Source organism: Adiantum capillus-veneris, chromosome 25, assembly GCF_014529385.1.
Source record: "Adiantum capillus-veneris isolate H3 chromosome 25, ASM1452938v2, whole genome shotgun sequence".
NCBI lineage: Eukaryota > Viridiplantae > Streptophyta > Polypodiopsida > Polypodiales > Pteridaceae > Adiantum > Adiantum capillus-veneris.
The window spans coordinates 120115147-120187235 of record NC_140955.1 but is presented as its reverse complement, the minus strand read 5'-3'; the positions used below and the strand labels follow the sequence as shown (position 1 = coordinate 120187235).

The window sequence follows — 72089 nt, the reverse complement described above, 5'->3', positions numbered from 1 at the left end:
TACTGTGATGGAGACAATGTCAAGCACAACTCGGGATACATCTTACATGTGAAGAAATTCCATTTTTGCCGGAATTGTATGCATTCAGTCTCAACAATAGAAAGGTGCTTACTAAATCAATAAATTTTGATTGTCTTTAATATATTAAGACAGAATCTAACTTTTTCTGCTTTTCAGATTCCAAGGCGCAAGGAGAAAACAACATTGTGCAAGGAGTCGCTAACAAATGCACTTCACTTAATTGCTTCCACCGGAAGCTAGGTCACATACCTTGTGCACGCAAAGAGCTTTGATGCCATGCAAACCATGATGTACTCTTCAAAATGACTAATGCAGATACATTTTTTGGCGGTCAAACAATGTTTCAAAATGTACATTTTCAATATTTCAAAACTTTACATATTGTGTTGTTTCTGTCAAGATTTATACAAGTAAATTGCTCCCTTTCCTTGCTACTGTCCTCTCCCCCGGTTTGTGCCACTCGTCTCCTGTCCTCTCCCTCGGTTTGTGCCACTCATCCCTTGCCCTCTGCTCCCGTTGCTCCCCTGCCCTCTGCTCCAGTTGTTGCTACCTCTACCTCTGGGGACGTTGGTCTCGGGCATCCTTTCGCGTCGCTCAAAATCATGGGCCTCTTCCATGGCTTCCCATGCTTCTTGCACCTATGCAGCTTCCCGTTGTTCTTGCTCTTGACGTCGACGTGTAGCCCATTCCTCTACTTCTGCGGCATCCGCATAATATTGATTTACTGCTTGCATATTTCGAACTTCTTCTTGAGTCTGATTGTGGCGTTGCGTCATTTCGTTAATGAGAGCCTCTTCGAACTCCTCAGCTCTTGCCGCTTCCTCTCTTGTGCGTCTATTTACCGAGATTATAAAATGATGGATGGCCATTACAGAAAAATGTCGCACATCGTTGGGGGCGTAGTTATGTAATCAAAGTTCCTGTAGAAGCGTGATACATATATTTGTTGCTTCATACATACGTTGCAGCAAACAATAAAACAACAGATTACTTACATTCGGTACATCCATAATTTGATTGATGAGCAATAGGGCATTCAAACAGGTTCGCCAGCCACAGCTATAGTCATCAGTTTGCGTGGGCACGGTTACCCGTTCATGCCGAACTATATTTCCTAGATCATGTTCTAACAAAAGATGCTCTACACAGCATACAAGTGTTTTCGCGGCACTACATACATAACCACTTGAGTCAGCAACACATTACAAAAAGACACTGCTTTCCAAATGTACCCAAATGGGCCTTATGTTTTTACACGACCGTGAAACGCTCCGCTTTGCCCGGAGTTTGCGTAGTAAACAATCTTAGCTTCCATGTCAAATAACATCAGACTCCAATGATCACTACAAAGACACCATCAAAGATGAGAAGAGATTCTAAATGCAACATGTTTTTTACAAGGCAAGAAAATACTCACGATTGATTGTACGCAGTGACCAGAAAGCGCGCTAGATCAAAGTTGACTCTGCTAAACCAGTTCATCAAACTCAAAAAGGAAACTGAGTTGTTCTGCAGATAAGGTGATATCAGCGGATCTATTACGTATACTTTGTCTTGAACCTCAGGGGGCAGAAGCGAGACAGTGTGGCTAACATGAACAAATGGCAGAGATTAGACTTGAGGTATTTCAGCGGGTTGTCACTGCCACAACCCGTGAGTCAATACCGATCGAGATGGGGCAGCTATCGAATTCCATCCGCCACTGACTCGCTTGGTATTGACCCATGTCTTAACAGTAGTGAGCCATTATAAAGAAAAACTTGACGAGTGCCGCAAAGACATACGTCAATACCGAACGAGTCATTGGCGGATTCCAATTCCATAAGCCACTGACTCGCTTGGTATTGACCCATGTCTTTAAGGTAGTGAACCATTATAAAGAAAAACTTGACGACTGCCGCAAAGACATGGGTCAATACCGAGCGAGTACTACCACTATCCAATTCCATAAGCCACTGTCTCGCTTGGTATTGACCCATGTCTCGGTAGAGACCCATTTAATGAACCAAACGTGACTTTTAAAGAGCATGAGAATTACCACAAAGCAACATTGACGACCTCATTTGTTGCGTTGGAGTTGGTGAAACTGCGCATGCACCGGAAGTCTAGATGATCGAGGTTGAAAATGCAGGCCTCCTCTGACCTTGCAGGCAACTGTATCTGCGCATGCAGAGGCGCTGAGATCAACAGAACTCTCAACTCCTCTTTATTCTCTTCGTTGATTTGCTCTAAAATAATTGACTCATCCGATACATTGGATGGCCCTTGTGATGCAGAGCCTTGCCCTTCCCTTTCTTGAGTTGGCTCCCTGGCTACCTCAAGCTCCTCCCTAACAGCCTCAGGCTCCTCAGGCTTCGAATCATTTTCCTTCAATATTGGTTGCTCCATAGATGCCTCACGCTCCACCCTGGCCTGCTCTTGCCCCTCATCATCCCTTACTGGCTACGGATCCTCCATGACTTGCTCATTTTGGTGTTTAGCTAGCTCCTCGATAATTGTCTCTGTTTCTTCCATGACTGCCTCGGGGTCCACTCTGGCTTGCTCATGCCCCTCTGCGGCTATCTCAGCCTCCCCATCTATGTCGTTTCTCTCGACCCGTGATCGGGTCCTTCTGCTGTTTGTTTCAGCCCTAGACGGCTCTGTCTGTCATGCACGAGGATGGAGAGGGGGGATATTGAGAATATCCATGGTTCTACTATCCCGGATAGGCACTGGCTGAAGCAGCCCATCGTAGTGGAAACGTAGCTTACGAAGAGTATCAAAATCCCGCGGCATGATAGTGACGCAGTGTGCATGGCAGCCAGGATATATCCATCGTTGAAGAATTCCACGAGGTAGTCTTTTGTAATTTCTTGAAGGCAAAGTAGTGCACTGCTGGCCCATCGCATGCCGACTCTCCACTGCTCGTAAATCTCCCGCACTACTCGCTGGAAAGGGTGACGTGGAATAGCAGGTTGAACGTGTCGTTCTATCCTGCGCAGCTCTTGCAGTACACCTCTGTGCGCCTCATATCGGCATCTTCTTGCTTGAGCATTCAAAGATTCACTTGTTGCCCTCCTAGCCGTGGCCTTTACACGAGGCATCTCTACAAATAGCATAACACCAAAAGACAATTCATTTGTCAACACAAGGGACTTTAGATTTTAGAAAAGGTCAGTACCAAGCGAATAGGTGCATAGGAAAGAGTTTGCCTTCCCATATTCGCTCGGTAGTGACCTCAGAAAATAGTAATAGCAGACATGACTTATATTTTCTGAGGCCAATACCAAGCGAATAGGTGCATAGAAAACAGTTTGCCTTCCCTTATTCGCTCTGTAGTGACCTCAGAAAATAGTAATAGCAGAGATGACTTATATTGCATGAGGTCAGTACCAAGCGAATAGGTGCATAGGAAAGAGTTTGCCTTGCCTTATTCGCTCGGTACCTCAGAAAATAGTAATAGCAGACATGACTTATATTTTCTGAGGTCACTGCCAAGCGAATAGGTGCATAGGAAAGAGTTTGCCTTGCCTTATTCACTCGGTAGTGACCTCAGAAAATAGTAATAGCAGACATGACTTATATTTTCTGAGGTCAGTACCAAGCGAACAGGTTTGCATCCCCTGCAACAAAATACCTTATTCGCTTGGTAGTGTCCTCAGAAAAGTGTACAAGCAAGCAAACAGGTTTGCATTTCCTCCAACAAAATACCAATGTGAAGGAGACGTTTAAATCCATGCGGTCCTAACTGTCATGTCGTTCCCTCCCATCACCTCCCCTAATCTCGGGGGGATGGTACTCTCTCCCACGTCCACCTCTCATGAAACCGCATGGCGGTACCACCCCTCACAGACCACTCACTCATAATCCAGAACCCAGGCTCTGCTTTTTAGGCATGTCCATCTAGTCTATTTAACCAGCAGTTGTTTCAGAACCTCCCTCAGGGTTTCGCAGAACAACTACAAGAAGCTTAGGATAGTGGTGATGCCTTTCCAAGGTATACTCCCGCAACGCCAGCAGCACCGCATCCGGGCCCTCCTCATGAGGTCCCCCCCTAGCCCTCCCCCGATGTTAACCTTAATGTTCTCGACCGACACAGCCCGGGAGTGGCTGCTGTCAACACGGGAGTCAATTCTCGAGGTAAGCTGCTGGTAATTCTTTTCTTTCTGCTACCAATTTCCAAGCTCCTAGTTTGAAGAGTTTATTTGCTAAATGCTCTGTGCAGGATGCTAGCCTGAAGCTGTAGCAAATGCTGATCGTCAGGCACAGGGTTTCAATCCTTAAAGACTCTCTGGAAGCAAGAAGGCCTGAAGACATGCAGCGATTGCTTGCCGAGAATGTCTCTATAGAGGCTATCTTTAATTGGCTATGGGAGATGAAGGATGAAGTGCTTGAGCTAGCCAGTAAATATGAGGAAGCCATTAACTTTGCCAACAGGCTTCAGGAAGAGATAGTCTGGCTGTGAAGGAAAAGGACTACATGCTTATTGCAAACCCTAAATCCCTGGAAATTAGTAGGCCACTCTTTGTAAAGTCTGAAGTGTTTTCTAACTCAAAACCCTGTGTTTAGTTGTAATTTTGTTTCTTTCTTATAAACTCAAAACGCGTATTTGGCAAAAAAAAAACCCTAAATCCGCAACAAACAGGGTTTACCTTCCCCTTATTTGCTTAGTATTGACCTCTGTACTATCAGACATCACTTAACTTTTCTTTTGGTCAGTACCAAGCGAATAGGGCCCTTCGGACTAAGTGACCTTCCCTTATTCGCTTCGTACTGACCAAGGACGATGGTCAGTACCAAGCGAACAGGTGCAGCAAACAGGGTTTACCTTCCCTTATTCGCCTAGTACTGACTACACAAATACAAGTGCACAAAAGGGTAGTAAGTAGCATACCTCTTCACTGTGTGTAGAGTTCCGCATCACTGAAGCACTGCAGAACAACAGTAAGAGAAGGAGGATGCACGAGAGTAAGAGGTGATGGAGTGTAGCGTCGATGGGGGTAGAGTTAATTAGAATGATGCGCAGTAGAGGACGTGAAAAGAGGCAGAATAGTTGAAACTTGAGATGTTTGGCGGGGGTACTGCCTCAACTTAGAATGCTTACCTCGGGGAGGGTGACAACTTCACTTAAGCGCGAGATTGTGGTTGGTAAATCGTACTGCATGGGAATCTGAGACCATTTATTACTGGTTGTCCTTGTGAGCGCAGCCCACATGCCTTTTTGAGTGACCGTTGAGGGTCAGAAAGACGCCAATCGCCCTTGCAGTCGCCATCTCCATCTCCAAGTGGAACAAATAGATCGCCGCTGCCTTTGCCTTTTCACCGCTCTTCCCCTTGGCCAGCTCTCGTGATCCTGCGTTTAGAGTCAGACGCCGATCGCACTTGCATTCGCCATCTCCATCTCCAAGTAGAACAAACAGATCGCCATTGCCTTTGCATTTTCTGCGCTCTTCCCCTTGGCCACTTCTCGTGACTCTGCGTTGAGAGTCAGACATTGATCACCCTTGCAGTCGCTGTCGGGGGATATGTGTTCGCTATGTGAGCCGGGCATGCGCCGGGCCTCTGGCTGTGGGAGGTGTGAAAGAGAGAGAACAAGAACAACAGATGCAACTGAATCTGGAAATCACCGTAATCATCAATTAATTGATTAACGCTTGAGTACAACTTAATCCTTAGCCAAGGCGGGCTGTTAACAACACCGTCACTTGGATCATCTGCTAACTAAGAGCTTAAGCTCCCGTTTACAAGATTAACCGGGCCATTAACGACATCGGACTTAACAAAATGCTTAATCAACTTCGGACTAATATTGGTGATGGAATTTTCTTATGTCGCTTTATCTGCCTCGTGCTTTCCTCTTGCTTCTTACCTTGCTTTGTTTACCGTGCATGCCTTCTCTTGCTTTGGTTCAAGACCAAGCTCGCCTTCTCAAGCTTACTCGCTTCGATCTCGACAAGTTTACTTGCTCGGACCTTGATTCAACCAAACCTCGACTTTTGCTTGTAATCCTCTTCTCGCCTTGGCTTGCTCAAGCCTCGACAAGCTCCTCGATGCCTTGCTTCCTCCCTTCCTTCTGTTGAACTAAGTCGAGTTCGAGGAGAGAGTGCGAGAGAGAGAAAACCTTCACTTCCTTTGATAGCCGAGGACAAGAGAAGAAGGAGAGCTTTGCCTCCCTTCCGAGCTCCATGACCTCGGCTCCTTCTTCCCGTCGTGTATATCCCCCTCCTCTCTTCTTTCGTTCCCTACATTACCTCCTTCATTACCCTCATCTTCTCCAGCTCTCATTTTCCTTTTCTTCTATTATTAGCCCTCCCTAAGCAACGACGGCACCGTCGTTGCTAGGGGCATAAAAAGCATCTCTAGGTGATGTGGCAGCCCACCGACCATCGACCATCACGAAACCCGACGAGACTAGTGTCAAAATTCTGCGCGCGGAGATGCTAAGCAACTTCCACTGCAGTCGCGCGCTCGTCCCACATCCCCTGCGGCCGCTGCAAGCTTTTCTTTCCCTGCGCAGTCCATTGTACATTGCCGCCACCCGTGGCTCCTCTTTTCTTTTGCTTTTGTTTCCCCCCAATTAAATTTAGGGTGACCTTTTAATTCAAGTTGGCGGCCGGTCTTAGTGGGGGGCCATCTTGCTTTTGGACGGCCTTATGGCTTTGTAAGGGCACCACATTCAATATACTATGGTAAACATGCTGTCCATGCAATGTTTTGCAACATTTTTCTCCAACAAGCCTTGACTAACAATATCTTCGAGAATTTTACTGTGTATACCAGCATCTCAAATAATGCCACATGGTTCTAAGATGCACGTATAGGTGATTGCACTTGCCGGAAGGCATTCTCTTCGCACTCGGTTATTTATAGCTTGCATCACCTTCCCAAATAAGGCCAAAATTATCCAGCTCAGCAAAGAGCCGGCAGCTGACATCGGCCTCAATCCATATTATCTCATGAACCCGGACTCGGTCTGACGAGCCGTAAACCCCTGCAGACCTCTCAAACTGCATAAAATGCATACAAACCCTATTGAGAGTGCACAATTCCCAGATGGCCCCTACTCGCTTGGTTCTGACTCAACTAACGTCACCTCTTATGACATTAGCGCACGGGACAGAACCAAGCGAATAGGGCCCTTCAGAGATTCTTGGAGGCCCTACTCGCTTGGTTTTGACTCAACTAACATCACCTCTTATGACATTAGCGCACGGGACAGAACCAAGAAAAAAGAGACATTGAGGGGTACTTGAGGCTCAATATACACTTGGTTATGAAACCAAATAGTTTTGGCTTGCTTTTTCTTTCAGTCATGGGGATCATAGTCCTGGAGACAAACATGAGTGAGGATACATGTGAAGAAAAACTATTCACATTCTTATATAACGCCCGTGCTCATCATCGTGCACCAGAACTATCAGGAATTTTCAATGCAGAGTTTTCTATACAGAGGATTATAGATTGCTCATTCGAGTACCTACAAACCCATTTGCAACAGTATGAGGCAGTCACTTGTGACAATGCCATGATAGTTGATGGCATGAGATATGTGCAACCAGCCGACCTTGACCCTGACAAGAGTGCTTCAAGGAGACTGAATCGCTGTCTAGAAAAGTGTCCCTCCAATGCATTTCTTGTACGAGACAGGTGTATGAAGCACTTCAAGAAGTGTCGCTTAGTGGAATTCTACCATGGGTTTGTCTGTTACTTATACTTGCAAACGGATGGTGAGTCAGAGACTTCCTAGTCAACAACTTTCGGTAGTTGTCCATTGGCGCCGGAGGAAGAGGTAGAGGATGTGGAGGTGCACTTCGACCCAGAAGAAGAGCAGGTAGAGGTACTAAAGGAAACATTTGATGCGGGCTTAACTCTTGTTTCTCTTGCGGATGCAGCAATAGGGTGCAAGAAAGTCCAAGTAAGGAAGTGACTTTGCCTCTGAATTGTGCTCCCAGCTTTGCTATGGCGGGCGACACCCACTATGTTCTTCTCACAGATATCATGCATGAGCTCAATATACGGGAGGACTACTGCCACAACTCGGCTTGGAAAACATGGGTAGGCACGTGGCACCCAAAGATCAGGTAATGAATAGGCAGTCTATTCACTTGTGGGGGAGGTCGATGCTGGAAATGGACGAGAATCAGGTGGTAACTTTTGTCGTGCATTCAGATGGTATTAGAGATGGCCCAGTGATAAAATATCATGATCAATTTTTTTACTGCCAGGTGCTAGTATATGATGATAGTTTCCTTAGAAGAGCGGGAGGCTCATGGCAAGGGCTTCTCACTGGAGTCCAAGGCAAGGATGCGGCGTTGTCTCACTACATCGGGCGTTTCAACCACAAAAAGGTTTGTAGAAACAATTCAAGTACTTGGAAATTGTACTCATCTCACTTACGGCCCATAAATTCATTACAATTTTTATGTAGATCATAATATGCCACAAGGAATACTCCGATGACAATGCAACGTTCCCACTGTTTGCAATGAAAGTTATTACAAGATTGTGTGGTGGGCACCCCCTCCCACTAAATGCAGAAAGACTAATTTTTTATTGAGAAACAGTTTGCTCTACGCGTATTTGGCATTGGGTATGGGTGCCAAGCACTCAGAGCCCCCTATTTCATGTCCTACACAGCTCAGGCTGTGGTTGCAGGGGTTGAAGACCCGGAAAGCTTAGATCCATACAACAAGCGGTTGTTTCTGAGGGAAAGAAGAAGGCTGATGCCCGTGGGGATGCTGCCATCAACAGAGGAACGAGCTCGTCTACAGAGCTTGCACATCGAAGAGGTACAAAGTGAGGAAGAAGGAGGTGCATCGAAGAGGATAAAAACGACGGGCTCAGGTCCATCTTCTCCCGCTATTGACTCGTGACCGTCGCCACCTCGCATGGCGCTCCGTTGCATTTGAAGCTTCCCAAGCCCTCTGTTTCTTCTCTTTGCGGATGTGTTGTAAAGACCAAGTAATTTATGAACTCTTAAGAAGTTTCTTATGCCTTGCTCTATGAATTAGTCGTCTATAAGTCCATTGGTGTAACTCTAATATGTTGTTGGCCTTTTCTTTTCCTCCCCCATGTCTAGTGTGCTTAAAATAACCTGTTCTTGCCATGTAGTGGGTTTTTTCCATGCCTTGTGTGGACCATATTGATAGTGAGCCGTATGTCTTGGCAAAATATGGACCATGGTTGAACAGTATGTGCTGCATTGAAATAAAACAAAATGGTCAGTAGAGTACAATTTAAAATTTTGTTTTGTATACGTAGAATGCCAACCCACCATGTAATGTGTGATATGTTGTCCACCCCACCCTGTAAAGAAATCCTTTTTTCAATCCAGCAAGGCTGCTTGAAATGATGTGAGCTTACTTTGGTCCCAAGAATGCTGCTCAACGTAATGGAAAATTTTATCTAGTGATTTCCACACATTTGCCTTGTGATTCTGGATTGCCCCACCACCAGCATTGTCTTTAACCACTTTATGTAACTGTTTCCATTTGTTGAACAGGTTTCTCCTTTCTTCTCTATCTGAATCTTTGAGGCTAAACCCAGGAAACCTTCTTGCCTTCACTCTGCCTATCGATGCTTTCCTCGGTACCTTGTACCGACTTTGAGACATCTTAGGGTCCTCTTCGATTTTGACATTGCCTCCATACAAACCAATGTCTGAGAGCACTCTCTCTAATGCTTTGATCACTCTTTTCGACTCACTCTCTGGCTTTAATGTCCATGCAAAACATATGTACAAATGAACCACCTTTTCAATTATTCGACAGAGTGCATGAAGTGTACAGACGTGAACTCTACTCAGAGGAATATCAAGCATTGGTTTAAAAGTTATATCTTGAAGATGTCTGTTGGGAGCTCTATTCCATTGCACACTCTTGAGGCTAACCTCTTGGGGAGGGAGATCACCAAGGAAGAGTTCTCACTCGCGTTACAAGCCTTAGGCAAAGAAAAATCCCCTGGATGGGATGGTTTGATTGTTGATTTCTTCAAGAAATACTGGAACAATTTGAAGTCCCCTATATAACAATGGCTAATAGAGCCTTGGCTGATGGAGTTTTACACCTTAGCATTAAAAGGGGATTCATCAAATCTATTTTGAAGCAAGTGTGTTGCTCCCAATTGAAACATGGATTCATGAAATCTATTTTGAAACAAGTGTGTTGCTCCCAATTGGCAGCCCATAACCATGATGTCGAAAGCCTACAAAATTATTTCTAAAGTAGTTTCCCTAAGGCTATCTCCCCTTCTGGACAAAGTGATAACTCCTCATCAGCATGGATTTATCAAAGGAAGGTCAATAAATGATAATATCCTTGCAACAATGGTCCACATCTAGTATGCCACCTTCACTAAGCAGGAATGTATCTTGCTCCAGTTAGACTTAGATAAAGCCTATGACAGGTCACATGGTCTTTTGTGGAGCATGTTATGAATTCTTTGGGCTTTGGGCCTCGGATGTGTCGACTGGTGAGCACTCTAGGTGAAGGTATCCACTCAGAGCTCCTATTTAATGAGAAAGTAGTGGGAGAGTTTGAGGTCAAGAGATCTATCAAACGGGGATGCCCTCTTGCCCCTCTTATGTTCGCCATCAAATCCCACCCTCTAGTAACGTTGTTGGAGGACAGTGCCGCAAGAGTGGAGATTCAAGGGTTGTCTCTACCTAACAACAATCAACTGCTTGCTAAACTTTATGCAGATGACTCGTTGCTCTTCCTTAAAGCTTGCCCCCAGGTTGTTAGTGTTGGGGTATAAAGCCCAATGTGGTCGCCCAGGTAAGTGGGCGGGCCGCCAGGTATGTACACATGTTCTTTTGTAAAAACCTAATAAGAACTTATTATGCTCTACACATTACAGTAGAGCGAGTTCACCATATCGTCGTGCTCTTCTTCTCGCACTCTCTCTCGCGTCGCACTTCCGCTCGTACTCCTTCAACTGGTATCAGAGCTCAGATCGAGGCTCGCGGCAGCACTGTAGGAGGCTAGAGTCACCAGCTCAGATTGGAGTGAAATTCGACAAGCAAAGACACGGCCCCAAATCTTGTGGGATAGTCCGTAGCGCTTGGTGTGCTCAGAATTTCATTCTGAGGTCATCTCGGTCACCGTTCGGCTTCGACAAAGTTTTGCGCAGGTCATTTTCGACTACGTGGTCTCAGCGGGTGCAGATCCGACTCTGCAAACTTGGGGTTTTCGGCCTACGACTGCAGGTGCTCAGGATATCGACACTCCCAGAGTGTTGATTTGTGGATGTCTACACATCGAAGGACGGCTCACAGTTCTTGGAGGCGTGTCACATACGACACAGGCGCATCTACACACAGACTGTAGGCGACATCCACTAGTTCATCACGTAGCTTGTGTTTGCTGCTTGATATTCCAGATTTCATCCTGACATTGCAGGTACTTCCACATGGGATGTATTGTCAGAGATGATGTATGTCTGTTGAGGGTTTGTTGGCTGTGAGTCACGCAGCAAACAACCGCCGTAGCGGTTACAGCATACAGTGGGAAATTTATGGATGTATGACTTTGTGGGAAGTCTATGTACTGTCAGATTTACTGCAGCCTTTGTTGAGGGTCAAGTGAGGTTTTAATTGAGCTGGGGGATTCTCGAATGTTGAGATCCTTTCGGTGATACAGGTCTTGGAGCGATCCCTCGAGCACCCTTAGATAGGCAGCAAGGATGTATTGACTGTGAGTTAGACAATTGGGATTGCATCTTTGCTTTACTTCCGTTGAGGCATTGTCGCAGTCTATGCTTACAGGACAGTGACAGGATAGTCAGAGACAGTACATGTGCAGGACAAGTTTACCCACAGCTTACAGTGTCAGAGAGACAGTGTTTTTTGCGCTGTTTTTTGGTCTGTTTTTAGTACACCAGAGCCATTTTACAAAGGAGACTCTACCAAAATTTCTGCAGAATCTGAAGCTTTCTTGGTTCATTTGACAGGTTGATATTGGTTCAGAGGTCAGTTTACAGGGGAAACTCTGCCGAATTTTTCCCAGGAAAGTAAACTACTGTGAAGCGTAGCTATGGCTGGATCACAGGACACTGCTCTTTACAATATCAAGAAGCTGGATGGAACCAATTTCCCATTGTGGAAGAAGCAGATTTGGCACGTGTTGGTACAAAAGAAGCAGATAAAACCTATAAAGCTCAAGGGGATAAAACCAGAAGATATGGACGAAGATGAATGGAACGAAATGGATGAATTGGCACTTTCTACCATTATGCTGACTTTGGCAGAAAGCGTTTACTTCAATGTAGCAGACGAGATGTCGGCTTATCAAGCATGGTTAAAGCTGAGTGATCTTTATGAGAAGCAGAGTGCAGTTTCACAGGTATACTGGCTTAAGAAGCTTGTTGACTTGAAGATGAAAGAAGGGACACCTATGTCCAATCATCTAAATGAATTCAACACAATCTACAGTCAGTTGTCAGCTCAAGGTGTCAAGTTTGATGAACCTGTTAGAGCTATGTTCCTGTTGATCACATTGCCGGAAAGTTGGGACACTTTTCGCACAGCTTTGAGTAATTCTGCACCTCCAGATGGTTTGAACATAGCAGGTGTAGAAGGAAGTCTGCTTAGTGAAGAAACCAATAGAAAGACAATGGACAAAGGCAAAGGAACAGCCTTAGTTGTCAGGGGAAGGACCAAAGAAAAGTACAAAGGTGGAAAGAGGATTCAGTCTCGTAGCAAGTCCCACAGTGCTAAAGGCAAGAGTGACATAGAATGCTACCATTGTGGCAAGAAGGGTCACATGAAAAGAGACTGCAGAGAATGGAAAGCAGAAAAAGGCAAAGAGAAAACTGAAGACCATGGTGAGAAGAACAAGTCCTCAGTGAAGATTCAAGAAATAAATGTGACAAACATTGTTGCAGAGGATGAGAGTCTAGTGTCAGGAGACATCTACTTCTTGAAGAATACAATGGACTCAGCTCTTCTTACAGCATCTGATGCAAATGCATTGAGTGACTGGATTATAGACTCAGGGGCATCACTTCATGTGTCTCCAAACAAGGAGTGGTTTACCTCTTATGTGACCACTAAAGATCATGTTCGGCTAGGCAATGGGCAGACATGTGAGATCTTAGGTGTTGGAGATGTTCAATTGAAGTTTCAGAATGGCTCTTCTTTCACGCTGAAGAATGTGAGACATGTTCCCGCAATTACAAAGAGCTTGATCAGCACAGGTTTACTTGATGATGCTGGCTACGTCACCACTTTTGGACAGAACATGTGGAAGATATCCAAGGGTTCTATGACAGTAGCACATGGAGTAAATTCTGGAGGACTTTACATGACTTATGTATCAAATGTCTCTAAAAATGTAATCAATGTAACCGAGCAGCCGAACGTTTCTTTGTGGCATAGCCGGTTAGGACATATGTCCAAGAAGGGAATGGAAATCTTGTCTCGTTCTGGTTATTTTCCTGGCTTTTCATTTAATGATTTTGAATTCTGTGAACATTGTCTGTATGGTAAGCAAACACAGCAGCCACATAAGCATAGAAGCAGTAGAAGAGATACACAGTTGGCACTTGTTCATAGTGATTTGTGTGGACCTATGCCTAACCTATCTCTAGGGGGAGCTTCTTACTTTATGACATTTATAGATGATTACTCGAGGAAAGTATGGGTTTACTTTCTCAAGCACAAGGATGAAGCGTTTAGTGTTTTCAAAACGTTTGTGACACTTGTGGAGAATCAGAGTGGCAAGAAGCTTAAATGCTTACGCACTGACAATGGTGGAGAGTATGTTTCAAAGGCCTTTCAGGACTTTTGTGAGTCAAAAGGTATAAAACGTGAACTTACTGCTCCTTACAATCCTCCTCAAAATGGTGTTGCTGAGAGGATGAATAGGACCATACAAGAGAAGGTCAGAAGTATGTTGTCTAATGCACAGCTGCCAAATGGGTTTTGGGCTGAAGCTGTATCAACAGCTGTTCATCTTGTAAATAGATCTCCTAGCAAGGTTTTGCAGAAGGATTCAGTGCCAGAGATGGTATGGTCAGGCAAAATGCCCTCATACAAGCATCTCAGAGTCTTTGGCTGTGAGGCATATACTCACGTTCCAAAGGAATTTAGGAACAAACTTGAGCCAAAGAGTAGAAAGTGCATCTTTCTAGGCTATGGTAATTCTGGTGAGATGGGGTACAGACTTTGGGATCCCGAATCCAGAAAGGTTGTCCGCAGCAATGATGTTCACTTTAATGAATCCAAATATCATTCTAAACCAGAGAGGGTTGAGGAGATTAGAAGAGTTGTCTTCCAAGAAGATGGACCTGCACGTGCAAGACAAAATGTCAGGGCTCAAGAGGAGCAAGGGCAGGATAGAGTGGAACCACAGGTTGTGGCTGAGCCTGAGCCACCTATTGTGCGTAGATCTCGACGTGTCATGCGACCTCCTGATATGTTTGTTCCATCTATGAACTATGTCATGTTGACTGATTGCAATGAGCCTTCATGTTACAAGGAAGCAGTGCAAATGAAGGACTCCGGGAATTGGCAATTGGCCATGCAGTCAGAGATGACAGCTCTGCATAAAAACAAGACATGGAAGCTAGTTAAATTACCATAGGGCAAAAAGGCTCTACCTTGTAAATGGGTTTACAGGTATAAGATCACCGCTCATGATAGTCAGCCAAAGTACAAAGCAAGGCTTGTTGCCAAGGGCTTTAAGCAAGAACAAGGCATTGACTTTGATGAAGTCTTCTCTCCGGTGGTCAAGATGACTACATTGAGATGCTTTCTTGCATTGGTTGCCATATTAGATTTGGTGTTGCACCAAATGGATGTCAAGACAGCGTTCTTGCATGGTGATTTAGATGTGGAAATTTACATGCAGCAGCCAGAAGGGTTTGTTGAGAAAGGCAAGGAAGATTGGGTATGCCATTTGTTAAAGAGTCTTTATGGCTTAAAACAATCACCGAGGGCATGGTACCATAAATTCCACAAGTTTATGATTTCTCAAGGCTACAAACGTAGTGAGTTCGATCATTGTCTATATACAAAAAAGGCTAAGGATGGCAGCTGGCTGATCCTTATTTTGTATGTGGATGACATGCTGATTGCTGGCAAGCACTTGGAAGAAATTTCAGCTTTGAAGTCAAAGATAGCAAAATCGTTTGACATGAAAGACATGGGTGAGGCAAGTCATATACTTGGTATGCGCATTGAGAGAGACAGATCAAAGAAGTTGATTTGGTTATCTCAAACAGAGTATATTGACAAGGTTTTGCAACGTTTCAATATGGAGAAGGGAAAGGCACTGAGTGTTCCATTGCCACCATATGTGAAACTTAGCAAACAAGATTGTCCTGTGTCTGAGGAAGAACAGGATGAAATGGATAAGATTCCATATGCGTCTGCAGTGGGTAGTTTGATGTATGCAATGATTGCTACTCGCCCAGACATTGCATTTGCAGTGGGAGTAGTAAGTCGATACATGTCAAACCCAGGCAAGAAACATTGGGAGGCAGTGAAAGGAATATTGAGATACCTGAAAGCTACAAAGAGTATGCGTATATGCTATGGGAGTAAGGAGCTAAGTGTAAAGGGTTTTACAGACTCAGATTATGCAGGTGACTTAGACAACCGAAGGTCTACGTCAGGGTATGTCTTTACATTGGCTGGTGGAGCAGTATCATGGCGTTCTAGATTACAAGATTGTGTTACTCATTCTACTACAGAGGCTGAATATGTTGCAGCATCAGAGGCATGCAAAGAATCAATTTGGCTTAATCGACTAGTAACAGACTTGGGAATCAAAGAAGAGATGCCTGTGTTATATTGTGATAGTCAAAGTGCTATACCATTGGCTCGCAATCCAGTTTATCACTCAAAGACAAAGCATGTGGATGTGAAGTATCATTTCATCAGGGAAATGCTCGAGGATAAGCAACTTCAACTTGTCAAAGTTCACACCACAGAAAATCCTGCTGATCTACTTACAAAAGGACTTCCCTCAGAGAGCTTTGCGCATTTTCGCAAGCAGTTAGGTGTAGGGTAGTACATCACTTCTCTACATCTCTTGTATATTAGCTTGTATAGTAGCTTCTCTCACACTTAAAGTACCACATTGGACTTTAAGTGGGAGGTTGTTGGGGTATAAAGCCCAATGTGGTCGCCCAGGTAAGTGGGCGGGCCGCCAGGTATGTACACATGTTCTTTTGTAAAAACCTAATAAGAACTCACTATGCTCTACACATTACAGTAGAGTGAGTTCACCATATCGTCGTGCTCTTCTTCTCGCACTCTCTCTCGCGTCGCACTTCCGCTCGTACTCCTTCAATTAGAAAAATGTGCAAACATTTGCCATTGCCTCAGGTTCAAAGTGCAATATCAAAAAATCAAGATTGGTCTCTCTCAGAGAACGACTCTTGGATCCCACATTGTGGTCGGGGGAAATTGTGTCCAAAGGAACGATATTTCAGCACCTTGGAGCCTCGCTAGGGGTCGACGTAACCCACAAGCAAAAATTGACTTGGGTCATGGAGAAGATTAGAAGCAAGATCAACAGATGGGAGTATGTGCTTCTTCCCTTCGCAAGCAGAGTGAAAATAATTATGCTCCGGTTCATAGCTTTCAATGGCCCATTGCTCAAGCTGGGCAAATGCAATTGGAAGGATTTTCTCAAACCTGTTAAAAAGTTCTTATGGAAGAACAACACCAAAGACTCAACATCATGGCAATCGGCTAGCTAGGAAACATTTGTGAGACCCATGGAGCAAGGTGGTCTTGGGATTATATGTCCTAGCACACATGCGGAGGCCCAGCGTGCTAAGATCGTGGCTTGACTTGCGAAGCAAAACCAGTCTTGGGCGATTAAGACCAATGCCTTGATGAAAAATTCCAAGATCTTCTCAACAAGTAGTCAGTGGAAAGGGCTCGAAGTACATGACAAACTACTTGCCCCCTTGTGGAATAGGCTAAAGCTAGGGGGCTCTACGGGCGAGCTGGTTTGGAAATGTAACAGAGCAACAGAGACGTTGGAGTGGGGAGAACTTGCTAGGTACTATCACAACTCTATTACTCATTGGTCCAGATGGCTGTCTAAGGTGGAAAGCATCCTCTTAAACCCATTATGGAGGGAAGTTGCTAGAAAGATCAACAACAAAGGTGTTAAACGTGTGGGCCACCTTTGGGACTATAGCAATAACCAGTGGAAAGGAATAGACCAAATGGTTTTTCGATACAATCTGAGTGGGAATGAGGAACTGTTGATTAGTAGAGTCCTTGAAAGACTCGATAGTTGGGACCTCCCTAGCTGCGAGTTTGAGTTTGAGTGGAAATTCTGGCATTGGCCTAAGGACAGACACTTCTTTAAACCTCAAACTAAAGAAGTCTATATCACACTTATAGCGTCAACAGATTGGTTCCTTTCCATGAACAAACAGTGGGGAATGAGCTGGCTAGAAAGAAGATGGGCGACAATTACCAAGAACATCTAGGGCCCACATTTGCCTCAGGATATGAAGGTCTTCCTTTAGAAGGTATTGTGGGGAGCCTTGTCGATCGGGGTGAAGGTTCTTCCTAGGGGGATTGGTCCAGACACGTGCTCTCAATGCAAAACAGCTAGTGAAGACCTCTCCCATCTCTTCAAGAAATGCCCGGCAATCTGCGGTTTGGAAGGAAGGATCTACAAGTGGGTCCAAAGGCATTGGAAGATATATTTCTATGAAAATGATCTCTTTCTGGGAGGAAAGGCTTTTAAGAAACGTGAGATGCTAATTGCAACGCAAATTGTCAGATACTGCTACCTCAAACAGATCTAGAAGACTAGGAACAATCGAATGTTCAATAACACCGTGGAAATAGCCAAGTTTATGAAAATAGTTCAAGAAAGCAGGATGATGATTATAGCCCTAGGGAAATGGAAGAACTCGAACGAGTGGATCAAGTTGAAGAACATCGTGGCAACCGGCTTGCAAGGTTAAAGAAGTGGTCCTTCCGGGGTGCTTTCAGAAGGAGAGCTTGACTCTCTGCTTCCTGTGCATTCTCAAGATTTTGTAAGCCTTGCTTGAAAGCTGTATTTTCCCCAATAAGAAAGCTCTTGCACATACATGAGGATGGTGTGTCAAGGGTGGACATTGTGTCACATGTTTACAATGCTTGTTGTTGTAGTGTAACCAATCGCTTCAAAGAGAACAGATAGTCATGTGTGGACCACCTCTTGTAGGCCCAATTTTAGAGCGTGTGTGAGCCCGTGTGGGTAGAACCACCGTAGGCGGTAAGCTTGACGTTGATGGGGAAGGTTGCCGATTTGAAATAGAAGTCAAATCAGCATGCAAAAAAGGGATAGTGGAGAACCCTGCGCCGAGGCGTGAATCTGCAAAGGTCAAATATGTAGACAGAGGGACAGTGGAGAACTCTGTGTTAATGATGTTTGAGCTTGTTGTAAGCCTTAACGCCCCCCACAGGGCTGCCCTCACCCCCAAACACACACACACACACACACACAGCATCTACAAAGATTCTTCCTCCATTTCTACTTTTGAATGTGGAGAGGACATACTCCACATTAAAAATTAAAAGGTATTCCTAATGGCTTCAAAAAAAATTAAAAGGTGCTTCTACACACACACACAGCATCTACAAAGATTCTTCCTCCATTTCTATTTTTCATGTGGAGGGGACATACTCCACATTAAAAAATCAAAAAATTAAAGGTATTCCTAATGGCTTCAAAAAAAATTAAAAGGTGTTTCTAATTTAAAGATTCCCTCAACAACAACAAAAACGATGCGCTAGTCTATAGCAGGTAGCAACGAGTAATTGATGAACATGTAGATTTGCAACAGTATCAGCTTGGAAGGGTACATACAAAATCATGGAGAGAGAGAGAGAGAGAGAGAGAGAGAGAGGACACTTTAAAGAGAAGAAAATGCTAGGCGGTATAGTTGCACCAAGTAGCATTCATTTGTTTGCTAAAATTGCTCAAGTAAAGACGAACATGGGGCTTCCAAAAGTGGACGCACATGTAGAGTGGATCCATTGCCAGTGAGCTTCAATTCTACGTGTGCTAAAGCTCCACATGGCAGTAGCTTCAAAAACCTATGCCACACATGAGCATGAGTATTTCAGATGAAGGCTCAGTTTTATCGTTTTGATTGCAATCATGCGGTAACTTGATCACATGATCACACTCTAGGCATCTTCAGTCTTAAGAAAAGGCTTTCGAATTTTAATTTTTTCCTTGCAAGGCACACTTTAAAAAACTTTCCTGTTAGTCAAGCCCAATTTTGAAAGAATTTCAAATTTTTACATGTTCTTAGTTTTCTTCAAGGCAAATTTGAAATCTAGCCAAGTGACTCTGAAAATTACACTAAAGATCGGTTTTTCGGTTTTTCGCAAACACTACTTAAGGGGCTTGAGTCTTGGGCCTGAGCCCTCGGGCCTGTATTTGTAAGCAAAAAGCGAGTCTCAACTTCCAATTGTGCTGCTCATGAATTCTACAATGTGTGTGTTTAAAGCTAGAAGAAAAGGAATTTTCTTGCTTACATTTTGAGAAAAAAAAGTCAAACTATTGCAGGATACCTTAATTTATTGAAAGTTTTCTTCGAAATATTATTAAAAGGTGTTCAAAATACCTTAATTTATTGAAAGTTTTCTTTGAAATATTATTAAAAGGTGTTCCTAACGGCTTCAAAAAAATTAAAAGGCCACAAAAAAAAATTAAAGATTCCTTTAAACTCTATGGTACACAAAAACAAAAACGTAGCCAAAAACGTTGACGACATCAGATAGGTTTGCCACAGCTGCTTGCCACTTCCCTGAAACTTTTTCCTGATAAAATCAAGGATAAATAAAATTTACGTGCTTTCAAAGTCTCCATTGCTTGCTGTGCATAGTTTTGTAGGTATGCATGGCCTACCTTGCTCTTATCCTCCTTGCAACAAGAATGCAGCTCTGTTCACATGCACACCTGCAAGTCATTGCCGTAAGTCCTTACACACCGTAAGCTCATTGCCGTAAGCAACACAACGATCTACTCTCTAGAAAAACAAGCTCGTTGCCTCATTCTCTCCAACAATCTCCACATTATCACTGCCCTTGGAGATGTTATCATCAGGTTGACATCCAGCAGCGTTTATATGCTTCCCTTCACGGAGAACATTTGCGAGGAGTGCCATGTGTCCAACCGTCACAGGTGTAGTGATGATGGCGTGCCATGTATATAGGCTGGGCTGCGAAACACTGCAAAATATCAGGCAGGCATCGAGAAGATAATCGCAAGTGGCTCCATATCCTTCATGACCTTCCAAATTCACGGCCTTCATTAATTTTCAGAATCTTGATGCTTTTGCAACATTTTTCTCCTTTTTATGAGATTGGGGAGACCTAATTGCATTGCAGAATACCTTAATTTATTGAAAGTTTTCTTTGAAAAGATTGTACAAAGGAATGGTGCATGGTTAGAAAAAGGATTTCTCTCGATATAGGCTACTATGGCTGAGGTTTGAAGCTCCTATCAGCAAAGGCAATGGGAGAATTATTGCATCACCCTAAATCCATCGGTTGTAGGAGCTTCACCGTGTATCACTCCTTTGCTTGGTACATTTGTGGGGTCCAATAGGATAGAATAGAGTTTATAAAATCGGGCTCAGCATCACTCATTCCATGTTTTATTCTATCATTGTAGAGATTCCTTCGGTTTCAGCCTTACTTCTCAAGCATTCCTCTCTTGCCCTTACAAAAGGTGTTTGCAAGAGTCGAACCCACCCGCACCGATTACACACCATTTTAAGGATGACTATCGTGACCAACCGAGCACCCATTTGAAATTGCCTTAAAGTTGGTCCTGTGCAAATTAAAAAACAACTTATATTTGTCTCTATGCCCTCGCAATGACCTATTACGTGCGTGGCTCCTATCCTTTGCACGTTCGTCCGCCCCCATCTCACCCAACAGCAGCTGCTCATGCTCTCTTTGTCTGCTCGTCGCCTCGCCGTCTCCTTCTACTCTCCCCTGTAAACAAAGCACACTCGCTGGATTCCTTCATTTTTATGATTTTTCGCCCACTCCTACTTTGTATCATTGTAAATGCGATTGCGCCATTTTCAGTTATTACCTCAAAAGTGATAATAGAGCTAAAGTGGATTTGCATTGGGGAACATTTGTCATGATTGCAAGACAAGTACCTATACAAAAAAAATTTAAGGTATTCCAAATGGCTTCAAAAAAATTAAAAGGTATTCCTAATTCAAAGATTCTCTCAACAACAACAAAAACAATGCACTAGTCTATAGCATGCAGCAACTGGCAATGACGAAGCATGTAGACTTGCAACAGTATTTGTAGGGAGGGACGAATACAACATTGAGAGAGAGAGAGAGAGAGAGAGAGAGAGGGGACACTTTGAAGAGAAGAAAACACTAAAGGAAAAATAAAAGAGAAGAAAACACTAAAGAAAAAATAAAAGAGAAGAAAACCTCTTTATATGGACAGACAAAGTCTTTTGACCTTCTACCTTCATATGTCTTTTGATTTTCCACCTTCATATGTCTCTTGACTTTCCATTGTCGTGTGTTTTTCATTTCCTAAACTCGCCCTTCACTTATGCACTTAATATGTTTTGAATGAATTTTTATTTTTTTGAGATTGGGGAGACCTAATGGAATCTACATGAATCATGTGAGAGTCCGCTTAACCACATGTAACTAGCTAAGAATCTATAGAAGGTTGCTAGGCACCCCCTTACACTAATTCTAGATCAATGTGACCGATGAACACCTTCTGTAGATGATAATCCTACATGTAGCTATTACCTAGGTTGAAGACCCGACTTTTTTTTTTTTTTTTTTTGCAAAACTCACAATTGTGAGTGGATTATATTGATCAACCCAAAAAATTATAAATTCTTGTCATGCTCGCGTCGAGCCATGACATGACAAGGAGACCGTAGATTCATCGACTGACACGGGAGCCACGAGAGGTTGAAGCCTCCCTCACCGAATTCGTCATGATGTCAAAAACAAAGCAACACATGGCATCACAAAGAACATCCACACCAAGCTACAGGCGGCCCTTGAGGAACATCAACCATGAGAATCCCTCGGTCTTAAAGTTAGGATGGGGGGACCTCCATCATCATGTTTTATTGTCAAAGACACTTTTGAAGAAGCAAACATCAAGCTCAATGACATACTTCAAACAGTCATCATCGAGCCCAACACAGTCTCTTGGATCAACGACACAAATAGGTGCTTGCCACCCGAACAATGCAAGAGGAGTGTTTCAAGTTGTTGCGCCAATCTCATCTCCTGAAGGGCACGAAGCTTTAAATTGTTGAGGAACTAAGGACGAATCAACTCAAAATCAAGGCAAGCAAGTTCAAAAAGATCCACGACGCCCGCAAGCAAGACAAATGGGCGATCTACTGATATGGACGAGCCTTTATCCAAGATTTTCGAACTCTTAAAAAGACTTTGGTGAAATCAATTGAAGATACCATTTAGGTTTCTCTTTTACTTTAGCCCTGATTACTCTCGCTTTATGTTAGTTGGATGGTGAACCCCTAAAAATGATTTCCCTAAAAGCTAGAATTTACCATTTTCAGTGTGTACCCCAACCAATTGAGTTGTATCAGTCGTATAATACAGCCACTTTGTAATGTTTTTATTCGGTACCATAGGTCAAATATTTGACTTCCAAGGACTATAAACTCTCTCTCTCTCTCTCTCTCTCAAATTTTTCTATTGATGCCAATATGGATTTAGCACGGGGTGTAGACAAAAAGAAAAAGACAAAAAGGAGAGGGATGGCGAGTTCTTCTATTATCCTGTTTCCTCTTCATTGGTGTGTGTGTGTGTGTGTGTGTGTGTGTGTGTGAGAGAGTGAGAGAGAGAGAGAGAGTGTCTCTCTCTTTTGGAAATGGCCGCATTGCCACCCTCCCTCTTGCTCTTCTCACACTTTCGTCCTACCTTTCCATGCTCACTTTAACTTGCACTGTCTGCCCTCCTCCACTCCTTTCCACAAAACTTGCCTCATCCTCGCCTAAAACTTCTTTTCTAACCAGATACACTCCCGGTTTTTAAGGTCAAAATTTGAAGGATTTTGTCGGTTTTTACTCTATAACTTTTGAAATTTTACCAGTTTTCTTGAAAGCACGCTCTCAATCTGGCCAAGATATTGCAATTTTCGCTGGTCAAAAATACACTACACCCTGGTTTGCAGTAATTCATTGCACACGTGATAGGCTAGGCATAGCTGTGCACGCATGCATTGACACGCATCCCTATTGTCTACATAAAATTTCTTATTAATAAAGAAAGGAAAATTTATCAAAAAACCTTGAAATTTTAGAAACACCCCTCAAATTTCAAGATTTTCCTAAGTACCCCTAATATTTTGCAAAAGATTCTCAAAGTGCCCCTACTTTTTTTCCCAAATTCCCAAAAGACCCCTTGCTAATCTCACATAGATATTCTTCTTTGCCACTCTTCACAGGAAGATTGTTTTCTCTCTCAATAGAATTATGATGATATGAGAACTATGATTTTAAATGGTATTGTGCACTCTCGAGATGAAATGTTTCATTATTTTTTAGACCCTAATGCCTCTATTTGGGAGCTCAGTGACAAAAACTTTTGTATGAGACATCTGCAGATAGACAAAAAGAATATGCCAAAAATGGAGCAAATCCATTCGTAAGAATATGCAAATGTTGGAGCAAGTCCATCCGTATTTGGTACATGGGTAACTTGGAAATTTATGAAATTTGAGGGATATTTTGGAAATTCCCATGAATTTCAAGAGTATTTTGGTAATTTTCTCTTAAAAGACTTCTCAATCCATTCCATATGTCCTTCTTGGATGACATGCATTCATCTATGTACTTGCCATTAAAAATATACTAAAGGAAACATTTCAAAACAACAATACAAAATATCTTATCTATCTGTTGGCAAAACATAATATTTGAAAATATGTTTACCAACTTAAATGTGTGCACGGGCATGTATGCATATGTGCATCCACCGTCACAGTCCAGGCTCGGGGGGTGGAAGATCGTCGCCTCTCATCTACTGTTTTGTACTGACGGGAATTCTGCCCAGAGCCGTCAGATTTTGGCCACATCAGCAACCGTAATTTTCATGGCAATCATTGCCAATGATTGTAGGACACATGAGCATACGGAATCTCCAATCGTTTTGATGACGACACATCAGCACTGGTAATTACGAGGCTGCTTGACAATCAGCACAGGAAAAGTTCCCCCTCCCATAGACTGTGACGGCGGGGAATGGTCTGTCAGTGACCATTCTCAAGGAATGAGGATCCCAACATGGCTCCCGCCTCCCCACCGGTCGCCATGTGGTCGCCTACATTCGTGGGAATGGTCACTGACAGACCATTCCTAGTCCGTAAGAGTAATTAGGATCGAGTTATTCAACACTAATCATATTGAAGTTATGACATCACTTGTTGGTTAAGGTGGATAGACTAATGCAAAGCATTTATGATAAAGATGAAAATTATTGATTGTACCCATCAAAACAAGTGCAAGATCCTTTAGACCGCCCTTGTAAGTTTAGTTAAATAGAACTCAATAAATTGCTTTAGTTCATCATCCATATAAATGTGCCTTTGGGAGCCAAAAATTTTATTTATTTGCAATAATACTTTACAATTTATTGACCATGAAATCACACTGATCGAAAAAAAAAAAAAAACCATATTCTTTGCCTTCCAATGAGACAAATGCGCTTTATGCCCAAATCAAAGGTATTTACCTGGATTTAAGACCAAAATGGCCAATATTTTACCTTGAAATTTAAGGTCCAATGAAATTATGACCGGGATTATTCATTGACAACTGGGAAATTCACATTACAAATTGGGATATGTGTTCATGGCATGAAAAACACTCTTTAGGGATGATGGCATTCCATGAGCATCAAAGCTTTCTTTAGAAAATTTAATATGGGAGTGGTTACTTATTGAAAATACAATTTCAAAAGTGTTTTATACAAAATAAACATGGAAAGACCTATTACAGACACACTTCATATTGTCTTGTTTCCTTACCAAAATGTGAAGGATTTGCTGGCTTTCACAAAAAAACTGTGTAGTTTTCTTAAGACAAGCTTGAAATCCGGCCAGGATGTTGGAATTTTCAAAGATTCAAGGTTGGTTTTTTCACAGAATATCTACTAGTAAGTAGATATTAATCAACTATATCAAAGCAGGAGAACAAGGGGTAATGCAGAGGATATAGGGAGAAAAAGAAGAGCTCAAGCTGCAAGGATGTGTGCAAAGTCGAAGTTCGCCACACATACCGCAATACTGGTCATCAAAATGGCATATCTATAAAGGAACTTAAGGAAGCAACCAAGCTGCCTACCAGGAAGCCTAACAAAGATGAGGAGAAAAACGGCTCGGTGTTCCGAATCTACATCGGGGTGGACAGCTGGGACAACATCTATTTCACAGAGAGATGACTTGGAAATCCACTTTATCTTAGCCTTTGCAATTGATGCTGATCAGGTAAGTGAATATGTGCGCGGGCGGACTAAAATTACTACCATACAATATCACAAAGAACTGAAAAATTGTTGTAATTTCAGGACAAGGGTCCTATCCCAAGGGGAGCTAGCAGTTCAAGGGCTATATATAGGATGAGCCTATATCAGAAATAATGTTCAAAGTACTCGTAGCTCCCTCAAAGGCAAAAGATATGCACACAATCCTTATTGCATTAGAAGTTTGTACATTTTTTCTCATAGAGATTGCAATCACATCTATTGTGTCTGTGTGTGTGTGTGTGTGTACACACACACATGCTTCTCCGGTGCAGTGCTCACACAAGTCTCATCACAACATTCTTAACTCCAGCGTGGCAAATGGCAAGTTCCAGCCATTTTGGGCAGACAACCTGACCCGGAGATGGTGAGGAAGCTGAAGCAAGAGCACAAAATTGTGAAGGTCATGATGAGCTTGGGAGGGGACACCGTCAGCAACAACAAATTTGTGTTCTTCACACCAACGATGAGTCGTCTTTGGTGAAGAATGCAGTCACCTCCCTCTCCGAACTCAAGAAAAATACAATTTAGACGGCATTGACATCGATTATGAGGACTTTCCTAAGGGCCAGGATGAGTCAGTCTTTGCAAATTGTGTAGGGAAGCTTATCTGCCAGCTCAAAAAGAAGGGGAAGTTGACAGTGGCGTCCATTGCACCTTTTGATGAGGTGCAAGACTCTACAAGGCTCTTTGGGATGCCCACAACGACATCATCGACTACGTAAATTTCCAATTCTACACATATGATGCCAATACCAGCACCAAAGAGCTCATCAAACTGTACCACAAAGCAAGCATTCTTTACGAAGGGGGCTGTGTGCTGACAAGTTTTACGACAGATCAGCCAGAAGGTCGAAAGAAGTTTGCCCCACATCACATCTTTCATGCCTCCTCTCAGCTTCTCAAGCAAGGTTCCCTTCCTGGCATGTTCTCTTGGGTTGCTGATATGTCTGCCTCTACCAAGTTTAAACACGAACAGCAAGGTGAAGACCTCTTACTATCCTGATTAGCACCTTCAAGACATGAAGAGCTCCTTTTCTTTTTGTTCACATCCTACTGAGACATTGTCATCCACATAAATGGCCTTTTCCTCACAATAATCCAGCAAAAAAGATTTCAATCTGCTCATTTATAATGTTCAGTCATCCGACTGATGATTTAAAGCAATTATCTACTTCTTCACGCAAATATTTGGCAAAAATGCATTGGTCCAAAATAGACAACAAGATCTATTATCCAACCCAGACAACAAGATCTACTGACGATTTAAAGCAATTATCTACTTCTTCACACGAATATTCCAGTGACATTTGGCAAAAATGCAATGGTCCAAAATAGACAACAAGATCTCCACTGGCTTCAAAGCTGTTTTCTCCAGTTCCTTGCATGCCATAACTAGTCCGAAAGGCAAAAAAAAACTCCACTTGATTCAGAGCTATTTTCTTCCAAACCCACGTAAATCCGTAGCACTTCACTAAATAGACCATCAAGAATGGGAGTCATTTCGGGTGAAAGCATAAGTGGGTGGACAAACAAGTTGTGTCCTGGACACAACTATTTTTGGAAATGTTTGACAAAAAAATTTTGACCAAAATAAAAAAATGTAGGGCATGTTATATATCACTCGATAGCTCTTCAAAAGGAGGATCTAAATCTATAATGGCCACAAAATTTAGAATTCATTTGCAAAAAATTTACCAATCTCCACTTTTTGAAAAAGTAGCTATTGAATAATAGCTTCCAACCCTTAAAAGTGTATTGCCCATTCATGCTTTCACCCTTTTACACGACTCTCCTATTATATGAGAGAGGAGGCAACTTCAAGATTGGCACAAGGATATGCAACCCTTGCAAGCTAGGGGCAGATGTGCTTAATGGCACAATTTCAATAGCTCCACCCTAAAATATGTCTATTTAGGTACAAATTATTGCATAGGATACAAACTTGGTGACGTAGTCTAGGTTATCCCAATCGGTCTGCCTGAACATGCAATGGACAGAGAAGTATGAAGACATTGCTAATCGCTATGACCTCTAGAATGATCCGATGCAAGGCCACAACGATACAAGGTCATTAAAGCAAAATTGCAAGCTATATGGTTGTGTTTTGAGGCACTTGCTAGATTAAAAATATAGAACGCTTGTGGGAAATTCTAAATCATTGGCCCTGAGCCATCTCGACAACTAGCCATGGAGAGACTGTAGATGTTAGCATGCATTCATATGCTCAAAGATCAAGAGGATCTCACACAAAATGATATAGAGAGGACAACGACACGTCCTCGAGGGTTGGGGGGTCCAAACACCATGGCAATTATTTTTGGCTGCAGTTGATGACTTCTGAGTAATAGAGGCGGCTATACCCGGTTTTATCTCAAAGGCCAGTTTCTTCCGCATCGACAAGCATTTACAAAATCTTTCTCATTCATCAGGGTTGCTTTCTAGCTATATATCTGCTTTTGTTTTTGTCATGGCAATCGGTAAACATTTGAGGGCAAAAATACCTCACAAAAAGGCCTGCAATTTCCCCTAGGCCAAAAGCAAAATATTTTTTGTCGGAGTACGCACATGACACAGCTCTTTATTTTCTCTTCACTGAGAGAATGATGGATGATTTAAGTTCCATTTTGACCAGTTTTTTTCACCAAAATGAGTGCACACATGTTTCAACGCAGATATCAGATTTCTGCACGTACAGTGTGAGTTAAATGTAAACGAACAATTTTCTTGAATCTAAGACAAACAACTATACAGCATGTCAATGGCTCAGTTTCGATAGAGCTTACATTCACCTCTCGGAACATATGGAGTCTAATCATTTGAGTAAGATACTGTAAGATGCAAATATTTGAGATATCAAACAGTCTGTGTTTGAATCGTACAAAAGATTGGGTTGCAATATTGCTAGCTATGTGAAAGTTTTACATATGCAACAAAGAGAATGATGGTGACAAGAGCACCAATCAGGCCCCCCATGATCCATTTATTTCGACTCATTCTCCTGGTCATGGATAAAAGGATCTTTTTGCTCTTTCCAATGTTGTCATCCACTTCAACAAGCTTCACAGTCAAAACAATGCCAAAAGCATGAGGATAAGTTCCATTGAACAAACAAGGGCAAACAATAATAAAGAGCCTCCTAATCTATGTTGCCTAACACAAGAATCAATCTCTCTCTCTCTCTCTCTCTCTCTCTCTCTCTCTCTCTCTCTCTCTTCCAATGGACCCTCAGTCCTTAACTGATATGTACCCCTCTGAAAACCCCGTTTTGTAATGATCCCTTTTTTTTCAGGTCCCATGGGTCATATGTGACCTCCGAGGACAATAATGAATCTGTCTCTCTCTCTCTCTCTCTCTCTCTCTCTCAGATTATTCGACCCGAGCTAGCTGCTCCCCCACTCGTAGTTGAGGCCCTTACTAAATCAGTTCCCTTCATGCATAATTTATGGGACCTTCCCAGAGACAGATATGCTCGGCTAGCCATTGAGTCATCCCGACAGCTAGCACTACAAAGAGATACAGCATGCTGTTATGGGCAGATGACATCATGGTTTCAGTCACATGGTTTCAGCATGGATAGACTGCCTCCGTTCCAGTACTCCTTGGATGCACTCTCCCTATCTCTCACACAGACAAAGATCACTAGACTGATACGTCGGGATCTGATTCAGCTAGATATCAGGAGCACATGGATACAACCGACACAAGAGTTGGGCACGAAGATGGCTTTCTATAGAGAGCATCTTCTCCCATTAACAGAGGATGGATATGTGAACAGACCTGCCTGTATGGACACTCATTTATCCCATGGGATACTATGTGCTATTGGTCACATGCGCACATCATCGTATCAGTTAGAGATTGAGACTAGCAGATTTAGGAGAGTACCAACAGCCGCCAGGATTTGCCAGTTGTGTCATATAGAGCCAGAGCCAGAGCCAGAGTAGCATCACATATGTCATAGTCCGGTACACTATGAGATACGAGGCCGCTTTCATTGTCTATTCAGAGAGGGCTTTGGACCGCTGGCTAGAGTCATGAGATATCAGGATCAGAGATGCCTCGGGTTGTTTTTGCTAGAGCTACGCAAACATAGGGAGAGTCTCTTGAGGAGATCAGGCAGGGGGAGACATTCACAAAGGGAGATCGCTGACTTCTAGAGCAAGGACTCCGCAGTTAGATGAGCAAGCTTCACAACAAACTTCAGAGTTCACCTATGTTGAGCTCCGGAGAGCTAGGGGCCCACGTCTACAAGGGCGACCACGACATCGACATAGGCTCCATCAAGGGATCAAGACTATCCTAGCATGACATGGGAGACATCAACAAGTACAACTATTTACAGAGGCGGACATTGACAATGCTCTTCAACGACCGATGCAACACTTTCTTGGACAACACCTTCCCCGGACATTGATGAAAATGATGATGATGATTTTAGTTTTTCACTTTACTTCATTTTTATTTTATACCCAGACATTGTATTAGATCCACCAAGATTGTCTGGGTAGGTCTAATAGGTCATTTTGGCCTTTTGCAGATGTTTAAGATAACGTTTCGTTTCATTTTGTTTCATTTCTCTCTCTCTCTCTCTCTCTCTCTCTCTCTCTCTCTCTCTCTCTCTCTCTCTCTCTCTCTCTCTCTCTCTCTCTCTCTCTCTCTCTCTCTCTCTGCGGGCTGCTGGACACGCAAGGCTGGGGTTGCTGAGCGCACAGGGGCTACTGAACGCGCAAGGCTGTGGAAACGAAGGGGGAGCAGGTCACGCAGGTACTCCCGCTCTCTCTCTCTCTCTCTCTCTCTCTCTCTCTCTCTCTCTCTCTCTCTCTCTCTCTCTCTCTCTCTCTCTCTCTCTCTCTCTCTCTCTGCAAACACGCTGTAATAACAGGCTACACAGCAGCAGTCATAGCAGCGCAACGGTGCAGACACAACAGTACGCGCAAGCTAGCAGCTTACAGCAGTGCAGTGTGGGGGTTTGGGCACTGTCGAAGGCGGCACACAACAGCAGACTTGCTGGTTCGCACAGCCTTGCTGGTCTACGCACGGGGGCCGTTACGATGGAGGTCATGAGCGCTTCACCAGTTTGCAAGTCTCGTACGAAGGCGACCTTCATGCTTACAAACAAGCGGATAGCACAAGTGGAAAAGGAGATGAAGGAATGGAAAGCAGAGATGGAAGGATGGTGGAAGGAGAAGGCCAACCTTCTTCAAATGTTCCTCAACCAAGGAACGCAATGAAAGAAGGAGAAAGAGGACCTGCACGTAGTGATAGAAGCACTCAGGGCGGATTCACAAGCACTCAAAAAAGAGGTCTCGGCCCTCAAGCGAGAGCTTGCTGATAGAGCAAGCAATGGACTAGAGAAAGCTGAATTCCAGCCCTCGGTGATAGAGGAAATCAAGGTCATCAAGAACAGGTACGGATGATCAAAGAGGAAGAGAAACAGAATGGGGCGAAGACGTCTTCGTGGGTGGATGTAATCACGAAGACACAGAAGAAGGCGGATGAGGCCGAGAAATGGATAGAAGTGGCTAAGAAAGGGAAAGGGAAAGAAACCATGTCTATCCCCACTCCTACAATCATCAACATGACTTTAGAAGAAGAGCAGCAAAGGAAGACTAGAGCTTTGCACATACGAATAACCGGTCAAAAAAGACCGAGATGATGTGGAAGGGGAAGTCAAAGAACTTCTCCGCATGATGGATAGTGAAGCTACTCATACAAAGGCATGGAGGGTAGGGAAGAAGACACAAGGAAATGGGGAGACTTCAATAGAAAGAGCTCTAATCATGCGCTTCCCATCCATGGAGGAAAAGGACTTCTTGAAGAAGCGTCCTACACTAAAGAAAACAGGCATATTCCTTGGAGATGACCTTACACTCACACAGCTTGCTCATATGAAAGAAGTTATGCCCGAGATAATGACAGCTCGAGAGAAGGGGAAAGTGGCCTTCTACATGGATGAACGAGTGGTTATGTCACGTGACACATCCCAACCCTATGTGTCCGTGGACAAGCTACACCATAGCAGGGTTCCCGTCAGTTCAATCAGTTTAGATTAGCAGTGATCTGGCACTTTTGTGAGTCTATTCGTAGACCGTGCATGCCCAGTCACTTAGCATCGATGCATATCCTCCGGTTGCACACGGCATGATCATCGGAATTCCCATCAGAATCCATTAGCATCAGTTAGGGAAATTTTCCAGTGCATTTAGCCTATTTTCCTATTTATTGGTATTTTCACTTATTATTTTTAAGTGACTTTCCAACAAAAGTAGGTAGGGCAATTTTGCTAAGTTAATATATAAGCAAACCCAAGTTAGCACTTTCTGGCAGAAGAGGCAGCAGGACCTTCCCGCTCAACAGGCAACTTCTCAGCAGTACCCCCCCTCATGCACCCCTAGCGTTTTCAAGTATTAGCATCGCCATCAGCCACTTGTCCTTGGCGTTTTCTCCCTACAGCCAGCCCTCGCCATAAGCCTCTTGTTTCTGGCGATAGTTCCCCCTGCAAATCAGCCCCAAGGCCTAGCGTTTTGGGATCTCAGCCCTCAGCAGGTTCAGCGTTTTCAGCCCATTCACTAATGCTAGCAGGACAAACTCATCAACGTTTTTGCTCAGCATGAAGACTCCTTCCAAACCAGTGTTTTCAGCTTTAAAGGATCTGCCTTCCTAGCGTTTGTCAACAACAGCAAACCTGCTGATCCAGCGTTTTCTCAGCCATGGAAGCAACCTAAAAACGCAGCCCAAATCAGCAGTTACATCAGCGTTTTTCTTCATCAAGTCAGACTGAAACCGGCCTGTTCAATCCAAAAAGGGCGGTAGACTTTACTTCAAACCTTGATTTAGCTTTCACCCATTATTAGTCGTCTATTCTACCTGTACTTTCAAGACACAACACGGGGGAAAGGGATACAGGCTGCTAGATTGCACCTGTATCAGTAGACCGACACCAGATTGGCCCCTAACTTAGGCGCCCCTTTCAGTATTTCTTTATTGTTTAAAAGAGGGAATAAACGCTGTGGTTCCCTACAAGCTGCCCCGCACAAGCTCGGCTGAATTTCAACTATTCCAGCCCATTTCGGCAGCATAACTATACTAGGACCCTTCACAGTCAATATTCCCACGCATTGACTGACTTTCCCGACACATATGGGCACTTTGCAAAACCTGGCGAGAATCTGCAGCACGCTGAATTCTCTATTTTCTGCCCCGAAAATGCGCCAGATCACCTGCACAGCGGTCCCCTCGCATCCCCGAACCTCCTAGGGGTATTAGGGACCGTTTAGGGCCAAAACTCTAAACCTGCAAAAATACACAGCAGGCTGTAATTCACTGTTTCGGGCTCCGTTTCGCGTGCCGGTCGCATCCGTAGCAAGTCCTCGAGCTCCCGCACCTGTAGGGCTACTTGCCCTTTGAATCGGACAAGATTTCTAGCGTGAAACCTCTCCGAATTCACCTGTACCTGCGGGGGATTAGCCGCGAGCTACTCCAGTACCTGTGCAAGAGGCTCTTGCCTCGGCAATCGCACATGAACCCACACAACTGTACATTGGTTAAATGAAAAGCCCACTAGAGGGGCATAAGTTACTACCATAGGGGAGAGAGAGGGCAGTGCGTAGCGTGCAGGGCATCACTCCTGGCACCGAACTGTACATAGGAGGGAAAGCAAGCACTCCATAGCTCTTAACCTGTGACAGGAACTTGAAAATGAGCTCACAACTGAAAATCACGTTTTTGCCTTCTCTATAAGTAGTAAACTGGCCTTAGAGTGCCAAGTGTCACTCATTTGTGCATTTTCCCGCTTTAGACCTTCGGGTCTAAAAATATCTCACCTGCAACCTCTGTTGACTTGGCCACAGAGTAACAAAATGATCCCCATGTCAAACTGCACGTAATGACGCGAAGACATTTTCATGTCCCAAAATAGCAGTTCCCTAAATTTTAGGAGATGCTGCCATTGTATCTTTCTAGGTCATCCGACCCTCTTTGTACACTACAACCACACCCAGAACTGAAATGTAGCCTCTGTAACAAAGGATTCCAGTTTGGCTAGTCAATGACCCCACTTGGCTAACCATAGTCCTTGTCCAACCTTAGTGCTCTCTTGTCCTCAGGCCTGGACTCAATATGGAAAGTTCCACACTAGCTATGCAATGCAGGGCAGTTAGATTTCCCGACGGGTGTTTCCAAAAAGTGACAGTAAATAAATAATAAGAAAGAAATCAACAAAAAGGATAGATAGTAGTCACACGCTAGTGACACAGACCCGACAAGAACAGTAAAATTCAACCATGAAAACAGCATGAAAACAGCCACCAAGAAGCACACCGAATTCAGCCCTAGAAGATCACAGATCCCAGCCTTAGCCGTCGTCATCACCGCCGTCGTCATCGGCATAGTCCCATTGCATCAGTCCATTGCATTCGCATTGTACACCTTTGTGCAATCAAAGTAGACCACTCTCGCCGACGAGAGTGGGGCCTTCGGAGGAGGGTTTTACAACCTCTCGGGTGTCGTATCTCTTCTCTCTCCTTCTCTCAGTCTCATTCACTTGCACGCACAATCCACTCACTTTGTTCCTGATCATAGCACTCTCCATAAAACAGAAAGCTCTCTTACCCTAAGAACTAAAAGGAACCTTGAGCAATAAAGATCACTAATCTTGAGAAAATACAACATTCATTCCGCTGCACCTAACATTGGTATCAGAGCTTTGGAAGTGTTCTGCATTACTCAAGGGAAGAACCACAAAAACCACAAGAATTGTTTTGCTTGTTGCGATCGCACGAACCCAAGTTTACTTGGGCGTGGCGATTCCTAATCGTGTTTTGTTGAAGAGTGTCAGGAATCCCAAGAAAGAAGGGCTTGTCCAGCCTCCCCTTGTGTCTCTTTTCACTCATTGAGAGCAGACCGTGCACTTAGCGGCCGGCCAATCGACGTGAGGTGGGAAAAAGCAACCTTGGTGTGAGCGCAAGGCCGCCAAGCGGTGCGCCCGCAAAAAAGAGTAGAACTCGGGTGAAGAGAAGATCCTTCTCCAATGCGATTTGCAAGCGAAAGAAAACCTCAAGAACCCTAGATTCTCACGAATCAAGGACCTCAAGAACCCAAGTTCCTCGTGAACTTAAGAACCCAAGACCCCCCAAGAACCCAAGTTCCTCGTGAACTTAAGAACCCAAGACCCTCAAGAACCCAAGTTCCTCGTGAACTTAAGAACTCGAGAACCCAAGAACCCACGATTGCAGGATGATCATCACTCGAAGCGGAATGGATACTTCGCTTGGAGGTGATGAGCATGAGAGAGGCGAAGAAGAATTTTCCCCACCAGGAGGTTTTTCCGACCCTCCCCCTTCCCCATCTACGACGAAGATTGCACTAACTCCTATGGAGGCTTTGCAACAATTTTTTCTGAAACAGAAGTTAGAACGAGAAGCAAGAAATGCAGAAAGAAGAGCAGAAAGAGAGCATGAACACGAAGAAAGAATGGCAGCCATAAAGCATGAGTACAAAGAAAGGAAAGCCGCCTTGTTGCAACTCTTTTCTCAAGTGTCGGCACCGATGCACGAAATTTGGGAAAAGGAGATTCTCTCCGTTTCTTCTTCTCCAAAGGATGACACACAGGATTTGCATGATTGTGTGAAGCATGATGATGATTTGATTGATAATGATTTGCATGATGATGAGAAGCATGATGAATTGAATGATAATGATTTGCATGATGATTTGAAGCACAATGATAAGCATGATGATTTGGATGCCAATGATTTGCATACTGATTTGCATGACAATGACAAGCATGATGATTTGAATGATCAAGATGCGATTTCTCACAAGCAGGATGATTTGCATCAAGATGATGTGATTGTTCACAAGGATGATGTGTTAGTTGATGTTTTTCCTAGCGAAGCTAACCTCGTTGTAGATTCGATCAATCACGAAGATCCGATCTTGGCTTTCGAGTCGAGGTCCAAAGAACCCCCACAAGACGATTCGATCATTCAAGAAGAAGCGATCTTGGCTCTCGAGCCTTGGTCAAAAGCACCCTCACAGGAAGTATTGTAAGTTCGCATGATTGATACGCACGCATTGTTCGAGTGTTTCATTCGTGAAGGTTTCCTGTATTTTAGTCAGCATCGTTATATGATCCCTTTTCCTAGGCATGACATATTGTATGTTGAGCACGTTTCTATAATGGATGAGCACGAATGTATGCGGATTGTTCATGAAAAGCTGAAAAGTTTGTATGTAAGGAAGTCGCATTCCATGTCTCTTCCTTGGCATGACACAGTTTCCGAAAGAGCACATGATAGTATGAGCACCAAGAATGGGCATTTCCATTGTGATTTGCCACAGTTGATTGAGTTCGATCAAACAGAAAAGATTCGATCGCATTGTTTGCATGTGTTTGATGAACTGGTTGTCACTCCGTCTCTATGTTCATCGACATTGCATACACAGTCTTTAGAGAAGACACGATTTTTTTCCTTCACTTTACATGGAATAGGTATGTTCATGGTTTTGTGTTGAAGATGGTTTCAGGAATTTTCGGCCATGGAGATTCTTGAAGACGAAAGAAGCAAATCTCTATACAAAGTTGACGTAAGAAAGGAGATTCACAAGACTTTGAGTCGCTTTTGGCGTGGCCCAAAGAAGCAAGCGTTGCAGACCTTTATGAAGTTCAAGTACCGCACGACCCACACATCAGAGTGGGCCGGCGAAGAGTTGCTTCCAAGATTCCGGATGCTGTTGGCGATCTCCCTCGACGCCATACAGTTCGGTACCAGTACCTCACTTTGAAAAGGAGGGGATGTCACGTGACATCCCAACCCTATATGTCCATGGACAAGCTACACCATAGCAGGATTCCCGTCAGTTCAATCAGTTTAGATTAGCAGTGATCTGGCACTTTTGTGAGTCTATTCGTAGACCGTGCATGCCTAGTCACTTAGCATAGATGCATATCCTCCGGTTGCACATAGCATGATCATCGGAATTCCCATCAGAATCCATTAGCATCAGTTAGGGGAATTTCCAGTGCATTTAGCCTATTTTCCTATTTATTGGTATTTTCACTTATTATTTTTAAGTGACTTTCCAACAAAAGTAGGTAGGGCAATTTTGCTAAGTTAACATATAAGCAAACCCAAGTTAGCACTTTCTCGCAGAAGAGGCGGCAAGAGCTTCCCGCTCAACAGGCAACTTCTCAGCAGTACCCCCCCTCATGCACCCCTAGCATTTTCAAGTATTAGCATCGCCATCAGCCACTTGTCCTTGGCGTTTTCTCCCTACAGCCAGCCCTCGCCATAAGCCTCTTGTTTCTAGCGATAGTTTCCCCTGCAGATCAGCCCCAAGGCCTAGCGTTTTGGGATCTCGGCCCTCAACAAAGACATCAGCAGGTTCAGCATTTTCAGCCCATTCACAACGCTAGCAGGACAAACTCATCAGCGTTTTTGCTCAGCATGAAGACTCCTTCCAAACCAGCGTTTTCAGCTTTAAAGGATCTGCCTTCCTAGCGTTTGTCAACAGCAGCAAACCTGCTGATCCAGCGTTTTCTCAGCCATGGAAGCAACCTAAAAACGCAGCCCAAATCAGCAGTTACATCAGCGTTTTTCTTCATCAAGTCAGCCCCGACAAGAACAATAAAATTCAGCCATGAAAACAGCATGAAAACAGCCATTTTCAGCCACCAAGAAGACCACCGAATTCAGCACTAGAAGATCACAGATCCCAGCCTTAGCCGTCGTCATCACAGCCGTCGTCATCGGCATAGTCCCATTGCATCAGTCCATTGCATTCGCATTGTACACCTTTGTGCAATCAAAGTAGACCACTCTCGCCGACGAGAGTGGGGCCTTCTGAGGAGGGTTTTACAACCTCTCGGGTGTCGTATCTCTTCTCTCTCCTTCTCTCAGTCTCATTCACTTGCACGCACAATCCACTCACTTTGTTCCTGATCATAGCACTCTCCATAAAACGGAAAGCTCTCTCTTTCCCTAAGAACTAAAAGGAACCTTGAGCAATAAAGATCACTAATCTTGACAAAATACAACATTCATTCCGCTGCACCTAACAGGTTATTCTGGAGAAGCGCCCTGCATGACGACGCGAGACCTGTAGGACCACACTCAGAGTGGCTACATGGAATTGTAATGGATCTTTGCGCCATGATGTAGGGGCCTTTGAGGATAGCTTCACAGGGAGAGACATCATTTTCTACTCTGAGACGCATCAAGCTTCGGGGCAGTCCATGCCCCATGTGAGCGGATACAAATGGGAGACAACTTGCAGACAGGAGACTAGATTAGAGAGCAGAGGACGAGATTTAGGAGGAGTCGCAGTCTTATTCAAGGAGGAGCTACAATCTCTGATACATATAGCTCGGAGGGATGAGCATGCTAGGTACATGTGGGTGAGACTGAAGGCAGAGACAGGCAAATATCTCTACATCGCTATATGCTATTTTCCTCCTAGTACGTCAATATATGCATCACCTAGAGGACAGTCCCCCTTCTCTATTTTAGATGATGATATATGGGAGTTTTCCAGAGACGGCGACATTATTATCTTGGGGGATTTCAATGCTAGGACTGCCCACCACCAAACAGTATTCTATGATACCTCAGAGGAGTTGATGCGGGAGCTTGATATTACATAAATAGGCCTGTCTAGATTATCACAAGATGAGGAGCACAATGAGTATGGCAGATACTTGATTGATATGGGGACTGCACATGGATTGGCCATTTTGAATGGCCTACAGAGATTCCCTGCAGTTGGTGGTTTTACATGCTTTCCACATCGGCATGGCACTATACAATGGATTATGTTATGGCTCCGCCAGGACTCGTTCCTTCCTTTCAGGATTTCGTGGTGGGAACTAGGCCGGTTGGGGTAGCAGTCAATCATGCTATCTTGTCTCACTCCAATTCAGCACAGCTCCATTGGGAGAGGCCTCCACACATACTCGGTATACCTTCACGAGGGAGACGGATCACGTGTACACTGATCAGATATATAGGCAACTATGCACTCAGGAGCCAGGACGACCACTAGATGAGCTCACCCAGATTCTGACAGAGACGCTACATGATGCAGCATCAGAGGCATATCCCCACGGCCAGCCTACACGCAGACGATCTGGGAGCTTGCCTCAGAACAGTTGGTATGATGAGGAGTGTAGAGAGACGAGGATCAGATTACAGAGAGAGGTGCTCATAGGAACTACTACACACAGACAATCACGTATTATCTTCCGCCGCCTAGTGCGACGAAAGAAGAGGGCTTACCTATCTCAATTAGAGCATGATCTGTATCAGTTGTTTATAAGTCAAGACTCTAGTGAGGCATGGAGGCTTTTCAATGACCACTCTCCACCGCCAGCCATCACTTCACAGAGACATGGGGGGAATATGCTACATCTCTCTATACAGCATCGGGGCAGCCACCTTTGCCTGACCCTCTGGAGGCATGCCCAAAAACATGTACTTTCTTTAATGGTGAGAGGGTAAGGAAAGCCATTGACAAGATGAAGACAGGAAGAGCACAAGATCATGATGGTCTGGTAGCAGAGCACTTTATCCATGCCAGAGATATGCTTGCAGAGCCTCTTGCTATGATGTTTAATAGAGCCATGTATGAGGGTTTCCCTGAGACTTGGAGTATGTCCACTATTGTGCCTATCTTCAAGTCGAGAGATCCTATGCTTCCCGGGAATTACCAAACCATCATGGTTGGTCACACTCTGGCTAGGCTATATGCATCAATTCTTGAGCATGAGTTAAGTGGATGGGCAAAGAGAGAGGGCATACGAGCAACAGGACAGGTAGGGTTCAGGAGAGGTTTCTCCACTCTTGACCAGATTTTGACACTCAGAGCCATTATTGAGGAGGGTAGGCACCATGGCAGGAGGATATATTGTAGCTTTGTGGATTTCCGCAAAGCCTTTGATACAGTGCCACAAGCCAGACTCATACGCAGATCGCAAGACATCGGGGTGCCCTTAGAGCTGATCTGGGGGATCTTAGCTTTATAAAGGACAGTGGTAGGACAGGTACGCACTACTCAGGGCATGTCCGACATGGTTCACTTCACCATTGGGGTGAAGCAAGGTTGTCCCCTATCTCTGACTCTCTTTGGGATATATGTAGATGAGTTTCAGATTATGTACATACAGAGGGTGATAGAGGTGCCCAACTTGCATTGTGCATGGACATGGATTCCGTTGCTATTATATGCTGATGATATTGTGCTGGTCTCCGATTCTCCAAAAGGGATGCAGCGTCATTTGGATGCACTGCATGTATTTGCACGGGACAGTGGATTGTCTGTGACCTGGTAAGACCAAGGTAATGGGCTTTAACACCACGGCGCAGTGGGTAAGGAGGTCCACCCCCACTTTTACATATGGTCATACATACACTTATCTTGGGGCGGTTTTCAGTGGTCAAGTATTTTCCCTGAGGCGTGCAGCAGCTACGCGATTGACTAGAGCCTATACAGCATTGGGGAGACTTGAGAGGATATGTTCGCAAGTTCAGTTCTAGGAACCTCGGACAAAGCTTTGGCTCTTTGACACTTTGGTCACTTCGGCCATGCTGAATGGAGTGGAGATATGGGGTGGGGCCCCTCAGTTGATCATCATAGCAGAGCTGGCAATACTGATGGATGAAGATGTATGGAGAAGCCCTTGGTGTCTATGATTTCTCGGATGATTAGGGCCAAGGCCTCAGTACCACATGACATTGTTAGGGCGGAGCTCGCTGCTCCTCCATTGCTAGTGGAGGCACTCACTCGATCAGTTTCATTTATGCATAGCACTTGGGCTCTCCCTAGAGACAGATATGCTCGATTAGCACTAGAGTCTTCGCGACAGCTGGCATTGCAGGGAGATAGATCATGTTGGTATGCAGAGATAGCATCTTGGTTTCAGTTACATGGCTTTAGTGTGGACCGGCTACCCCCATTTCAGTACTTTCTGGATGCACCCTCCATCCCCTCTCACAAGGGCAGAGATTACCAAGCTTATCAGACACGACTTGATTCAGTTGGATACGAAGAGGACATGGATACAACCTACACATGAGCTAGGTACGAAGATGACTTCCTATAGAGAGCATCTTCTCCAACTCACGGAGGATGGTTTTGTGATCAGACCAAGATACATGGATACTCATCTATCCTACGGAATACAATGTGCTATTGGTCAGATATGCACATCCTCACATCAGCTAGAGATCGAGACGGGCAGATTTAGAGGAGTACCCGCTGCGTCCAGGATTTGTCAGCTCTGCCATATAGAGCCTGAGACAAAGCTACATTACATATGTCACTGCCCAGTATACTGTGAGATACGAGGCCGCTTTCACTGTCTATTCAGAGAGGGTTTTGGACCACTTTCTAGAGTCATGAGATACCAGAATCAAAGATGCCTCGGATTATACTTACTAGAGATTCGCAGACACAGAGAGGACCTCTTGAAGAGGGACACAATGAGAGAGATCCAGTGACAGCAGCAGATTACAGAATTCTTTCAGTCACAGACAGAGGAGTTCCAGCAATCCCCAGAGCATAGCAGCACCAGAGGCAAACAGCTTGATAGGGCGATAGAGTTGGCGTGGTCCTGTCGCCCACGAATGAGGGGGCCCTCTCGACATCGACGCAGATTGCGACAGAGGATCCATACCATACTGGCACGACATAGGAGCCGTCCCGGATACTGATGTATATGTATATGATGCCTCGACTGTCAGAGAGCTCCATTGTATCAGCTCACCCTTTGTCTTCCCTTTGTATGAGCTCTCACCCCACCCCTACCCACTATTTTCTTTTCAGTTCTTTGTACTTTTTGTACCCGGACCTGGTATTAGATTCACCTCATGTAACCTTTTCGTCTCATAAGTCATTTTGGCCTTTTGAAGAAGTTAATATTACATTTCATCTCTCTCTCTCTCTCTCTCTCTCTCTCTCTCTCTCTCTCTCTCTCTCTCTCTCTCTCTCTCTCTCTCTCTCTCTCTCTCTCTCTCTCTCTCTCTCTCTCTGTGTGTGTGTGTGTGTGTGTGTGTGTGTGTGCGCGCGCGCGCGTTCGTGTGTCAATGGTTAAAGAAAAGAAGCGTGCATGCGCGTGCGTGTGTCAATGGTTAAAGAAAAGAAGCATGCGTGTGTGCGTGCGTGCGTGCGCGCGCGCGTGTGTGTGTGTGTGTGTGCGCGTGTGTGTGTGTGTGTGTGTGTGTGGATGGTTAAAGAAAAGAAAAGAGTGGAGAGCATCAAGAACGAAGAAAGGATTGGCGTGCTATCCCAAAGTTGGGATAGGGAAGAGGTTGCAGAGGAAATAAAGGATGATGTCCTCAAAGCACAACCAAGTAAGGTAGACCCCATCACTTCGAATGGACAAAGACATACCACCTAACCTGGCAAGATAAATCCCTTGCCCATTGTCATGGACTTAGGAAAGTATCTTTTATCTCTTCTTGGACAAGTTCATTGCCTCAATCTACAGATTGGAGTGTGACGTCACTACTTTGAAATCCTTTGGGGAGTTTACCTAGGAGTTGCGAGAGAGCGGATATTCTACGACTACATCCGGTGTCGCCCACAGATTGGCTTCGCTCGTAGTGCAAATGTTCTTCCACCCTCTCGATCGGTGGATTCATAATTGTTTATACTCACCCTCAGTAACCTCACAGCAGGCTTATCCCCCAACCTCGACAAAGGTTCTCTCCCAAGTCATGCAAATAGAGAGCCGCACCAAGTTGTGGTTTGTTGGCATTGTTGGCGTGGATTGTGCTTTGGTTGACAACAGAGGATAGGAGGCAGAAGCAGGGGATTGGTCTAACCACTCTTCTCAGAGGCTCTTCACAACGCAGACTGCTTTGTCTTACTATCTCTCTTCATCGAGGATGACCACAGCACAGACTACTTCGTCTTCCCGCTTCAGGGAGGATGATCCTAGCTCGAACTGTTTAGTCACGCTTTCTCTTATCTTGGAAGGCTCTACCTACTGATAGGACACCATCCAATGGTACTCTCTGTGGTCTATCGTGACTCCTGCAACATATAGCCATAGTTACCTGGTCGACTAAAGTAAGGCTTGAATTACCTCCATTCAGGTTAGTCCCAAATCAACCCCTAAACAGCCCCAAACCTGCCCTCAAACTGGCCCAAATATGTCTCCCATACAGCCCCAAATCTGCCCCCAAATGCCTACTTTTGCCCGTTCCGCCTTGCATTTTACCGTTCCGCCTCATGTTCCGGCCCGTCCCCCCCCCCTCCGTTCTGGAACACCATTCCGGTTACAACCACTGGTTGGAAATCTGCAAGGTATTCCATTGGTTTGTCTGGAACAACTAAATTTCTCTTGAAGAGATGTTGTAGAGTAAAGGCTTATCAATAGAACAAGTTGTGTCCAAAGATTCGCTTGCAGCGACTAAAGTCGTGCTACAAGAGTCTGCATCTGATATTATTATTTGCACTGCTAAAGGTAAGGACTGGAGTCTTCAAATTTGAAGAATTATCATTCACCATAGCAGTTGGTATCTGTTCAAAGACAAAGACTTTGTTCTGTAAGGGCGGTGATTAGGCGGCTTTTTTTGCCGGGAACACAGCCAAAGGAGTTATGTGCTTGTTGGTTGTCACACAAGAACCAAAATCTTCTGAATCTTGAAGGAGGAGGTTGAGGGAGTTGTTGCCTCTTAGACCTCTGAAGGATCCTCTTGCACACAAGGAAAGGATCAATAAATCTTCAACTTTACCACCATCAAACAAGAAAGACTTAAATGTAGGACATGGCTTGCGAGGTGGAACTTGTGCAACATCACAGTATTCACGACCGAGTAGTCGACTAAGGTCGAATATATGTGCCACTAAGTAAGCCCATCTTGATATGGCTGATTTCTTTTTAAGATATCCTTCGGAAGCTTCATGTTGCTGCTTTTGTTGCTGATGATTCCAATAAGAAGTTGGTTGCTTAGAACTGTAACAGTTCCAAGAATATTCATGCTGAGACTTTTGTTGCTCACACGAAGATACTTTGTGTCTAATTGTCTTTGAGAAACCATGCTTTGGGTAAGGAAATTTTGGATGCGAAACCTCTAGTTTAAGCGGTTCTTCTTGGTCGGCCATTGAAGCCACTAATGAGAAAACTGACTGGGTAGGCCTCGCAGAGCATGAAAAAGTATAATCTTGAAGCACGTCCAAACGTGATGCCATTGATGTAATAATCATAGTTTTTTTAGAACGCGTCTGGCAGGCCAACCACCCTTCCGTACAGGTACGGGTACAGACAGAGTACAGAATGGCATTTCGTACGGCCAGCCAGCAAAAGTTAAAAATTGGGGCAAATTATAACAGGTTGGGTTTTTTGGCCGCGCGAGCATAATCGACTTGTTGGGTTCAAGCCCGGATTTAGTATATCAGCCCGTGGGAGCATCTCCCAAAGGCATGCAGTTAGGAGAGCCAGTTTGCATGGCAAAATTTTGCTATATATTGTAAGGTTTTACAAAGGAATATAATAATATCATAGCGTGTTTTTCCCTTGTTGTGTCGAATCTCTCTCTGCTCTCCATCTCGTTCCCTTCTGCTGCACGTTCTCTCTCGCCATGGCTTGCAGCCGGTATCACCCACCATAGTCAACACCTAGCACTGGCATCAGAGCCACAGGCGGTGGTACTTCCCAAGACGCTCACGTCCTCGCAGAGCCCAGGCATTGTTGAGCCTTAGGCGTTGTTGTGCAAGACGCTGTCAAAAGCTCAGGTGCCGTCGTTGGTCGCTTGCAAGACAAATAAATCTACGCGCATATCAAAACGCTACCTCAAGGGGGCTACGCTAGGTCGCGAGCTTAGTTTGTCGGTGAAAATAGCGTTTCAAAACGTTGTCTAATTGACTGACGCAAACAAAGCTAACCGGCAGGTGGTGAAGGGCATCAAGGTTGTGTTGGCAGGAGCCTTTCAAAACGCTCACTATGGTGGTTGCAGCAAGGCCAGTCTATGAGCAACTTTTCAAAACGCTGCCATAAACACACTCAATGCAACGATGATGGCATAACGTGTCTGCTTGGAGAATTTCAAGCCGCCTTCAGTAAAGTAGCATTTCAAAACGTCCCCATGCAAGAAATAGTTCTCACCTTCGAAGCCAGTAATGTTTGTTATCCAGCACATCTGGATCAAATGCACAAGCAGAGCAGCTATACTTTATTTATATTCGGAAACTTTGTACCAGATACTTGTTCTCCAAAATTCTCAACCATGGAGACACAAGATTCTGGTTGTGATGCCGACATTAGGTGCAACAATTTTGGGGTCAAGCTCGATGCAACCAAGCTTTATGGGTACCTATTTAATCAGTGCATGAAAGATAGCACCAATGCTAGGACAGATGAATATGGCAACTCTTTGAACAATAGGATCATAGTTGTTTTTACCAATTCAGTGTCACAAGTTTTTTTTTTTTTTCAATTGTCAACACAATCACATATTTGCAGTCAAAGCCTCTTTTACTTCATCTGTTGTCAATCATGCCATGATAAAAACTTTACCGGCTATAGACACTGCCACACATACATAAGTGGTAAGACCTCCCAAAAACTTCTGTTTTCAGCCCATTTTTGTCCCTCTTCTCATGAGCTTACTAGGTACACCATAAACCCAAGGTTTGGCACTGAACCAAAAACTCCATTTTTGGTAGCTAATTTTTCAACCTACACTCTATCTGTTCAAGGGGGGGTTTACTATCAAAGCACTAGGTTATGGATACACCAACCAAAATCCTTCGTTGTGAGAGAACCTAAAACTCACGGTTTACGAGTACACCAAAAACTCGCGATATCATGAGAGTGGTTTTTCTAGTTCGGGCTTGAGGGGGGGAATGTTGGGTTCAAGCCCGGATTTAGTGTGTCAGCCCATGGGAACATCTCCCAAAGGCATGTAGCTAGGAGAGCCAATTTGCATGGCAACTTTTGCTATATATTGTAAGGTTTTACAAAGGAATATAATAATATCATAGCGTGTTTTTCCCTTGCTGTGTCGAATCTCTCTCTGCTCTCCATCTCGTTCCCTTTTGCTGCACGTTCTCTCTCCGCCATAGCTTGCAACCGGTATCACCCACCATAGTCGACACCTAACACGACTCTGTTTACTGTTCGCAGCTCTCTGTAAGGTGTATGCAGGCACTGCAGGGACTCAGGGAGTGTAAGAGTTGACAGCAAGCCCATCCTCTCGCGTCTCGGGTCTTGCCCTCTCTTGCTCACCTTAGTCCTCCAACTTCTCCCGCGCCCACGAGCCCTAAACCATCGCATGGCGTGACTCTTTCTCGCAAGAGCCAAGACACTGAGCAGATGGGCCGAACCAAGCGTCCCGAGTGGCAACATGTGCAGCAAGTGAAGGGCCTCCCAAAAGGAAAATGGACTTGCAAATGTAATTTTTGTGGGCATTCATGGGACGTTGGTCCTTTGCGTACCCGTGCACATATACTGGGCATTGTTGGCCATGGTGTGGGAAGCCCATGTGATGAGGCCCCAGCCGATGTTGTAGAGATTGTCACAAGATTGCATGCAGATTCAAGGCCAGAGGGAGAAGACAGAGCTGCTTTTGTAGATGCATTGGTCAATGGTTTGGAAGGAGATGCCTCTCAAGCTCAAGGAGGTGCTTCAATGAGTATGCATGCTAAGAGAAGAACTAATGTAAGTGGCTCTTCCAAGTCTAATGTGGGGTCCTCAAGCAAGAAGAGGAAGGTTTTATGCAAGGGGGTTTGGCAAGTGCATTTGGCTTGCAAGCACAGAAGCAAGCAGACCAAGCCTTGCGCAGGTTTTTTATGCTGAGAATGTTCCTACATGGAAATTAAGTAGCCCTTACTTTTTGCGTACGGTGAAAGCGATTGGACAAGCAGGTTCTTCGTATGTTCCCCCCTCTTACCATGCTTTGCACACCACAGAATTGAATGAGGAGATCAAATGCGTAAAGACTGAGATCATGGGTGCGAGAAATGGAAAAGACATGGATGCCATAGTAACAAGGGACAGAGGGGACGTAACCTAGAGACGGGGGACGCCCCAAGCAAAATGTCCTGGGGACGGCACGGGATGGCATGGAACAACACGGGACGGTAGGGGACGACAGGGGACGGCAGTCACAAACAGTCAATTTTTTTTAAAATTTGAAAAATTGATCGTTTCTAACGGCCAGTTCCTCTCCAGCGGCCATATTTTTGAACTTTGAAGCACCCCAATGGCTATAAAAGCCACGCTTTGGGTCCTCATTTCTCAATGTTTTATTAACACATTTGCGTCTATATGACTCGTGTTCTTTGGTCTATTTAGTGTAAATTTGTGGTCAAAGTGATGCTCTATGTGTGTGGCATGTGTAGGTCTAAAAATGCGAAAAAAAACTCTTTTTTTTTTTGCCATTCCGACCCCTATCCCCATTCCCTAACTTTTGTTGTTCCGTCCCCGTCCTCGTTCCCGACCCAGACCCGCCGTTCCATGTTACTATGATGGATGCACTATTGTGTGTGATGGATGGTTTGACACTAGGCGCAGGCCTATCATTAACTTTCTTGCATGCTCTATTCATGGGTCAATGTTTTTGAAAGCTGTAGACACATCTAGGGAAACAAAGACATCGGAATTCATTTTTAAGCATCTCAAACAGGTTATCAGGGAGGTTGGCCCAGTAAATGTTGTACAGGTATGCATGGACAATGCAACCAATTGTGTTGGTGTTGGGGAGATGATTGAAAGAGAGTGGAAACACTTTTTTTTAACCAGATGTGCCTGCCATTGCTTGGACCTTTTGTTTGAGGGCATTGGCAAGATTGCTTGGGTTGCAAAAGTGCTTGAGGATGCAACAAAGATTGTCACATTTGTGACAAGAAAGTCTACTGTGTTGGCATTGTTTCGGCAACTTAGCAAGGTCTTGGTGAAGCCATCAGCCACTCAATTTGCGTACCACTTTATTATGTTCGCCAATCTTGTGGATGAGAGATGCATGCAAGGTATGCGCAAGCTTATGATTGATGACAAATTTGTGAAGATAAAGAGATCCAAGACTAAAAAGGCTATCGAGGTCTCGAACATTGTGTTTAATGCATCCTTTTGGCAAGAGGCCAGGCTGATTTTGAAAATTTGTGCTCCAATTTTGAAAATTCTTCGTTTGGCTAATAGGGAAGGAGCCACCATGGGGCTTATGTACGAGCTTACGGATCGTATGGTAGAGCAAATTGAAAACATGCAAGGCATTCATGCTACAAAGATTAGGGATCTATGCATTGAAAAATGGAATATGTTGCACACATTGTTACATGCTGTTGGATACATGTTGCATCCTAAATGGCGAGGAAGAGGGCAAGAAAGTGATGGCGAGGTGCATGAAGGATGGATCACATTTTTGGACAGGTACACCAAGGGTGATTTGACCCTGCAAGGCACCCTAATTGATGAGTTTGACATTTATAAAGCAGCAAGCTATAAGCAAGTCATTTGCTCATCCAATTGCAAAAGATCAAAATAAGATGCAGGAGGGAGTGAAATGGTGGGAAACTTTTGGGGCTTGCACACCCACTTTGCAAGCTCTAGCTTTGAGGGTGCTTTCTCAAGGGAAATGTGCCTCTCCATGTGAAAAATTGGAGCACCTTCTCTCTCATTCATACCAAGAGAAGAAATAGGCTACTCCCATCTCATACAGAGAGCTTGTGTACATGTATACGAACTTGAGGCTCATATCCAAAATCAAAGAGCGCGGCTATGAGAGAATGGAGGTTACATTGGAAATGCTCAATAAGGAAATAGATGAGGACCGCTTGCTTGCCTTGCAAGAGATTCAGGAGGCCGTTGCAGAGAGTACTACAAATGCGATAGAGCCTATTTCCATTGCTGGCACTAGTCATACTGGGACATCATACTCAGTTGGTGGTGATGAGGATGAGGATGAGAACGAGGACGAGGACGAGGATGATGGTGATGGTGGTGATGACGATGAGGGTGTGAGCTATGGTGAGAGTTAGAGCTCATTGCACCTGGCAGCTTGCTTATGGTGTTGGACCTTTACTTATGGTGTTCATTGTTGACTCTACAAAGTTTAGATTCTAGCCTCTAGTCTCTACTTATGTTTTGAATTCAAGAGACTGCACTCCTGAATGTTTTTTGGCTTGCTTCTACAATCCTGACTCCTTTTTGTTTGAAGGCTACTTCGTTACTTTGAGGCTCCACCTCTCCACTTTTTGTTATTTGTCTACATGCCTGATTGACACATGGTCATTGACTAATTGGTGTATCCACAGTACCGTGTGCAGATTGAGCAACAAGCTAGTTTATAAATTCTAATTTCTAAAGTTTCTATGGTTTTGTATTTGTGTATAAAGTTTTAAACATGGTGGTGCAATATGTAGGCTTTTAAGCATCCTATTTAGTAGGCTATCTGACGTGGAATTTCAGGTAGTCTGATCCGTACTTATTCCGTTCTTCCGTACCTGTGTGCGTCCGACGTGTGGTTGACGTATGGAAAAACTATGGTAACAATAGAGATAGCTTGTTGGATCTGCTCTTTTAGGATTGCTATCAGATCTTCGTGCATAATATGGCCGTCGCCATCTTGTGGTCTGGCCATGCTGATTGCTCAGCGAAAGTAACTAATAACTTGGAATAAGCTCACAAACTGATACTTCGAGAGCACGAATTTTTCTGGAGTGGCTGAAGCTCGGGAGCAGGAATAGGAACTGTAAACGGTTCGAGCAATGGAAGTGGCTCCAGAGCCGATAAGAGGTAGAGGAGTATTTTTGGGAAGGATCTCTTCAAGCAGTTCGTCTACATAGGACAGGTACGGGACTTGAACATCATAGGCTTCGTCGTCCATGGAAAGTGTGAAGCTGGCATGGGTTAATCACCGCGAGGGCGAGTGTGCGAAGCAACTCTGGGGCTGTGTGCTTCTCTTCCAACGTAATCTGCAACTTACGTAAGGAGAATTCGCTGGCTGCCATATTTTTTTATGTGTCCTTTGGATTAAAATTATGCCAAGTCACCCACTTTGGCCGTGCACTTAATTAGGTCCGGCGGACAAAACTTAAAATTAAGCCTCAAACCAGCGTAGGGAAAGTGTCTGATCGCAGTGGCTTTCCACTAGAAAGGATGCGAATCGGTTACGAAAGGACACAAGCCGATGAAGATGTTCACGAACCGGACTCCAGCATACTCTAGAGGTACACCATGTCTCCTGATATCTATATTATTTATTTGTAACAGATAGTATAAGTTAGGATTACCTCATCGCACAGCCTATCTGCACCGAACTACGGCTTCCGTAGAACTCCAAGAAGGGGTTAAAGTGTAGAGGCGAGGGTGGGAGGCTCACAACCTTCCGGTCTGAAAAAAAAAATTTGCTCTGATACCACTTCTAAGGATTGATAGTGCTAATCCTATACTTAAGATTAAAACTTCATACTTAATATCAAACTGAGACTCTCAAGAGACGAGAACATCAATGTTTGATTGATTGAATAAATGCTTGAAAATTGAGTACAATAGGCTCCTTATATAGGAGACGAAGAGTCACAAATGAAAAGACACGTCTCATGGTGAAGAGACATGACTATCGACATAAAGACACATCCTTTGGAAAAGGAGTTGCAACCATTGGTTGAAGGGGTGTGACCAGTCGTCGAAGGAGTGTGGCTTTTGGTGAAGAGGCATGTCTCTAGAGCAAAGAGTCGTGACCATCCAAGCGTAGGGGTCCTCCTTGGCATGTCACTTCTCGTATCTGCAACTAGGACTAGATGTAATACGTAACATAGTCACAATCGTGACATAGCTGGGCTAAAATAGCTACTTTGTTGACATTTCATGTGCGCGTCCCTTCGTTACAACCTTTCGCAAGTTTACGAGCTCAGCCAGCCAGCGTAACCTTCGATTTTAATGACTTAAAGTGACCCGCCAGCCCTTAGCTTACTCCCAATGTGAAAACCCCTCTTAAAAGCACCTTTTCAAGCAATTAAACTTACGTTTTTTTTATAAAAAAAAGATGCCAGCCAACGAGCGATTGCATCCTCAGCCCATTGCTCCTCCCAGCGCTGCCTTTGTGTGCACTTTCAGTGCGCGAGACACTTCGCCATCATGGCTAACAAAGTCTTCAATGTACCCATCCCTTTTCTTTGCTACATAGACGAGATTCCCTAAGGTGTTCTCCCAGAAAATCCTCCTACACCTGAAGTAATAATTATTCCAGATTTTCTTCTACCCGAGCTAGAGGTCATCATAATTCCCAATTCTCCAACTCCTGAGCCAACACTCCTTCCAGAGGCAGTTCTTGCTCCCGAAATACCCATCCAGACACAGAATCTGCTCAATCTCTTTGGGGAGTAACCATGCCGACCTCTCAGGACGAAGAAGGACAATCAGAAGACCCTTCATTAGGAAGAGGATGGGGTGTAGGAGGGCCTCTTTATTTGCCATGAGCTTATGGAGGTGATTAACATTTTGACAAATAGGTGTTCGCCATGTGTGCAAGAATGGTGGGTGTGTAAGGCATGTGTAAGAGTGATCAAAGAATGCACTTTCCCCCCCAAAAAGGAGGTGGACAATTTTATGATTTTCGGCCTTCCGTAACTACCACATATGATCTCCGATTTGAGCAGAGATCATAGATCTGCAATCTACACGTCGAGCTCTTTCCATAGATATGCTACATGATATGGTTTTACCCGCTACATTTTAAATTCCATTTTGGGGGGAAACTTTAAATTCAAATAAATTAGCCGTTTTGCCTGTTTGGATTCAAAAGTTGTCCTTTGATTACTTTCTCAGTACTAAAGGTTTGACTTCCTTAAACTGCCAAATAAAGAGGGTCTCCTAGACCCCATTTCTTCCTAATGTGCTCTTCTCAAGGAGTAAATGGCCGGCCTTTCCACAAGCCTCGCCTCAATCAACACTCACCTGGAGTAGATGCAGACGCAAACCTCTTCACAACATCATCCAACTGCTTCTCGGACTACACATGACTTCAACTACTACACAAAAATTTTAATGTTGCTCAAAGAAGAAACTAGATGTTAAACTGCCTGAGCCCTATGATGGTCGCCGCGACAAGCGCATGTTGGACCAGTGGTTACACAAACCAGCTATCCAAAAATGACCCCTTTGCCGACCTATGTACAGACATTGCAATATATGCACAAGAGGGAGCAGTTGTCCTTCTTGGGGATTTGAATGCCCGGATTGGAAACACACAGGTACAATTGACAGACCATTCAATGCATCCTGCGGATAAGAATGGGGAACTTATACTTGGTTCTATGTGCGATAGATGTTCAAGTGATAACATCATGAATGCACAGGGGTCAGCCATGATAAGTATGATGAACTCAATGCAACTTGTAGCCATGAATGGTGCGGATAAGTTCGTACACTCTGGATCATACACTTGCTACACGGCAAATCATGGGAGGAGTACAAATGATTATGCCTTGGTGAGATACGATTCATTGAAATTGGTCCATAGTTTTGAAGTGGGTAGCAGGCTACCAACCTCCGACCATACCCCAATTCATATATGCCTACACATGCCCAGTATGCCTATTGTCAACACAATGAATACACCAAATTGGTCATACAAAATGCAACTCACGAAGAAAGAGGACTATGCTAGTCTCTTAGATAGCTTACTGTTTAACCGGAACATGCCTTGTGACATTGAAGAGACGTGGAAGATCTTCCGACATGCAATGGAGGAAGAGGCAAAAATTACTATGGGCAAGTATCAAAATGGTAAACAGACCGGGAAGGGTTTACCTCATAATCCTTGGTTTGATGCAGAATGCAAGGAGGCCAAACGCAAGATGAGAGGCTTAGCACAACACTCAACTGAATGGGAATGGGCTTCTAGAGAATACAATACACTCAAGAGGAAAAAGAGACACATGTATGAACTCTCAAAAGAACAACAAGACCTCAGCAGGTTCAAGAAAGAGCCAAAGAAGGCTTGGCGTAACATGAAGGGGAAGAAAGGGGATGTGATGGGAGATTTCAGCCTAAATGAAATGTATGCTTATGTACAAACTTTGTATGCCCCGTCGGGGACTCAAGAGGCAATATACACGGGGGCTCATGCCGAACATCCAAAGCCCATCACCTTCCAGGCAGTCATTAAAGGCCTCAAAAGCCTGGCGAATGGGAAAGCAGCTGACACATTACATCTTACCTCTGAAATGCTGAAATGGTCAGGTATTGAGGCTAAGAAATGGATACACCATATGATGAATCAAGCAATCAACCAATACTTACCCCAAGATTTGCAAGAAAACTGGGTGAAAGCGCTCTTTAAAGGAGGTGACCGCAATTTGCTTACTAATTATCACACCATCATGGTGAGCTCATGTATGGCAAAACTATTTGGAAGCATTATTGAGAAAGATCTTAGCACATGGGCTGAAAATAACGGGAAACGTGCCATTGGACAAGCAAGATTTAGAGCCCGCCACAGCACGATAGACCACCTTATCACACTCCGGGTCTTGATGGATGAAACCAGGCTAAAAGGCAAAACCCTGTATTGTTGTTTTGTGGACTTCACGAAAGCGTTTGACACAATACCCCGTCAAGGGCTATGGTCACGTATGGAAACTCTGGGAGTTCCTATGCATCTCGGGGCAGCAGTGGGACGTCTCTACCAAGAGGTCAGATGTAAACTCAAGACAAACACAGGTTTTTCACAAGAGTTCAGGAGCACTATGGGAGTTAAACAAGGATGCCCTTTGTCACCTACGCTTTTTGGACTATGCATAGATGAGCTTGATGATTTCATTAACAAGGCTATGGGGAGGGGGGAGATCACCCTAGCATTGGTACTTTCACGCTTCTGCTCCTCATATATGCCGACGATGTGGTTCTCTTTGCCTACAAGGCACTCCTTCTACAAAAACTTTTGGATGCAGTATATGCATTTTGCACTGCAACGGGCTTGTCAGTCAATGTAGCCAAAACAAAGGTTATGTCAGTCCACACATGTAGAAATGAGAATCAGCCCATCATCACGTATGACGGGCAAGCACTCCAAGCGGTTGAGAGGTTCAAGTACTTGGGCATCTATGTACCTTCAAACCATGCATGGGGAAGTTGCGTGCAAAACAGAATTGATGCAGGACAAGCGAAATACTATGAATTTGAGAACATGTGCAAGCAAAGTGTCACAAGGCGATGGGAAATCAAGTCTCTAGCATTTGATGTATGCGTGGTCCAAACAATACTTTACGGTGTAGAGGTATGGGGGGGGAGTATCCCCTAGCACTTGGAATGACATTGAAAAGATACAGAAAAAATTCCTATGTAGACACATGGGGATCAAAACTACCACCCCATACTCAGTGATGCTTTTGGAGACAGGAAAGAGACCCTTGGAAATGCAAGGCTTACAGAGGGTACACAGATACCTCATGAAAGTTAAGATGATGCCGGAGAGCCGTCTACCCCACATGGCATGGCAAGCCGGATGTAAACCGCAAAAGAATTACAAGAGTAAATTTCTCACATCCAGTCTCGTAGAAGACATACGGAAATGGTTCTCTAGATGGAATGTGGGAGACCGTGTGGACATGCACATAGAGGAAGGCACTGAACATGAGCATGGGCTGAATTTTGAGAGAAGCATACTTGAAGCCCTACACACTAGATGGAGTACAGCAGTACACAGGTCCAAATTTGAATACTACGGCAAACACATCAATACACGATATTGGGAGACCTACAAGACTGGGGACACCCAGATGCATATCAAGACACCTATGTCCCACCGGCCAAGACGGGCCATTACTTTGATACGGACGCGATCACACATGCTCAAGATTGAAACGGGAGGGTGGCTAAATATTAAGGAAAATAGAAGGACATGCACACAATGCAATTTAAACAAAGTGGAAAGCGAGGCCCATGTCACCATCGAGTGCCCAGCTTACGCACACATCCGTGCTGATTTCCCATTGCTATTGCAAGGAGATGTCACCTTTGAGGAGCTTCTCTCTCGGACATACCCCTCCCCAGTAGCTTTAGGCATCTACTTTGCCAAAGTATTGGATCATCACACAACACTAACACACAAGAAAGCTACTAGCCCACTACCCCCTCTACACACATGAGGGGAGCCTCTTGTAGATTTTATTTTTTTTGTGGTCCCATGGGTCATTTTGGCCCCCCGAGGACGTAAATACAACATCATCATCATCTCTCTCTCTCTCTCTCTCTCTCTCTCTCTCTCTCTCTCTCTCTCTCTCTCTCTCTCTCTCTCTCTCTCTGGCAGGGACGTGGATCCCATTGTTGTTATATGCTGATGATATTGTCTTGATCTCTGACTCACCAGAGGGTATACAGCGACAGTTGGATGCATTACACAGTTTTGCAGAGGATAGTGGATTGTCTATAAACCTTGGTAAAACCAAGGTCATGGTGTTTAACACCACACCGCAGTGGATCAGGAGATCGGCACCGACCTTCACGTATGGTCAAGAGATTGTGGAGTATACAGATGCATACACTTACCTTGGGATAGTCTTCACTGGGCCGAGGTTTTCTTTGGGGAGAGCAGCAGAGACTAGACTGACCAGAGCTTATGCGGCCTTGGGAGGCTTGGACAGGATGTGTTCGCAGGTTCAGTTCCAGGAACCTCGGACAAAGTTATGGCTCTTTGATACTTTAGTAGCCTCAGCTATGATGTATGGGGTACAGGTTTGGGGACCTTCTGTAGGCCAGGATGGTTGGAGACGTATGGAGAGGCCCTTGGTATCTATGATCTCCCGATTGATTAGAGCCAAGGCCTCCGTACCTCACGCGATCATTCGAGCAGAGCTAGCTGCCCCCCCCATGGAGATTGAGGCGCTTACCAGATCAGTGTCCTTTGTGCACAGCCTATGGGATACTACTAGAGACAAATATGCTAGACTGGCCCTTGAGTCTTCCAGACAGTTAGCTCTACAGGGGGACACTTCATGCTGGTATGCACAGATGACTTCATGGTTTCAGACGCATGGCTTCACCATGGACAGGTTGCCCCCTTTCCAGTATTCTCTTCAGGCACCCTCGCTGTCTCTTACACGGGTGGAGATCACTAGACTCATTCGTCAGGACTTGATCCAGCTCGACACCAGGAGGACATGGATAGAGCCGCCTCAGGAGTTGAGCACGAAGATGGCTTTCTATAGAGAGCATCTTCTCCACCTCACAGGAGATGGGTTTGTGATTCGACCCAACTACATGGACACACATATGTCTCATGGTTTGCGTTGTGCCATTGGTCAGATACGCACATCCTCACATCAGCTCGAGATTGAGACTGGTAGATTCAGAGGGATACCAGCAGACAGCAGGATATGCCGATTATGCCAGAGAGAGCCAGAGATAGAGTTGCACTACATATGTCATTGCGCAGTGTTCTATGAGATACGGGGGCGTTTCCACTGCTTATTCAGAGAGGGTTTTGGTCCTCTATCTAGGGTCATGAGTTATGACGATCAGAGATGTCTTGGACTATATCTACTTGAGTTACACAGGTATAGAGACACTTTACTGGGGAGAGCTAGAGAGAGGCAGTCCCAGAGACACATTACAGATTTCTTTTCACTAGATATGGGACAGCCAGAGGAGCAGCCACCACTGCAGAGCTCGTCCCACACTCATTCGACCACTACTGGCACTCTCATCGACCGAGCATTGGAGCTACAGAGATACAGACGACCGCGACTGAGGAGAGGAGCTACACAGCATCGACGGAGACTACAACAGAAGATTCGAGCCATACTCTCTCGACATCCAGAGTGCAGATGAGGATGGATCCTCACCATTTCTTCCATCTTTGTTTCACACACTGTTACATCCAGTTTACCGAGTACCTATTGTATCAGCTGCTACACCCACGTAGTTTTAGATTGTAGTAGTAGTAGTAGTATTTTGTTCCACTTCTAGTTCTTTTCTAGTTCTTTTGTACCCAGACATGGTATTAGATTCACTATTTTGTAACTGATTGGTCTCATAGGTCATTTTGGCCTTTTGAAGACGTTAATATAACATTTCATTTCTCTCTCTCTCTCTCTCTCTCTCTCTCTCTCTCTCTCTCTCTCTCTCTCTCTCTCTCTCTCTCTCTCTCTCTCTCTCTCTCTCTCTCTATGTATGTATGTATGCAGATATGAGGAAAGAATTGGATGAAGCGATGCTTGGTAAACATGATGAGATGTACGCATCCTTGAAAGGGGAGATGCAGAATTTAGTGCGGGCAGAAGTGAATGTTACGGAATGTATTATGCAGAAAAAATTAGATGAGGCAATTGCAAGCTTTGATGCCTGGAAAACAAATGTGGAAAAGTGCATAAAGGAAAAGGATGCAGTGATTGAAGAGCTTAAAGGGGAGCTTGCAGCTTGCAAGATTATGCCCAAAATGGAGAAGGAAAATCAGCCTTCGATGTTGAAGGAGCTTGAGGAAATTAAGGAGCAAGTGAAAACTTTGCGCAAAGGGGAAGAGCAAAATTCGAAAGCGGCCTCTTCATGGGCGGAGCGCCTTTTTAAAACACAAGAGAAGGTTGACGAAGAAGAAAAATGGACTGCGGGTGCAAAGAAAGGGAAGGCCCAGATGCCAGAAACCGTACAGACTTCTACCATCATCAATATGACCATTGAAGAGGAACAGAAGAGGAAGCATAGAGCCCTGCATGTGCGTATTACAGGTATCAAAGACACTGGAAATGTAGAGGATGAAGTGAAGGAACTCTTGCAACACATGGGCATCCCGGAACCTACGCATACAGGTGCTTGGAGAGTAGGAAAGAACGGAATTGATGGAAAGGGAAATGTCAAAGAGAAAGCACTTATTTTGCGATTCCCAACTATGGAATCAAGGAAGGAATTCCTAAAGAAGAGACCAACACTGAAGAAAACATGGATATTTATGGGGGATGACCTTACTTTGGCGCAAATAACACATATGCAAGAGTTGATGCCAAAGATTACGGCAACAAGGGAGAAAGGAAAAATTGCATTTTATAGAGGAGGGAAAGTAGTGGTTTTGGAAAAGCGCACAACATGACGGTGCGAGACCTATGGGACCACACTCCGGATGGCGGCATGGAATTGTAATGGATCTTATAGGTTGGATGTGAGTGCTTTTGAGGATAGCTTTAGAGATAGAGACATTGTTTTTTACTCAGAAACGCATTTGATGTCTGGACAGTTGATGCCACGTGTGATTGGTTATTTATGGGAAACAGCTTGTAGACCAGATGCTAGATCCCAGCACGGGAGCTGGGGTTCAGGAGGTGTAACTGTCTTATTCAAGGAGGAATTGCAGCCGCTATTACAGATAGTTCGGAGAGATGATCAGGCGAGATACATGTGGGTGAGACTAAGAGCTGAGACGGGCAGATTCTTATATATTGCTATATGTTACTTTCCCCCTAGTACTTCAGTCTATGCCTCACCCAGAGGACAATCTCCTTTCTCTATACTTGATGATGACATATGGGAGTTTTCTAGAGATGGAGATATCATTCTCTTGGGAGATATTTCGGAGATGGGGCTTGACAGACACTCAACAGATAGGGAGCATACAGAGTATGGGAGATATCTCATGGAGATGACAGCTATGCATGGTTTGGCCATACTTAATGGAATAGAGATTTTTCCTTCTTCTGGGGGATTTACATGCTTTCCGCACAGACATGGGGCTAGTACAGTGGATTATGTCATGACTTCACCGAGCTTCATTTCTAGTATTCAGGATCTTAGTGTGGGATCTAGACCTGTTGGAATAGCAGTGGACCATGCTCTTTTGACTTTTTCAGTCTCCTTCCAGTACAGTGCTTCTTTGACACCACAAAGGATTGCACACACACGATATGCTTTTACACCAGAGACCGACTCGGTGTATATAGAGGAGATTTACAGACGGATGTGGGCAGCCGAGCCAGTTTATACTGCGCCGGAGATTACTACTCTATTGACTGAGGTCTTGCATGGGGCAGCAACAAAGGCATACCCACATACTCGACCAGATCGGAGAAGACGTTTTGGGAGCATACCTCAAAATAGTTGGTATGATGATGAGTGCAGAGAGATGAGAGCTCAGATTCAGCGCAAGCTTGTACTTGGGGTGATCACATATAAACAGTCTCGGATTGCTCTTCGGCGTCTACTACGACGCAAGAAGCGGGCTTTTTTAGCCCAGTTGGAACGTGATTTGTATCAGCTCTTTTTGAGTCGAGATTCAGGGGAGGCCTGGCGTTTCTTCCATGAGCACTCCCCCCCTCCAGTGATTACTTCTCCCGAAATTTGGGGTCAGTATCCAGCATCATTATATACAATACCAAGGCAACCGCCTCTACCAGACCCCCCAGAGCCATGCCCAGACACCAGTACCTTCTTTACCATTGAGATGGTGAAGAAGGCCATTGACAGGATGAAGACTAGGAGAGCATATGATCATGATGGTTTGGTGGCAGAGCACTTGATACATGCTAGAGATTTATTGTCAGAGGTTCTTGCGCGGTTGTTTAACCGGGTCATGTGTGAGGGACTGCCCAGGTCTTGGAGTTTATCTACTATTGTACCTCTCTTTAAAGCAAGGGATCCCAAGGTACCAGGGAATTACCGTGCTATTATGGTAGGGCACACATTAGCACGGTTGTATGCGTCCATCCTGGAGTAACAACTGAGTAAATGGGCAGAAAATGAGGGCATACGAGCAGCAGGACAGGCTGGATTCAAGAGGGGTTTCTCCACCTTGGACCATATTCTTACACTCAGAGCCATTATTGAGGAGGGTAGGGCACATGGGAGACGGATGTATTGTTGCTTTGTGGATTTCCGCAAAGCATTCGACACAGTACCGAGAGCCAGATTGATGCGTAGGTTACAAGAGTTGAGAGTGCCCACAGAGATCATTTGGGGGATCATGGCTTTATACGGCTCAGTGATTGGCCACGTACGCACTCCTGAGGGGATTTCTGACATTGTGCATTCCACTATTGGTGTGAAGCAGGGGTGTCCTCTGTCCCCTACACTATTTGGTATGTATGTAGATGAGGTTTCTGACTACATTGACAAAGAAGGCGACAAAGGTGCTCAGCTAGCAGGGACATGGATCCCTTTGTTGCTTTATGTTGATGATATTGTGTTGATATCACAGTCACCAGAGGGCATGCAGAGACAGTTGGATGCATTACACAGCTTTGCGGAGGATAGTAGATTGTCTGTGAACCTTGGTAAAACTAAGGTTATGGTGTTTAACAGTACTCCGCAGTGGGTCAGGAGATCAGCACCTACACTCGTATATGGTCAGGACACTGTGGAATACACAGATGCATATACATATCTTGGGGTGGTATTCTCAGGACCGAGGTTTGCTCTGAGGGCAGCAGAGACTAGACTGTCTAGAGCATATGCAGCAATGGGAGGGCTAGAGAGGATGTGTTCGCAGGTTCAGTTTCAGGAACCACGAACAAAGCTATGGCTTTTTGATACTTTGGTTACTTCAGCTATGCTTTATGGGATACAGGTGTGGGGACCATCTGTGGATCATGACAGGTGGAGGAACATGGAGAGGCCCTTGGTATCTATGATCTCTCGGATGATTAGAGCAAAGTCCTCCGTACCACATGCGATTATTCGAGCGGAGCTAGCAGCCCCTCCTACAGAGATTGAGGCTATTACCAAATCAGTGTCCTTTTTGCACAGCCTATGGGATACACGTGGAGGCAAATACGCTAGATTGGCTCTGGAGTCTTCTAGACAGTTAGCGACGCAGGGAGACACATCATGTTGGTATGCGCAGATGACCTCTTGGTTTCAGAGGCATGGTTTCAGCCTAGATAGACTGCCTCCTTTTCAGTATTCCCTAGATGCACCTTCACTACCAGTCACACGGACGGAGATCACTAGACTTATTCGTCAGGATCTTATACAGTTGGACACGACGAGGACATGGGTAGAGCAAGTGCAGGTGTTGGGCACGAAGATGGCTTTCTACAAGGAGCATCTTCTCCAACTCTCCGGAGATGGGTTTGTGATTCGTCCGAGCTACATGGACACTCATCTGTCTCATAGTTTGTGATGCGCTATAGGTCAGATCCGCACATCCTCGCACCATTTGGAGATTGAGACGGGCAGATTCAGAGGGATACCACCGGAGAGCAGGATATGTAAATTATGCGGTACAGAGCCACAGACAGAGTTACATTACATATGCCACTGCACTGTGTATTATGAGATACAAGGGCGCTTCCATTGCTTATTCACGGAGGGCTTTGGACCCCTAGATAGAGTCGTGAAGTATGAGGATCAGAGATGCCTTGGCTTATATCTACTTGAGCTACAGCGGCATAGGGATAGTCTGTTGAGGAAACATGGGACACGACAGTCACAGAGACCGATCACAGATTTCTTTGGATCGGGAAAGCCAGGAAAGCAGCCACCAACGCAGAGTTGTGCCCACGTGCATACCAAAGGCACCCTCATTGACAGGGCGATTGAGCTTGGGAGATCGAGGCGACCACGACCGAGACACAGGAGCACACTCCATCGACGGAGACTTCAGCAGAGGATCAGGGACATCCTAGCACGACATCCGGAGTGTCATTGAGAACTTACTCTACACTTCATTTTCACTGTCACTACTCACTTCTCATTTTTATTTTTTGCATTCAGTACCTTTGTACTTTTGTATTCAGACATTGTACTAGTTTCACCACTTTGTATGAGCTGGTCTCATAGGTCATTTTGGCCTTTTGAAGACGTTAATATATCATATCATATCATATCATATCTCTCTCTCAAAGTAGAGGGGGGCCTGGGTGGTAGAACAAAGGAGGTGCACGCAAACGGTGAAGCGTAAAAGAGCTAGGAGAGGAGAGGCTGCCAAGGTGATGCCAGTGTGAGAGGGCAAGTAGATATAAGGGAAAGCATTGAGAATACACATAAGTCCATTCATCACATTTCTTTCAAATGCGAAGAACACCTCCCTTTATGTTTTCTGTGTGATAAATCAGGATAAAGAACATTATCTTAATTACATGAGTATCAACCAGTAAATGCAGACAGCAGTTTGAAAAATGCAAACAAAATCTTTCTTTTCCGAATCCAAATGCTTTACTGAAGCAAAAAAACAAGGTACCGTATCCTGTGCATGAAGAAGTGTCTGCCGCTGCTGATGAAGGTCTTGTAAAATTGAAACACCAAGCTCCTCCGTTTCTAAAAGGGTTCGTTTGCTCTCTTTGATTCTCTCACCAGACTGGTTCATCCTCTCTGTTGATAACAGAAGTCTGTCTCTTTGTTCAGAGGATGCCTGCAGAATAGTTAAAAGAGCAAGAAAATCAATCAGCCACGTAAAAACCTACACAATAATGTGAGGTCACCATTGCAATGACAACCACACAAGCATCATGAAGTGACTAAAGAGAATGTCAAAACCATTGATTGAGTTTCAAGGCACTTAGTACACACTTTTAATACATTGTAAGCCACTTGGTGACATAAATAAAACAAAAGTAAAGACAGTACTAGAATGATTCAGTTGCACTCGACAACATTCTGAAGAGCATGCAGTGTAGCAGCAAAAACAAAACACACCTTCAGTGGATCCAACAGTCCCCCTTCTAGAAGATCATCCCTGGCAACTTGTGTATCAGAAGACAGCTTCTTGAGCTCCCGCCTAAGATTGTTCAAATCAGATTTGTACTCTCTTAACTTTGCCAGCAGCACAGCCTTCTGTGTGGGTTGTAAGCTGCGTGCTTCCAGGTCCATTCTCCTGATCTTGGAACCAGAACCCATTCATGAATCACCTTTTTCAGAACAAGTTGTTCTCATAATGCCCATCTTGCAATGGGGATATGAACTTGAAAAAAATTTCATACCAGCGACTCAGCTTCATCTAATCCTGTCTTCAGCTCCGCAAGATTTTGCTTTCTTCTCTCTGCTTCCAATGCTGACAGATTAGATACAGATACAGCAGCGAGCAAGTACAAACTACTAAAACCAAAAACTAGAATACGGACATGCATTTAGGTGTTTAAGCCTGTTTTTCTTGATTTGGGACTGTTTCGTGATCCCTCACTTTATGATGCATTCACCCCCTTGGTCAGAGATTCAGCCCATTGCTTCAATAGCCAGTAGTCCTCAGTGGAAACTCCTCAAAGGCAGTTTCTGTGTGCATTTTGAGAGGCGACATTTGTGGAGGACATCTTGTTGCCTGCATCTTGATATGCTTCATCAACATGGCCTTACTTTACAGCGTTTTAAGAAGTCAATTGGGAACCTACAACGCTTTTGCATGCATCTTGAGATGCTGTCAGAGAGTCTAGACTCCACAGTTAAAAATTGGCGGAGAACCGCAAAACATGGCTATGGTAGTCCCAAATGGCAATTGCATGAAGTTGTTCCCGAGGCGTTTCAAGCACCAAGGATGAACCAGATCAACACCCACGATTGGCTATGGATAGTGCATCGATTAACACCCAATTAGCAGCCTATTCGCAGATAAAGCTCTCAAGGAAGGCATCAGTTTGTTTGGCTCGAGATTGTGAAGTCAAAAGCAAATGCATGAGTTCGCTAGAGGACAGAGGCAAAGGCAAGCTTGAGCTTGACAAGGATGGTAGTACCAATACAGTTAGTTGCCTCGGTATCCACAAGGTCCGACAACAATTGTTATAAATGTGACTCGACGCTTTGTTTGAGGAGATCGGCATGACACACGTGGTGGCAACCACAATGGCCACGGCACTAGATTTCTAGACAGAGGCCAGTTGTCGCCACTAGCTTCAGCCAGAGAGGCTTTTGAGTGGCCGAGAGGGGCAAGAAGTGCTCCATATAATTAATTTGGACCCTTGTGTTGAAGCTCAAGTTACCGGTGGTTGAACCCGTGCATCGGAGTTCCAAGACACATGCATCTGGCAGGGAACCAATCATACATATCTAAAACACTATGGATGAGTGCACCAATCCATTGTTGGTCGGATCATGGACAGGATGTGTTCCACTATTCATTATCTTGGAGTATTATTTTTGGTCGTGATGTGTTTACGGTTCACGAATGGGGATTCTTGGATGTAGTGTGGTCTACATTTCAATTTTCTAAAAAGGCAACCGATGCTCAAGATGACATTCTTCTTAGGTACAAAGTTGAGGGTAGCAAACCCGAGGTGTATCCAGCATGACCAGTGTTGTTGGGGTGTCCATGGAAGCTTCTTTATCAACTTGGTCTCAATATTTATGTCTACTATGAGCTGTAGAGAGGGTGTTTTGGCATCTCAAGCGAACTGCCCAATGTGAGCCCATTATTTATTTTGGATTTTAGGTATTTATTTTGCTTATTTGTCAAAGTCTAGGTGGGGCAATTTACTAAGGTTGCTATATATGCAACCCCTTGCCTCCATTGTATCACACACTCAGTTATTCTTTGCCAAGGTTGATCGCTTCAGAAGACTCTCTCTCTCTCTCTCTCTCTCTCTCTCCTTTTGGTCCCTACGCTTCCGCATCGTCGACGTTGACAAAATGATCATCCAACGGCCCATTGAACCACTCAGTCAACCTCTGTGATCTCGTGCTCACTCTCCTTGGTCTCTATGCTTCCGCATCGTCGACTTTGACAAAATGATCATCCGTTGGGCCATTGAACCACTCAGTCAGCCTCTGTGATGTGTGATGATGTACAAACTGTAAAACTATCTCCTCTGTCCAAACTTCTTACCCTGTAAAAGGAAGGTAAAAAGACAAGAAGGGGGCTAACTTGCCCCCCCAAAGCTGCAGAGTGCTCCCCTAAAGTATGTGAAGGGGTTACAATAGAATCTGAAAGGGCCCATGTCCATCACCACTAGCCTTCGCCTTGTCTACCCCCAAGAAGGAGGGCAATGTCCAAGAAACAGTGACGTAACCCTTGCCCGCGAAGCAGTAGTTGAAGGTGCACCAGGAGGGGGTAAAGGCAACTAATACAGAAGAACGCTCCATGTCAGTATCCGGTACTGCTCCACACGCAGTCTGATAGGCCAAGGAACACGATGGGATCGTGGCGCTGGAAGGTGTATCCCAATGGAGGGATCAACAGCTAATTGTCAAGCTTGTGGTTGAGAAGGAGCTATGTTCGGAGACCTGCGAAGGAGCTAGCGAAGACAGTGGAGAAGGATCCCGTGGAGATGGATCTGCCCTAACGGAGTCGTAACAGTGCCGAAAAGAGTTATGTCCCCCAACCTGTTGCCACTCCCTCTTTGCCTATTCCTGTCCATGAGGTCGAATTTGATCCCCTCGTCTACTAGAAGCGCGTCTCAAGGGAGCTTGTGCCTGTTGTGGACGACACTGACGTGCCAACGTAGGGCAATCCCTAGCCAGATGCCCATCTCGTGGCACCATAGGCACTGTCCAGGTCGTCCTGTCATTATCATCCTCAAATGGAAGACCATCTTCCCCACTAAAATTTGTACCGACTCGGGAAAAACATCAATAGGTGCATATATTTGAACACGGGAAGGACCCATAAAGAGTCGACAAGAGCCTGGTACAAGTCCACCAAATCTAGAAGCATTGTCTGCAAAAAAAATTATAAGTGAGTTGTAAGGCAGATGTAGAAATGCTATGGTGCTTGCCTTTCTTGCCCTGTCCTCTGGTGCCTCTATCTATTTTTCCCCCTATTTTCCCAAGTCGTGGGTGTTGGGTGTCTGGCCAACCTAGATATCTGGGACTATATAGGTGTGGGCAGGGGCACAGTAGTAGGTAGTTGTGCACAGTGCTATTGGGAGCAGGGTGCCCCTGGTGGGCAGCCCTAGGGTTGCAGACGAGCGGTGAGGAGGGCATCTTGCCAAGCGTTTTGCCTCAACTCTAGCGTTTTCCATTGCCAGCAAGAGGGCAGCACACTTGCAATTCAGCCCCAGTTGGCAGTCGTAGAAGGCTGATTGGTGGCATGCGGGGGGCAACCTAGATCTGCGTTTTTGGACAACCCAGATCACATACCCCAGAGCCTAGAGGTTTTACCTTCTTCCACCCATGCTGCAGGTAGTTTTCCATGCACCCAATACAACAATCTAGATCCAAGGATCCTCAAGGCACGTCTTCCTTTGCCAAGAGATCTAGACTCGTCCTCCTCGTGCTTGCTTGGTGAGTTCCCAATTGTTGCAATGCTGGATTGCTTTGATTTTCCCAGATGGAGTCATGTTGCCATGCCTTTCCGGCGTCCGCAAGGGGAGCAAGTATGCGGTTGTTGGATCCAGAGGGGAAGCTATTCATTTCCAACTTCTTCTTCGGAGAGAAGTGTTTGGATAGCACTAGGATCTTCTTCTACACTTTTGGAGCACGTTTCTATGGCTGTGTTTTATTCAAGGAGATGGATTATTGGCAAATTTGTTGTGCCTCTTGCAAATGCACACCTTTCTTGGAATTGCTGATGGAGCTACCTAACCGATCGGTAGCAAGTAGATGATTCAGTTGCACTTTTGTACCCGATTGTTGATTATGACAGAGAGGGATCACTTTCCATCCGGAAGCAGAGGATGTTCTTTGATTTTCCTTCTTCATCTAAGAATGGAAGTTCCAGTTCTGGCTTCAATTGACTCTTGTTCATTCGATATGCAGCAGATTAGGACCTAGGTGCATGTTCCAGTGCATGTGTTAGAGTTTATGCTTGAGAAGTGACCCGTACGGCCACTTATATATCTGATTAAAGCTGGGTCTGGCAATGCCAATAAAAATCCCACGATTTATATAAGTGTACGTATTAATGAGTAAACAAACTCACTTATAAGAGGTGCTTCACATGTAGGCAAATACCTAGGTTGGGTATTGATGCAACTGTATGAGAACACTCCCTAGTGCCTACACCTAGCAGACACTAGTTGTGCTCATGTGCAATCAGAGGGTATGCAACTACTCTAAAATGATTGGGCATGCAAGTCCTGCGTACAAGCTCACAAGGGTGCCATAACACTTCCTAGGCTATCCTAAACCCTAGAAATAGGAGCTAGCTTGTTCAGACTCCACATGCATATAGGGTTAGCTGTGCAAGTGACAACTGAACTGAGCCATCAATATCCAATACACAACATGACACCAATACTCAAAGGAAGAGTAAAGTAACTGGCTTGAGGAATTGCAATAAGTTCATGAAGAACGTTGGGGCTGATCTATAACGTGCTAGGAAGCTGGGCAAAAAAACGCAATGAAAGAATGTGCTATACTTGCTAGTCGTGGCTAGATTTTCACCTGAAGGACTGCCCCCAAGATTGGAGCTCTCCAAAGGGATGTATGGAAGAAAGCATCCAAATGTTGTTGACTGCAGGAGTAGGAACGAGATGTCCTCAATAACTATCGACACTACGTGCAAACCTGTCATCCAAAGGATCTTGACAAATCTACTGTCGAACATCAAGAAAACTACCCATAGAAGGTTGCAAACCTATTCCACAACTTCTCACAAGAGATTGTAAACCTGTACCACAACTGGTACTAACAAGCTCACAAAAGGGCAAAGGAATGACGAAATCCGTAGGGCCACACTACCGCCGGGGAAGGATAGAACATGGAGATAAAAGAAGTCCACACTCCAACAAAACCTCCTCAAACTGTTGTCATTGTTGGCTAAGGATCTGACACCATAAGCTCCACCTCTAAACCTTAGATACGGAAGTTCAATGATCAAACAAGAATTGGTTCTGGAAATACAAGTATCACCCCTCTGCTTGTCAAAGCTAGCCCTCAGATCAGCCAACGTTTTTCAGTTTTCAACCCATCGCCGACATCGGCAACAATAGATTCCATTCAACATCCCTATTGTTTTGCATTTTCGGCCCTTCGCCTCGCAAATCCAAGCACCTAAAGCAAGATCCCATCAGAATCTCCGCATCTAGGACCATTGTATCATCGTTTGTGCAATCTAAAGCAAATACCCTTGTAATGATAGAAAGAGGGGCCCTTGGAGGGGGGTTTGAACCCCATCTGGTGTCTCTCTCTCTCTCTCTCTCTCTCTCTCTCTCTGAACCTTCACTCACAATATAATTCTCTCTTTTATCTTCTTTTATCTCTAGTCTTTGCATATCTCTCATGAAGTAAAAGGAACTCTCATTAAATAAAACGACGCTTGAGTACGCATTGAGCACTCATCCTAAGCATTCACCATCAATTACTTCCGCTGCACATTACATTGGTATCAGAGCTCTTGGCATCATTCGATATCATCACTCAAGAAAAGACTAACACCCTTAGTCCATCGCGCATCAGGCGCCCTCCCATCTTCATCACCACTATGTCTTAAGGGAAATTAAGCCATAAACCACACCAAAAAAAAAAAAAATGCTTGTATGAGATTGCACGTAACCCAAGACCACTTGTGCATGTTGATCTCTCTAATCTATGTTTTTGAAGAGTGGTAGGTAGCACGGAAACGAAGGGCCTGTCTAGCCTCTCTTTTCCACTCATTAAGAGTAGACCTTGCACATTGCGACAGGCCAATCGACGTGAGATGGGAAAAAGCAACCTCAGTGTGAGCGCAAGGCCGCCAAGGGGTGCACCCGCCGGAAGGAGTTGAGCTTAGGTAAGATGAAAAACTTCTTAGACGCAGATTGCAAGCAATACCAAGAACCCCAAGAATCGAAGGACTTCAGTACTTAGTGCATGGTCATCACCTGAAGCTGGGATCGATACTTTGCATGAAGGTGATGAGAGTGGGTTGTTGGGTTGATTCCTGTCATGTGGAGCAAAAACATTGGAGTTTTGCACGAGGCAGAAAGCGTTGGTTGATCTACAACTTGCACTAGGGAGAATAATGAAAAACGCTGGCCTTTGTGATTCTTTTATTCTGACTTTTTGAATGACAAGTCGGAAAAATGTGCCAAGATCGAGAAAATGTGCAAAGCGCACGTACGAGTTTCAAGCTGTCACATGCGCATTGCAATGGAGCCGCATGGACAAGCTATTGCTACAGCTTAACATCGGTCTTAGTTAGCTTAGGATCTAGCCTAGCATTTTGTGAGCCTCTAGAAGGACGTGCATGATCAGGCAGGTCATAGTTGCATAGCCTCACTTGCACAGTATAGTCACTTAAGCATATAGACATATGAACAGTCACTTAAGTCATTTATTAATAATAAGTGACTTTGACATGACATGTATATAGGGAGGAGGGAAAATGGCTAAAAGACCTATAAAAGAGTCACTTGGCCTTCAATTTGAAGATAACAGGACAAGTACCCGCAGTACAAGTACCCACCAATGTTTCCATTTCCAACACCTTCATCATCATCGGTACCCTCTATACTAGCGCTTTCAATATTCAACACAGTTGCATACCCTCGCTAGCACAATACAGTCACTTAGGCATATAGGCATATGAACAATAACTTAAGTCATTTATTAATAAGTAACTTTGACATGACATTTATAGAGGGAGGGAAAATGGCTAAAAGACCTATAAAAGAGTCACTTGGCCTTCGGTTTAAAGACAGCAGGACAAGTACCCGCAGTACAAATACCCACCAATGTTTCCATTGCCAGCGCCTTCATCATCATCAGTACCCTCAGCACCAACGCTTTCAATGTTCAACACCAGATTCAGTCCCAGTGTTTTCCATCAGAATCAGCCCCAACGTTTTCCATCAGATTCAACCCCAACAATTTTGCACCAGATCCGCATTTTCAGCCTATAGCATCAGATCAGCCCTAGAGTTTACAGATCCTCAACATCAGCATCAGATTCAACCTAGCATTTTTGCATGAAGCATTAGCATGAAGTATTCAGCAATTAGCCATTGTATCAGCATTGTGCAAGTAATTAAAGCACGTACTTGCTCTAGCAACAGAGAAAGGGGGCCCTTGAGGGTGGTTGGGACCCGGCATGCAATGTCGTCTCTCTTTTCACTCTCTGTGCCTCTCTTTCATTGTGTTCAGTTCAATTCTTTCAAGTGAAGTAAAGTAACCTTGTGTTTGTGCAAAGTACTAAATCTGAGTTAAAATCCTTAAACCCTTCTGCTGCACCTAACACACGCGGTCGAATGGCCACAACTTACTGCTCCGAGAACCATTTGACGCAAGAGCTCTACCAATCATCCCTTCAAAAAGAAGTCAATCATAACCAAAAGTGTTGTTTTATGGCCCTTTGAACAAGCTCAATGGCTAGTGCTATGCAAGGATTTTGAAATCAAATCAAGCATTAATCAGTCTTCAAGCAATGCCAAACCCAATTTTAGTGCACAAAATCATTTTGCATACACCAAATATCACAAAAATTTATGCTCCATCATGCCTCTTAGATTTCAATGTAGTCCATTTCAGGATCTCACTTCACTTACAATAGTTACTGACACATTCCTCAAGCCTAGAACTACATGCAAACCGTGTCAGATGCCCACTCTAGTGTAATAACATCTATCAAAACGCGTATACAAAGTAGTTATGCAAGAGGGTTCCAAAACTAGAAAACCTAATCTAATGGACTCTTCCAAACATGTAGGTCTTGCAAGCAGGCTCACAAAAATTAAGATTGTCGGTACTAACCCTCCTAGGATTTTAGACACTCCTGACACAATACCCCTACGACATTGGGCCGTGAAACTGTCGAGAAAGGAATACCTTCAAGTTGTATGAGCTGGAGATGAAAGATAAAGGCAAAACTTGTAGTTCGAGAGAAGGTGAACAAGAGCGCCGTCTGGCGGCCCCTGCAGATTGGCGCACAGTAGAGGGAAGTGCAGAGCAAGAAATGCTACTACGGTGTTGTTCCCTAGGCGAGCAATTGAGGTGGTTGTCAACTTTCAAGCAGCAAAGGCAATGAAAAAGGTTGGGGCACGTTGCATTGAGGGCTTGGTAGGCAACGCTAAGGGTTTCACACCATCCCTCTCTCTCTCTCTCTCTCTCTCTCTCTCTCTCTCTCTCTCTCTCTCTCATGTTCATGTCACCACACCTTCCGCTGCACGTTGACAACTTTTAGAGAGTACACTTAGCTCCATTAACAATTTAGTGCTCACCCCATAAAAAAGAACAAAATCTAAACTTGAAAACATGAGACAAACTGATGGCCAACCAGAACTATCGCTATGTGGACTTATAATCGAGACTCTCCTCTACTATCGTAAGAGAATATGCAAGCCATGATCCAGCTTGCCCTCCACATCAAGTATGAGAATATTCGGCATTGTCTCTGGGTTGCCGTCATGTTCATATGGTTTAACCTGGAGTATGTGCTCTATAATGGCAGTGGGTCTTCACACACTTTGTGTCCTACCTTGATAATCTCAGTAGTATATGGACAGAAAAAGTTCACACTTTACACAGCCAGTGCGAAACTTCCCTTGGCTCTTCCTTGCCAACAGAGGTGCATCTTATAGTTTTTATGAGGCACGGGGCTTGTACCACTACGTTCCTCATAGAATCACAAGGTATTCTCCACCACCCCAATTTTGACTCGTAACGGCTACCTCGTGGCCAGGCGCACTTGTACTCATTTTTCTTCACTTGTCTCATTCCCTGCATACAAGCTGATTCGAGCTTAGTTTGGATCCATGTCTTATGACATGTACAAACCTACATCTACATTTTACCCGAAACAGGAAATCGGAACGGGGCGTGGGGAGCGGCAACGGGTATGCAATGCCATTTTTTGTTACGGATACGTCTCAAACGCTGAACGGGGACTCGGAACAGGAAGCTGGAATGGGAATGAGGAACGGAGACCTAAAAATTGCACTAGGCAGTTATGCACACCATAATTATAGTATGTACTGCTTGAGCATACAGTTTTGCCTCCGGAGTTCAGAGTTTATCTCTCTATAGCCACACCTATGCATGTAGTCTTGCTGGTTTTTCCAGACAGTTGTGTAGTAGTGCTTTCATTTTGTATCTTTGTTCCTTTTTCCCAGATAGCCAAAGGACACGTACATGTACATCAATCCATCTCGGAGGCCGATTTCAGTCTCTAAGAAATGTTAATAAAGCTCTCTCTCTCTCTCTCTCTCTCTCCTCTCTCTCTCTCTCTCTCTCTCTCTCTCTCTCTCTCTCTGCATTTAGAGAGACTCGTATTTACAAAGGCATAAAACCATCAATGCAATAAGGCTCTCGAGCTTAAAATTCAATCTGACACAAGAGGAGCACATCGATTCCTAAGTTAGGTTAGTCTCTGCAATCACGATACGCAGATCTTCTCGAGGATTTTTCTAGGACATGATAATGCCCAACAAAAAAAGATGCCCGGCGACTGTGAAAACAAAAAAATGCAGCTAACTTACCCCCAGTAAGAAGGGCGATGGCAGGGCATTTCGCCGTGAGGTTAGCAGAGAGCTCGCAGTATTGTCTTTCATAGCTCTCAAAAATCGCACTCATCTCGCTCTATGTCTCCTTCTCTCGCCTTCTTCTTCCTCTTCTTTTCTTTTCTTTTGAGCAGATCGCAGATTCAGTTGCTTTTATACCTGGTTTTTACTCAAATGAATGTGTGTGGCCCTCCAGGCACAACAGCCAACTAAGAGTTGAGTCGCACCGAGGAGAGTGGGGGGATTGGGGGGAAGGAGCAAGGGAGGTCGCACCCTGTATGTGTTTAATGAAAAGGTAGCTGCAGGGAGCTATTTCTGATTGGAGGAGATCCTTCTACAAACGAGGAGAGAACTTC

The 72089-nt window shown here is 44.5% G+C and overlaps 1 protein-coding gene across 1 annotated transcript; it reads right to left on the bottom strand.

Annotated features, from left to right (window-relative positions):
* Nucleotides 1-28227: 28227 nt before the first annotated feature.
* LOC147425551 (vesicle transport v-SNARE 13-like) lies at nt 28228-71876 on the bottom strand. The gene is made up of 5 exons (XM_086499482.1): nt 71713-71876; nt 62374-62432; nt 62090-62272; nt 61635-61805; nt 28228-28587 (listed from the first exon to the last, which is right to left on the bottom strand). The coding sequence occupies exons 1-5, from the start codon at nt 71804-71806 to the stop codon at nt 28432-28434; spliced, it is 663 nt and encodes a 220-aa protein (XP_086355608.1). The 5' UTR covers nt 71807-71876; the 3' UTR covers nt 28228-28431.
* Nucleotides 71877-72089: the final 213 nt, after the last annotated feature.

Excerpts from the sequence above, each read along its gene's own strand:
- LOC147425551 (XM_086499482.1), bottom strand. The coding sequence starts at position 71,806 with ATGAGTGCGATTTTTGAGAGCTATGAAAGACAATACTGCGAGCTCTCT. Across the intron at positions 62,273-62,373 it reads TAGATGAAGCTGAGTCGCTG|ATCAGGAGAATGGACCTGGA; the intron begins GTATGAAATTTT and ends TCTGGTTCCAAG. Across the intron at positions 28,588-61,634 it reads TTCTTCATGCACAGGATACG|CTTGTTGAAGTGGATGACAA; the intron begins GTACCTTGTTTT and ends TTGACTGTGAAG.